The sequence below is a fragment of the Miscanthus floridulus genome, chromosome 9 (genome assembly GCF_019320115.1).
Source record: "Miscanthus floridulus cultivar M001 chromosome 9, ASM1932011v1, whole genome shotgun sequence".
Lineage (NCBI taxonomy): Eukaryota > Viridiplantae > Streptophyta > Magnoliopsida > Poales > Poaceae > Miscanthus > Miscanthus floridulus.
This window is the reverse complement of record NC_089588.1, coordinates 83,283,017-83,355,105: the sequence shown is the minus strand read 5'-3', so window position 1 is coordinate 83,355,105 and position 72,089 is coordinate 83,283,017. Positions and strand designations below refer to the sequence as shown.

At 43.6% G+C, this 72,089-nt stretch overlaps 1 long non-coding RNA gene and 1 pseudogene across 1 annotated transcript; both read left to right on the top strand.

The window, feature by feature from the left end:
• Positions 1 to 26,604: 26,604 nt before the first annotated feature.
• On the top strand, positions 26,605 to 56,935 carry LOC136480184 (uncharacterized; annotated as a pseudogene).
• A 364-nt stretch (positions 56,936 to 57,299) lies between these two features.
• On the top strand, positions 57,300 to 57,914 carry LOC136482272 (uncharacterized). The gene is made up of 3 exons (XR_010765024.1): positions 57,300 to 57,589; positions 57,683 to 57,747; positions 57,831 to 57,914. It is a non-coding gene; the product is annotated as an uncharacterized lncRNA (long non-coding RNA).
• The last annotated feature ends 14,175 nt before the right edge of the window (positions 57,915 to 72,089 follow it).

Here is a 72,089-nt window from a genome sequence, read left to right as displayed (position 1 = left end):
ATGTCCCTTGTGACTCATCCATCACTAAAGCAAACAAATAAGGGCTCAAAGCTGACCCTTGATGTAGTTCTATCCTAATCGGGAAGTCATCTGTGTCTCCAACACTTGTTCGAACTCTAGTCACAACATTGTTGTACATGTCCTTAATGAGCCCGACATACTTCATTAGGACTTTATGTTTGTCCAAAGCCCACCACATAACATTCTTTGGTATTTTATCATAAGCCTTTTCCAAGTCAATAAAAACCATGTGTAGGCCCTTCTTCTTCTCCCTATACCGCTCCATAACTTGTCTTATTAAGAAAATAGCTTTCATGGTTGACATTCCAGGTATGAAACCAAATTGGTTCATAGAGACCTGCGTTATTGCTCTCAAGCGATGCTCGATAACTCTCTCCCATAGCTTCATAGTATGGCTCATCAACTTAATTCCCCGGTAACTAGTACAACTTTGAATATCCCCTTTATTCTTGTAGACCGGTACCAATATACTTCTCCTCCACTCATCAGGCATCTTGTTCGATCGAAAAATATGGTTGAACAGCTTGGTTAGCCATACTATAGCTATGTCCCTAAGGCATCTCCACACCTCGATTGGGATACCATCCGGTCCCATCGCCTTACCTCATTTCATCCTTTTCAACGCCTCTCCGACCTCAGATTCTTGGATTCTCCGCACAAAGCGCCTATTGGTGTTATCAAAAGAGTCATCCAACTGAAAGGTTGTGTCCATATTCTCACCATTGAACAATTTGTCAAAATACTCTTGCCATCGATGTCGGATCTCATCCTCCTTCACCAAGAGATGCTCCCTTTCATCCTTAATGCACTTAACTTGGTTGAAGTCCCGTGTCTTTCTCTCACGAACACTAGTCATCCTATAAATATCATTCTATCCTTCCTTCGTACTCAAATGTTGGTAAAGATTCTCGTACGCTCTACCCTTTGCCACACTTACAGCTCGCTTTGCAGTCTTCTTTGCCACCTTGTACTTCTCTATGTTGTCTACACTCCTATCATGGTACAAGCGTCTATAGCATTCTTTCTTCTCCTTAATAGCCCTTTAGACTTCCTCGTTCCACCACCAAGTATCTTTAGCCTCGCCTCCACTTTCTTTGGTTACTCCACACACCTTTGAGGCCACCTTCCGAATGTTGGTTGCCATCTTCTCCCACATGTTGTTTATGTCGTCTTCTTCTTTCCAAGAGCCCTCTTTGATAACCCTTTCCCTGAATACCTCTGACGCCTCTCCTTTCAGTTTCCACCACTTTGTTTTTTCAATCTTAGCTTGTTTATCCCTACGGGCACGCACCTGAAAACGAAAATCTACCACCAAAAGCTTATGTTGAGAAACAACACACTCCCCTGATATCATCTTGCAATCCAAGCATGCTCGTTTGTCCTTTCTTCTTGTGAGGACAAAGTCAATCTGGCTCCTGTGTTGTCCGCTACTGAAGGTCACTAGATGAGATTCTCTCTTTCTAAAGAAAGTATTGGCTATCATCAGATCAAAAGCTACCGCGAAGTCCAGAACTTCCTCCCCCTCCTGATTCCTACTACCATACCCAAAACCTCCATAAACTGCCTCGAAACCTACGCTTGTAGTACCTACATGCCCATTAATCTCCTCCTATAAAAAGCTTCTTACTACTAGGTATAGCTCTAACCAGGTCATCTAAGTCTTCCCAGAACTATCTCTTAGCACTCTCATTGAGGCCTACTTGGGGGGCATACGCACTAATTACGTTCAAGACCATATCACCAACGACAAGCTTGACTAAGATAATCCTATCTCCTTGCCTTCTCACTCCCACCCCACCATTCTTGAGGCTCTTATCAATCAAAACTCCTACTCCATTTCTATTCGTGACTGTCTCTGTGTACCAAAGCTTAAAACATGTATTGTCCACCTCCTTTGCTTTCTGATCCTTCCATTTAGTCTCTTGAACGCATAATATATTTACACACCTCCTAGTCGCAGTATCAACTAATTCTCTTAACTTACCTGTAAGTGACAAAACGAAGATGCATACAAACAAATAAAAAACACATACATACTTATCTTTACCTTATGGTATGATATACTTCTCTCCCGAGCAAATTCAATACTTGAACGAAACATATGAGCAAAGATCATACTTGGGAATACCAAAATACAGTTGCCAATATTGCAAGGCAATATATGAGGAACGCAACAAATATCATAGCGAATGAGCTAATAGACTCTATTATACTCCAATTGCTGTAAATATGACAAAATCAAAATACCTCCGTTCAAAGAACCACCACAATTTCTTAAAAGGTTACTGGATTACAAAGGAGATGGATACTCAGACATTTTATACAAAAGATACAACAATATAATAATATGTTTGCTTTTACATCTATGGGAGACAATATCGATAAAAGTATCAATAAAGGAGAAGGTGAAAGGTTCTAATGGCTAGAGAGGATGAATAGCCTATTAAAAATTCCTACAACAATACTTAACAAACCGGTTAGATAAATATGAGACAAAGCGAATGTTATGTTAACCTACTAAAAATACAAGCCACCTACCACAATTCTAGTGACTATGATCTTTACGCACAGAAAGACTATGTCACTGCACTAAGTTAGTGTGCTCTTAAAGACTAACTAAAAAGCCACACTAACCACTAAACCCGACACAAGCTTACTCTCAAGACCACTAGAGTTGTAAATACAAGAGAGATGATGTGATGATTATACCGCCGTGTCGAAGAATTGAGCCAATCACAAAATGATCACAATCAATCACAATGAATACCAAGAAATCCTCAGACAATGATGACACAAGATTTTTTACCAAGGTTCACTTGCTTGTCGGTAAACTAGTCCCCGTTGTGGCGATTCACTCACTTGGAGGTTCACGCGCTAATTAGCATCACACGCCAAACCCGCAACCGGGTGCTGCACAACCAACACAAGATGAAGATCATACAAGCCACGAACAATCCACTAGAGCAGCCTTTAGTGCTCCGCCGGGGAAGGCACAAGAACACCTCACAATCACAATGATCGGAGCCGGAGACAATCACCTTTCTCCGCTTGACGATCCACCAATCACCGGACCGTCTAGGTGTTGGCAAACACCAAGAGTAACAAGATCTCTACTAGCCCAAATCACCCAACTAGTGCCACATGATGCTAAAACACTAACCAATGCACTAGAGGCTCTCCAATCTCACTCAAGATGATCAAATCAAATGTGCAAGTGAGTGGAGTGGTGTACTCAGCTCTCAAAGGGTGTATGCAACTGTTAGAAGTGCCAAGAGAGTGGCCAAGGCCGTCCACTAGCTCTATTTACAAGCCCACAAGCAAATAGAGTCGTTACCCCTTTAGAGCAGCTTTTTATGAGGGCACCGGACATGGCGGTGCCCCTCCCAACGGTCAATTTCCAACGGCTAAAAACTAGCCGTTTGGGCAACGGACAGGGTGGCGATGGCACCGCCCCTAGGGTGGTGGTGGCCAACCGGCCAGCTTCCAGAAAACCCCCTTCTCTGGATTTTTATGGTGGTGCACCACCGTCAGGGTGGCGGTGACCAGCTCGGCTTCCCTCGCTCTCGGGTGAAAAACAGCGGTGGCACCGCCTCACCAATGGCGGTGACCAGGCGGTGCACTGTCCTGCCAGTGGCGGTGCACACCAACCCTTCTGCTATCAGCCTCAGCTCTAGCCTTGCTCTACCACGTCCAGGTGGGCACCGCCCTAGGGGTGCCGCCACCGGACAGGGTGGTGGTGCCCCTAGGGCAACCCACAGTTCTCGTCCTCCCAACCGGTCATCGCCATAGGGGTGGCGGTGCACCGGACAAGGGGTGGCGATGCACCCGTGGGGGCACCCCAAGCCGAGTTTCTCCTCCTTTTCACATTTCTCACCACCTTTGCAAATGTGCTAACACTCCAGATGTTTCACCATTACGTGCAATTGTGTTAGCATTTTCATAAATATTTTTCAAAGGTTAATCACTTTCTCACGGAATGTACACTAGGCCTAAAATGCAATGGAAGTATTTCAAACACCTAGTGGCACTAGATAATCGAGTTGTCCGATAAGAGCTCCCCTCTTAATAGTACGACCATCTATCCTAAATATAATCACACTCTATATAGTGTTTTGATCACTAAAACAAAAGACCCTATTGATATCACCTTTGCCTTGAACACTTTTTGTTTTTCTCTTTCTTCTTTTCTAAGTCCCGGAGCTTGATCACCCTCATCACATGTCCACCAATATCACCATGGACTTCATCTTGCTCCACAACTTGGATTGGACCATCCTATCTAGTTACACACTTAGATGAAAGGATTAGTCCAACTAGGTTTCATCAATTATCCAAAATCAAACTAAAGCTTTCAGAAGGCCTCTACGTATTTCGAATAAATGGTCAAATACATCATCGTATAGGGTCATTATTGCCTGATACAAATAAGATACCTAAGTTTGCTGAGCTATATATATTTGATACAAAAAATGAGATTGAAAATAGAATGCGGGCCTTAAGCAAAGAAGATCCAGATGGAACAGATCTAAACCCAGCTATAATTGAAGGATTACAGAAAATGCTTGATGAATATAATCCTTTAGTGAAAGTATTTCGTCATGCACGTGATCTACTTGAAGAACATCAAGGTATTGATGTTAGTATCCGAATCATTGGAGCCAATAAAGGTGATCAAATACAATACCAAATGCCACACCCAGAAGAACTAGCTATGTTAATTGTAGGTGATATAACACTGGAAAACTATAAAAGGGACATAATTGTTAGCACCCGAACCAAGACACTACAACATAAATCTATATTTCATCCAGCATATATGCCATTGCAATATCCGTTATTATTCCCTTATGGAGAAAGAGGATTTCAACTAGGCATAGAATATCATGAGGAAACAAGAAATCGAACTCAGCAAAAAAGAAACACAATAACAATGCATGAATTTTTTAAATATCATATGCACTACAGACATAACCAACCAAACCCATATTTATGCTATGGACGATTATCAAAACAAGCGATAGAGCAATGGAAAATGAAGATTGACTTCAATTCATTGCAAGAAATAAAAAAAATTAAGAGCCGAATATATACAGGGAATATTTGATGCAATAGAGAAAGGAATAGATGATGGAAATCAAATAGGAAAAAGAGTTCTATTACCCTCTAGCAACGTTGGCTGTAGACGTTATGTGATACAAAATTATCATGATGGTATAGCTATATGTCAATGCATACGGACCACTGGATCTTTTCATAACATTCACATGTAATCCTAAATGGCCAGAAATATCACTAGTGATATTAAATGGCGAACAACCTAACGATAGACCTGATATTATAGTGCGTGTATTTCATATCAAACTACAACAATTATTAAATGACATACGCTCAGGCACGATCTTTGGTCCTATATTAGCAATACTATATTCTATAGAATTCCAGAAAAGGGGTCTACCGCATGTTCATATCTTAGTTTGGGTGGAAAAAAATGGAAACGAAGTGACAACTGAGATTATTGACACTTGGATAACTGCTGAAATACCTGACCCCAGAAAAGATCATTTAGGCTATATACTTGTATCTGAACACATGATGCATGGACCATGCGGAGAAAAAATTGGGATGCCCATGTATGAAAAAGGGGAGATGCTCTAAGAATTTCAAGAAGAGACTACTTTCACAGATACAGGCTTCACAGCGTATCGACAACGAGACACTGGTATTTTCATCCGAAGAGATGCTCACAATCTAGATAATACATGGGTAGTTCCACACAATCTAGAATTACTCAAGAAATACCAGGCACACATAAATGTAGAATATGTAAACAAGATTATAGTTTTAAAATACTTGTGCAAATAAGTAAACAAAGGTCCTGACCAAGCAAAAATAATCTTTGAACGTATCAAAAAAGGTCAGGATGCACCCATTAATCAGGAAACCAAAGATATTGATGAGATCAAAGAATATCTGGATTGTAGATACATATGTGAACAAGATGCACTCTGGAGATTACTTGGTTATGAGATACACTATCATTGGTCACCAGTTGAAAGGTTACCTGTGCATCTACCACTAATGAACATAGTTAAATATAAAAAGGATGCTAAACTAAGAGATGCCATTAATGATCCCAAAAATAGAAAAACAATGCTCACTGAATGGTTTACTGCTAACAAAGAATATAACAGTGCAAAAGATCTTACATATTGTGAATTTCCACTAAAATGGAGATGGGATGAGACAAACAAGAAATGGATCAGACGTCAACACAGGTTTCAAATAGGCAGATTATACTATGTGAACCCAACAGAAGGAGAACGGTTCTATCTACGCATGCTCTTAATGATAGTAAAAGGTGCAACGTGCTATACTGACATACGAACACATAATGGTATTGTTTATGAAACCTTTAAAGAAGCTTGTGCAGCACGAGGACTACTAACTGATGACAATGAGTGGTACAAAACATTTGAAGAAGCTACAAACTGGCAACAGCTCCTCAACTACGAATCTTATTTACAACAATGATTACATTCTGTGAATTAAAGAATGAAAGAGAATTATTCAACAAAAATTGGCAAAAAATGGTTGATGATATTGAGCAACAAGTAAAACGAAGATATTATCCAATTGAATATATCCCAACTCAAACTGAGCTGAGCTACAAGATTTACTACTAGATGACTTGGAAGAAATTTTTTCAAGGAACGGACAACAGATAAACAATTATAATCTCCCACGTAGATCAATATATCGTGAATTGGATACTAACAATCGATTAATTCAAGAGGAAATGAACTATGATGTCCAATATCTAGAAGAAGAGGCAAATAAATTATACACACAGCTAAATAAAGGTAAAAAAGAAGCCTTTCATCAAATAGTTGAAAGTGTACTAAATAACAAATCAAGGTTTTACTTCATCTCCGGTCATGGAGGAACTGGAAAGACTTTTCTGTGGAATACAATTGTATCATATCTCAGAGCACAAAAGAAAATAGTACCAGCAGTTGCATCATCAGGGGTAGCTTCTTTGTTACTCCCAAATGGTCGTACAGCCCGTTCAAGATTCCGAATACCCATTGATACGAATGACATATCCATATGTGATATAAAACGGGGAACAAAACTTGCTAAACTAATTATAGAAACTTCTCTTATAATATGGGATGAAGCTCTAATGACAAACAAACAATGCTTCGAAGCATTTGATAGATCACTAAGAGATATAATGTCTGAAATCAATAAAGAAGCTAGCGACATACCATTTGGAGGGAAGGTCGCTGTTCTAGGTGGAGATCCTAGACAAATACTTCCTGTTATAGAAAATGGCTCAAAGTCACAGATTATAAATGCTTCAATTATCAAATGCTACCTATGGAAAAATGTAAACACTGTATATCTAACTGAAAACATGCGACTAAAACGGATAAATCAAAGTAGTGCTGAATACAAGGAGTTAGAGTCTTTCAATGACTGGATGCTAAGCATTGGCAATGGAACAATCAAAGAGACATCTGATACTGATAATGCCTCTGATTCTGTGCTAATAGAAATACCAGAAGAATTACTGGTACAAACCACAGGGGATAAAATAAAAGCATTGGTAGAGTCCACTTATCAAGATTTTCAAGAAAATTTTCAACGATCAGACTATGGCCCTGTTTGGTACAGCTTATCTGGGAAGAGCTTCCCAGATAAGCTGCACAAATAGAGTAAAAGCGACGGTCAAAATAAGCTGGTCTGATCCAGCTTCTGCTTTTTAGTACAAATGGTAGCTATGGGAATAAGCGTGGCCAGAATAAGCTGCTGAAAAACGTGGCGTTTGACTGTTAATTTCAGCTTATTTTGGCCATAAGCAGCTTATAAGTTGTACCAAACAGGCCCTATGTGAAAGAAAGAGCTATACTAGCAACTACTAATGAAATTGTTGATGAAATAAATAATTACAAGATAAAATTACTCCCTGGCTCAGAAAGAGAATATTTAAGTGCAGATAGTATATCAAAATGCTCAGATACATATAATGATGCCAATATTTTATATCCTGTTGAATATCTTAATACACTCAATCCTAATAACTTTCCACCTCATAAACTACTACTAAAAATTGGTGTCCCAATAATGCTATTGAGAAATCTCAACCAGAGCTTAGGCCTATGCAATGGGACGAGAATAGTGACTAATCTAGGGGATAATGTTATTGAAGCTGTTATAATAACAGGAACACATGCTGGATATAAAACATATATACCGAGAATAAATCTAACGACAAGATCATCCCATTGGCCCTTTACGTTAGGTCGCCATCAATTTCCAATTAAAATTTGTTACTCTACAACTATTAACAAGAGCCAAGGACAAACACTATCAAAAGTAGGAATATATTTAAAAAAAAACAAGTATTTACACATGGGCAGCTATATGTTGCAGTGTCATGTGTTACAAGCAAGAAAGGTCTAAAAATATTGATAGAAAATGAGGATGGGTCTTGTGGATAAAAAACAAAGAATATAGTATACAAAGAAGTACTCCAATCAATATAGTTTACATAACTGAATAATATTCTGGATAAATACGTTTAATAGAGATCACTCCTGTAGTCTCATATGATCTAATCAAAGCGACACAACACACCCGTTTGCAATTACATTATCTTTGTTCGAGAATATCAAATTAAATTATATCTATTGGACTTTTCTAATAAAAATAACATGAATTTTTCAATTTGCAGGTACATTGGTAAGCTGTGGATCTACATATGAAGATCCAGTATGTACAGACGCAACACTACATGCCCAATCTTTTACCATATGAAATACTTCTTATGTAGCAATACAGAGATTAAGTTCCAATATGTGTGCAGAGTGCAGATGCACTATCTAAGTGTAGAATGCCAACCTTTCACTGTGACGCTGTGATGTATATGTACAAACTATTTTGTCAGTACATATACATATATCTTATCTTACATTATAGATTACCTGACTGAGGCACCGAGCACTTGACCAGTGTAGGCTCTCCAGCGCACAAGCGCAGCAATTAGTCACTCGCCCCTTCGCAATAGGGGCTAGACCGGTGCTGTGGTATCCACTGTGCAGGACGCCGGCGCTCGGGTGCTGTGCGGCTGCCGCGCTGGGTGCTCCATGGCCTCCGCCTCCCGGACTTCCCTAATCCCCGGACGGCCGCGCCCAGCCCTAACAGTAGGGTTAGATGCTGGCGCCTGCGGGCCTGCGGCAGGCCCCGGCCGCTACGAGTACGCGTGGTCACCTCCCTTCTCCGGCGCTCCCTGATATCCGCCCTGCCGCCGCTTGCTGGGAGTAGAGCACCGCGCCACCGCCGTCGCTCGCCGGGACTCGAGAACAGAGAAACGAGATTGGGATTTTTTTTTTTTAGCGACAACAGCCGAAGCCGAACGAAGGAGCACGGGTGTGCGTGAGCGCATCGTGTAGGCGCGTTGCATAGTGGGCCATTGGGCCTTGCGCCCTTGCCTCTTGCGGACCGGCCCAGAAGCAGCAAAGGAATTGAGGCCGCGAATAACTAGCCGTGGGCTGAGTTTTTACTCAAAAAATAGCGAATAGCTAGCTGTGGGCTGAGTTTTTAATTTAACTAGCAGTAGAAAATGACACGGCATCATGTTGGAATCTCACCTAACTTCTGATCGATTTCAAAAAAAAAAAACTCACTTCTGAATCCAGGGAAAAAAAATTCGGCGAAATTTCACGAAATTCGCTTCTTTCGACCCGGGGCGAAATTGGCCCATTTGGATTTGAAAATCTCGGCCCATTTAAAACAGACTCGGTCCCTATCGATACAGCAGCCCAAGCCCATTCTACTGCTAACCCTAACTTCCCCCAAATATGCAATCGGCAGCCTAGGGTTTCATTTTTCCTTCTCCTCGTTCACTTTGGCGGCGGCTGCTTGGTCCGTGCGACCAGCGCCGCGTGAGCGCGAGCGCCCTAGCAGGGTGCCCATCCCCAGCGCCGGTGGGGCTCAACAGGGTAGAAGAGAGCACACACGTTGTGTGTGGCAAGGCGAGGAATCGCGGGCGCGGCAGTGCGAGCTCGCTGCGAGACAGCGACGCTTGGCAGGGAGAGGCGGAGGGCGGGAGCAGGCGGCACTCAGACTCAGTTCGGCGGCGGCGCTCAAGATGTCATCATCGCTTCCTCCTCCTACAAGGTATGCCATCCCGAGATAATGTCGTTCAGAATTTTAGATCCCCAAAACAGTGATTAGAAATTGTGGATTGTGGAACCATGTCTGATTTGGTTAATTTTGATTGTGTATTCGACTCTATTCCCATGAAACAAGTAAGATAGGAGTTGCATTTTTCACTCGATTGCAAAAGCATGTCTCGATCTAGGTAATGTATGCACAATGCATGGTAGTAGTCTGATCCCTGATGCTCTGTTCCATTTCTGAGGAAAATAAGTTCAATCTATTAAGGTGGCAGTTTGATCCCTGATGCTCTGCTCAATCTCTGAGGAAAATGTCATCCTATTGTATGCCAAATTTAGCTAATGTGTACTTTAAAAATGTGAATTTTCAGTGGAGAGGGTACAAGCAATTCTAGCAGAGCTGGAGCTGTTTCTCCAGCGGTGCTTATTGATGTGGATGCAGCACCCACTCCTGCTGCCATAGGTAAAATTCTGTTTGGAAATTTGTATTAGTAGTTGCATATTATTTACTGAAGCCAATGTCTTTGAATGGTCTTTTGTGCAGGTCAAGTAAAAGATGACAACATATTCAATGTGTGGAATTATGGTTTTAGTGTTGGACAAGGATTTAGATGTGGGTTTTGTGGCGCTACCAAGAGATCTGGAGGTGCAACGAGACTAACACAGCATCTAGCTGGGGTGCCAGGTGATGTCGCTTTTTGCGAGAAGGTGCCAAGTGATGTGAAGCATGCTATGTGGAGAAAGCATAAAGAATCTAAGGATAGGAAGAAAGATTTAAAGAGGACCAAAAAGAGGTTGGAAAATACTCTTGTGAGTGAGATGGGTGGAAAAGGAAGTATTTATGTGGCAAGCGATGAGGAGGAGGAGCAGACGCGCTTGTTAATGGCATTATCAAGACAAGATAATGATTTGCAGCAAGAAGTGAATATGAGGCAGGCCTCATATGAGCATGGATCTGGTAGTTCATCTGCCCCAGCAGCTAGTAGCGGATCATGCAGGAGACCTCCTACTGTACAACCAAGGATTGACTCATTTGTTACATCTTCTAGTTCTGTCCAACCTAGGATTGACACCACCTTGAAGGAAGGAGTGGTGGAAAAACTTGCACAAGCTTGGTCCAAATGGTTTCATGCAAATGACATTGCAGGGGTAAAAGCTAATTGTCCTTATTTTCGAGCAGCAATGAGGTTGACTCAAGAGTTAGGAACAACAAGTAGGTTGTTCAGTGGGAGTGACATCGATGGCCCATGTTTGGATGCTAACTATAAAAGCATTGAGGAGGCTGTTGAGGTCTTTAAAAGGGATTGGAAGAAATATGGTGTTACAGTCATGTGTGACTCATGGACAGGTACGACAAGCATGAGTATTATCAACTTCATGGTGTATTGCCATGGGCGCATATTCTTCCATAAGGCTATCAATGCAAGTGAGCACATCCAAAATGCAGGTAATTTATGTCGTTTTGTATGTCTTGCAGATTATCTTTCATGATTCGTATGTGCTCTAATTTTTGTGTCTTTGCATGTCTTGCAGAATATTTGTATACACACATTAAGAAAGTGGTAGATGACATTGGCCCTGAGAATATTGTGCAGCTTGTCACTGACAATGGGGCAAATTACAAGAAAGCATGTGCCAAGCTTATTGACGAGTACCCCCGTATTGTTTGGCAGCCATGTGCCGCTCATACAATCAACCTAATGTTGAAGGATATTGGTAAATTCTCTGAGGTTGATGATATTGTCTCCAGTGCCAAAAAATGTACCAATTTCCTACATAGCCACAATAGGCTGCATAATGAGATGAAAAGAAGGATTGGAGGGGAGATAGTTCGATGGAATGCAACCAGATTTGGAACTGTCTTCATGTTCCTCCAGAGTTTGTGGGATAGGAAAGATAAATTCCGACAGTGGATGGTCTCTGATGAGTGGAGGAACAGTGCTTGGAACAATGAGCCTGGCTTCAAGTATGTTGATAGCTGTATGACAAGTTCTCAGTGGTGGGATGATGTCAAGGTTGTCTTAGATACAATTGGCCCACTCTATTCAGTACTTCGCTATGTGGATGGAGATGAGGGGACAGTTGCTGGAATAATGCCAAGATTGTTGAGTGCCATTAGGGAGATGGAGGTCTATTTAGGTGAGGGGACACATAGATGCAACAGATACATGAGAGTGATTAAGGAGAGGGTTCAATATCTCTATGATGACACATTCATTGTTGCTGGTAAGGAAAAACAATTTATTCATGTCTAGTTTTCATTGGAAAACAGCATACTAATGTGTTCTCTATGCTTGCAGCTGCTGTCCTTGATCCAGTAGGGCACTATCAACACCGGCTTCATGAAAATAACAGGTATTTGAGAGCTCTCGAAGAGGCAATTGAAAGGCTAGCTGAATCGGTCGAGGATGGGGTTGAAGCAATAAGACAAATTCGTACCTTTATATCCTATGAGAGAAAATTTGATGGAAAATTAGCAAAGGGTGCAGTAGGCAAAATGCCTGCAGGTAATTTTTTTAATCACGACTGTCTCAATTTTTTGTATGCTCCTTCTGAATACATCATGTACCTCTTATTTTTTTGTATGCTCCTTATGAATATATCATGTACCTCTTATTTTCAGCTGATTGGTGGGTATTATTTGGTGGTGATACACCAGAGCTGCAGAAGTTTGCCATTCGTATTGTTTCGCAGTGTGTCTCATCTAGTGGGTGTGAGCGGAATTGGAGTACTTTTGCACTAGTTCATACAAAACTGAGAAACCGCCTTGGTTATGAGAAGCTGCGAAAGCTTGTGTATGTACGCCACAATTTAAAGCAACGTCTCAAGCAAGGTGTAGGGAAAAATCAAACAGAAGAGAAAGAGGCTGATCCATGTGCTCTGTTGATGGATTGCACATTATTTGATGAATCAAACCCAATCATGGATTGGTTGAACAGGCCAAAAATTGTAGATGATGATCTTTGTCTTGAAGAATTGCTTGGTCGGTCAAAGAAGAGGAAAATTCTTGCTTTACAGAGGGCTAATAGGAGGAGAAAAGGTAAGAGGGTTGTTGAAGATGAAGAAGAAGACTTTGTAGAAACTGAAAACGACACAGATGATAGCAGTCCTCATGGCAGCCCTGCTTATGCAGAATCTGCTGATAGTAGCTCAGCGAATGACACAGACAATGAACCAGAGCATAGGGATGGTAATTACTCATGTGTGAATTTACTTCTTTTCTTTTTGACCAAAGACAAAGAGGCTAATGTGTTTAATTATTTCAATAGGTGATACTCTGGGCACACACCAACAATTTGAAGAGCAACCAGAGGACGATAATCGAAGGGGACAGCGTGCTAGGAAGAAGAAGAGGGTTGAAGGATTTCTCTATTAGCTATGTGGTCTTTGTCTTTAGATTTTAAGTATGGACTGTCTCTGAATTTGAACTATGGACTTTTGATCTCTTTCAGACCCCCTTTTATGAACTATTATGGACTTATCACTTATCTATGTTCCCAGTTATGACTATGAAACTATGAACTGGACATGCGTATGTTCTGTGCCTGTATTGTATGAACTTGTACGTGTTATGCCCTCCTGTGGACTATGGAATATTGTATTTGTGGATCTCTTCTCTATTTCTAACTTAAAAGCATTTTTTCTAATTCTGTGCAATGAAATTTCGCCCGATTTTTTTAAAAAAAATTCGGTGATTTCGGCCAAAATACACCTAAGTTTGAACGTGCAGGTTTACACGAAATTTTCGAAATTTCGGTCGAAATTCGTGAATTTCGGGTTTTTTTCGGCCCTGGCCGAAAAAAACGCAAAACGAAATCCAGAACCTTGCTTCTGATCGAACCCCTCGGCTTCCGAGCTCGGGCTCCGGACACTTCTGGACCAATCGCCTCCCTGCACGTGTTGGGATGCTTATGGCCCTTCGACTTCCCATGCACGCGCCTACGCGCCAAAGTCTGCTAAACACACCTTGTCGACGCCACCCAAGAAGAATTCCGTAACAGCCAGGAAAGCACAAGGTACTCCCTCGGTCCCTTAACGTCCGTCGTTGTTGTTGGGCTAGTGACGTGAGTTCCATATATAGGTGCAGACTCCCACCACGTGAAGCCTAGTCGCCCGCAGCAACCTTATCCTTTCACCGCTTCCCCCTCACACCACCGCACAGGCTGGGTACTTCGTAAAAAAAAAATCCACCGATCCCCAATCTCGCCATCTTCGACCGCATCCTCGTCGGTCTTCTGTCGCCCCATACGCATCCGCATCGTCTCCAGACGCCGCAACCTCGTCGTCGCTCGCCCCATCCTCATCGCCGGTTGCCCCATCTGCATCGTCGCCGATCGTTGGGCCATGGGAGGCGGGAGTGCAAGCTCACTCGTGCGGCAGCGCACGGCGTCCGCCTCCTCCTCTGGCCCGGCCCCTCCCTTGCATCCTGCGCCAGGCCAGGGGAGCCGGGAACGCAAGCCCTTCCTCCACGTGACGTCGCCAAGACTCATCCGACAGCGCAAGGGTGGAGCACGGCTTCCGTGCCGACCTGCAGAGGCTCGTTGCTCCTCGTCGACACTGCCCTCTGCTGTCGTCGCGCCACCTCCCACGACCTTGCCTCCTACCAGGTGAAGGCGGAGTGGGGCTGGATCTGAGGGCCTGTGCTGAGGACCCTCAAGTTCTGTCAAGTTCTGAGGGCCAAAAAGTTGATGTGAACAACCATGTTTTGTTTACTGTAAAAAAAATGTTTGTGTGTGGCATGCCTGCTTCTAATCCAAGAATGAGAATTAATGACCTGTCCATTCGCAGCAGGTGAATGTACTGTACTCCGTATTTTATAGGGGTGTTCAGGTGTGTCGCTAGGTTCCTTAATTCCTGAGCCAAAATCTAAACGACGGACGTTAAGGGACGGAGGGAGTACTATTGAAATCCATATGTATCTGTTTTTAGCCTCTCATTGTGGATCTCCTATTTGCCTTTTGGTAGCCGGACGTTCTTACGCTTTCAATCTATTGATTTTCTGTGTTTTCTTTTCCTGTTCTCCCTCTCCACATACTGTTTTCATTGATACAAAACATTAGAAATATATCTAATCTAAACCAAACTTAGCAAGAGGTTAGATCTCATTAAAAGAGAAACTAGCACCATCTAGGCTCTGTTCGGCTAGTCTATAAGCCGCTTATGCTGATTTATTGGGAGAGAAAAATATTGTACCATGGCTGATAAGCCGGCTTATACAAGCAGCCGAACAAAGCCAGTTGTTAGAGACCCTGCACTTTTTATCAGATATGGCATTCTTTCAGTATTTCAGAGCCATGACTCATTTTTCACTTTCTTTAAAAAATGTATTTGTATATGTGTATGGCCAAATATATAGATGCCCTAGGAATGCCAAGAAAATTCCTATGAGTTGAACAATTTGGTGAAAACTAATGGGTGCCTATTTTGCGAATATGAGGCAAGATGCAATTCATGCTCCTTATCTCAAAGCAAATCCCACTTACCACTTTACTGTGGTGATAAGATAACAATTAAAATAAAATAAAAAACAGATTTTGGTTACAAATTTATTCCACTTAAGACACCTATTTACATTGCATCATTCGCTTTGCCTTTTAAAAAAAGACACCTATTTACACTGCACAGACAAGATGATCGTTAGTACACAGACCAAATAATAATACTTGACCACAGAGATTAAATTTTGCCAAATAAAGGAACATCCCGTTTTGCCTTTAACATTTGTAAATCTTTTGTCAACGTTTCTTATTTAAAATATTAGAACAGGCTGTGGACATCTCATCTTCTCATTTTTTATCTTTGTTAATGGGAGCCTGTAACCAGCTTTACCAAAAGTGAGAGGGCTGCTTGGCCTCTTAGGCACCGCATCGTTGGCCGTTCTCTGAAAATATACATAGATACATCAGAGAGAACAAACCATTTAGCAAACCTATACCTACTCAAGACTGGTATAAAAACCCTAATTAAATATGATGAGATTTATTATTATTATTGTTCTTTCATATTTTTTGGTCTGCGCTGGAACTCTAACATTTTTCTAAAAATAACTGCAGATGAGCATTATACACCATTATCAGATGTACAACCACGAAGACGGGATTACACCGTATGTGTGCGAATGTCAAGAATGTGGGAATTCAGAGGCCCGAATGAGGAAAATGAAATCATACATCTTGATCTTGTTCTGATTGATAGCATGGTATTGTCCTAAGCTATATCTGATTGTTTCAACAAAATCTTGAACATATTATTCTTTAGACTCAAGAAAATTTTATATTATATATAGTACAAAAACTATGTCATCCTCGTTCCTTTTCTGCTCTTAGGGTGTTCCAATCTATGCTGAGATCCCTCGAGATGCTGTACCCTACCTCAAACCATACTTGGAGGAAGGAAAAATCGTCTACATGAGCAAGATAACTGTGCAAACGGCTAAACCAGAGTACAGAGCTGTTCAAAACCCTTGCATGATCAAGCTCAACAAGAGAACACAGATTTGTGATGCTCATAATTAACCAACCACCAGATTTTCCAAAATACACCTTCTCACTAACACTATGCCAGAAAAGCAGATTAGTGACACGTCTAAACAGTAATTAGTGACGCGGAAAACACGTGTCACTTACATTGCGTCTGTGATGTGAATACATCAGTGACGCGCAAAAATGCGTCACTAATGACCCTTCGCAGCGACGCGTTTATCCACCACACGTCACTGATGACCTTCAGCAGCGACACGTTAAGCCACCACGCGTCACTGATGACCTTCAGCGGCGACGCGCTCAGCTAAGACGCGTCACTGATGACCCTTCAGCAGCGACGCGCCTAGCCAAGACAGGTCACTGATGCGGATCTCTGCAAAGACGCGCTTTGGCTAAACGCGTCACTAATGACAATTTACAAAAAAAAAATCTCTACCATGGTCCTTTATGCATTACACATGTTTCATCCATTTCAGCAATCAATTCTTTACAAACTTTAGATACAACTTAACCTACAAATCATCTGCTCAAGGAGCTACAAGCCTAGAAGATTGCTAATAATACATGAGCAGCAACGTAGAAGATTTATTACAGCACATAAGCTGTAACTACATTGAGTATATGGGCTGTTCTTGAGATCCTGCAAAACTATTATGCTCCAATAAGTCAGCTAGCATATAACAAAACAATAATTAGTAGCTGCTTGGAAAGTAACTAGAGAGGAAACTTCTACTTATTTGAACAGGCATTTAAAAAGGACAAAGATACACCTTCTCGTGCAAGTTGCCATTGTATTTGCAATTCATATCAAAGGAAAATCTGCTCTGAACCTACAGCAAAGTAGAAAATAATGAGGCTACTTGGTACAGCCTAAATGTACAACCTGGTTCGATGAAGCAAAGTTTTATGTACAGATCGCAGGTTAATAAAAGTTATGTTTTTATCCAAAACAATAAGTGCGCCTAAGGTATAACCTGTCAGCAATCTGCAGGAGCCTTTGTTGTCTGAATATACCAAATGCGCCAATATATAGAGCCTTTCCTTCACCACAACCCTGGTCTAATGGATTTACACCAAAGGATGTCAGAAAAGCAATTTGCAATCCCAAACGGCACTAAGACATTTTATATAACCATACTAAAGTTCATACTAGGACCAATTTGTAATGTGTGGACTACATCAGGTCTGTTGCCTTGTGAGCAGGCAAATCGTAGAAAGCAGCAGCTTCCTGTCATACAAGATGGTGAGCTGCTGAGGCCTTTTCTTGCTCCCTAACAAATATTGCAGAGCAGAGCACTAGAAGGGTGCTTGTAGAACACTACTTCAGCATAAAATTGCTTAACGTATTTTCGCTAGGAAACTGAACATATGCAGTAATCAATAAACTAGAGCACCAATCAATAGCAGCACAACAGTAGTAGTACATGATAAAAGAATATAACTAGTCTAGACATTTGCATCTATTATCTGAACAATATCTCCAGTTCTAGTATTTTTCCCTAATCTGAAAATATATTTTTACAAGTTTTGTGCCTAGAGCTAGAATATAATTTAGAAAATGTAAATTTGTGCATAGAGCTAAAACCTGAAAAAGGTGCCAGAAACATACAATGCAAGTCATGCTTCATCAGCATCATACAAGAAAGCCATCAGCCCTGCAAATCCATAAAAGCTTCAATTTAGTGCTAGAGCAGTCTTAATTTGTAAACTCTGAATTTTTTTTGGCATCACATCACTGTAAGCCTGTAACAATATGTGAGCGCACTAATTTATCGAAGTGGATCATGCACAACAATTTGTTGTTTCAATGCTTCCATATTTACTTCAGCATTTCAGCAAACACCTAACTACATGAAACACATCATAAAGTGGATTGTAAAATCAGGTTAACGAGGATGCCATTGCCGGCCCCCGGTTCCGTGTTAATATAGGCAAGAAGAACAGCCCTCCTGAGGTGGCGTACAAGAGGTTACAACAACCATATCTTGGTTGGTTACAAATCAACAATCTATGCCTATAATCAAGGAACTACCATATACAAATGATTCTAGACTATAGAATAGGACATATCCTATTTTAACATTCCCCCTCAATCTCAGCCACGAACAAGGTTGAGATTGTTCCTAAAGTCTAACAACTTCACACGTGGTAGAGCTTTAGTAAAACCATCCGCCACCTGGTCACTTGAACTTACAAACCTGATGTCCAACAACTTTGATGCTACTCTTTCTCTCACAAAGTGATAATCAATCTCTATATGTTTAGTTCTTGCATGAAAAACTGGATTAGCTGAGAGATAGGTTGCACCTAAGTTGTCACACCATAGCAGAGCCGTAGGAGCATGAGGAATCCTCAACTCACTCAACAATTTTTGGACCCAAATCATCTCTGCCGTTGCATTGGCCAGTGACTTGTATTCAGCCTCAGTGCTGGACCTTGACACAGTTGCCTGTTTCCTGGAGCTCCAAGAGATCAAATTGCTCCCTAGAAATGCTGCAAATCCTCCAGTTGATCTTCTGTCATCAACACACCCTGCCCAGTCAGCATCAGAGAAAGCACTTACTATCATGGACTTGGATCTACCAAATCTTAACCCCAAACTCAATGTTCCTTGAACATATCGAAGGATCCTTTTAACTGCACTCCAATGGGCTGTAGTGGGTGAATGAAGAAACTGACAAACTTTATTTACTGCAAAAGATATATCAGGTCTAGTCAATGTTAGGTACTGTAGTGCTCCAACCATGCTTCTGTACCTTGTACAATCTTCAGGCCCGAGAGGATTACCATCCTCCAAACTCAATTTTTCACTACTAGAGAGAGGGGTATCAATTGCTTTGCATTTGTTCATCCCTGATCTGACTAAGATATCTCTAGCATACCTCTCTTGATTTAGTACTAGACCATTTTGTACCTTCTTTACTTCAATGCCGAGAAAGAAATGCAACTCCCCAAGGTCCTTCAAGGCAAAGTCCTTCTGCAAATTCTTAAGCAATGCACCAACAGTTTCAGACGATGAGCTTGCAACAATTATGTCATCAACATACACCAAAACAAAGATGCTCAGGTTTCCCTGAAGCAAATAGAATAACGAAGTATCTGACTTGGATGGTATGAAACCCAAAGATACTAATTTAGCACACAGCCGAGCATACCAAGCTCTTGGAGCTTGTTTTAGACCATAAATAGCCTTATCAAGCTTGCAGACATAGTTGGGGTATCTGTGGTCTTCATATCACGGTGGTTGCTGCATATAAACCTCCTCTTCTAGGATACCGTGGAGAAAGGCATTTTGAACATCCAACTGCCTTAAAATCCAACCCTTTGACACAGCAACTGACAACACTAGTCGAATAGTAGCAGCTTTTACAACTGGACTAAAAGTGTCCTCATAATCAATTCCATACCTTTGCTTGTAACCTTTTGCCACTAGCCGAGCTTTGTAACGTTCAACAGAACCATCTGCTTTTCTCTTTACTTTATACACCCATTTGCACCCAATCACATTCTTCCCTTTGGGCCTAGGAACAAGATGCCAGGTACCGTTTCTGAGCAAGGCTTGATGTTCATTCTCCATAGCATGCACCCACTGAGGACTCTTAAGAGCTTCACCAACACTGTTAGGCTCATCAGCAGATAAAATACTATGCATACCCCACCTCACCGTGCCATCAGTATACTGCTTTGGTCGAGTGATGCCGTGTTGGGATCGTGTGACAGGTCGTGCAGCAGCAGGAGCAGGCGCCGCAGGATCGGACGCAGACCCGGCTGGAGCACCGAATCCAGGATCAGCCACGGCTGATCCGATCGGATCAGCCTCGAGCTGCGGAGCGGACGTTGACGCTGTTGGCTGATGTCGTCGCTCCCCCTCGATCGGATCCGCGTGTGGCGCAGTAGCGTGCGGCGCTGAAGATCCGCCCGGACCGGTCCCAATGTCGGCCACGGCCTCAGACGAGGACGGAGCGGAGCCCGAGGGTGATGGCGTCTGCCGCCGTGCAGGTGAATCAGCACCGGGATCGGTGCTGCCTCCCGGGATCCGACACAGAAAATGACGATCATGTGCGCCACCGTTTGAAGCATGAGGAGAATCGGTGGAGCTCGAATTTTTTTCAGAAGACACCTGCGCATCAACAGTACTAGAACTTCCATTAGTATTGCCAGGAGAACCCATCTGTTGATCATGTACAATTGCATCCCCAAATTGCATAGAAGGATTGCGAAGAATTTCTGGTAAAAGGTGAAGCTCGGCCCTTAAACGTGCACCGGCATTTTTGTGAAGAGATGCAAAGGGGAAGACACTCTCGTCAAAAACAACATCTCTTGAGATGTAAACACGACCTTCTTTTGGATCCAAGCATTTGAACCCTTTGTGAGAGTTGCTGTAACCAATGAACACACATTGTTTGGAACGAAACTCTAGTTTCCGTGAGTTGTATGGCCTAAGATTTGGCCACACTGCACATCCAAATGTGTGAAGAAAAGTATAATCTGGTGCTTGTCCATAAAGACGTTCAATGGGGGATTGATTATCAATTACTTTTGATGGCAATCGATTGATCAAAAAAACAGAAGTAAGGAAGGCTTCATCCCAAAACTTCAAAGGCATAGATGCATGAGCTAGAAGGGTGATCCCCATCTCAACTATATGACGATGTTTACGCTCAGCTGCACCATTTTGTTGATGAGCATGGGGGCAGGAGACATAATGAGTAATGCCCACATTTTTGAAGAATGAATTAAGAGATTGATACTCTCCACCCCAATCACTTTGTAATGCAAGGATTTTCCTATCAAATTGGCGTTCTACTAGGTTTTGAAACTCACGGAAACATTGAAACACATCTGATTTATGTCGAAGCAAATAAATCCAAGTAAATTTGGAATAGTCATCGATGAAACTCACATAGTACTGATAACGACCAACTGATGTTGGGGCAGGTCCCCAAACATCAGAGAACACAAGCTCCAAAGGACTAGTAGACACACTAATTGACTTTGGATAGGGCAATTGATGCATTTTGCCCTGTTGACACGAATCACAAACATGATTATTGTTCGTATCTCGACTAACAGGAAAATTATGATGACCAAGAATATGCTGGACGACTGGAGTAGAGGGGTGACCGAGCCTCTGATGCCACAACGACGATGACACCTTTGCAACACCAAGGGCCTGCTTGTTGGATGATGACTCACTGGAGGATAGCTTGATGGGATAGAGGCCAGCCTCGCACTTGCCTCTATGGAGTATTTGCTTCGTCCCCTGTTCCTTTATAAGGAAATGTTCAGGATGAAACTCAACAAAAGCATTATTGTCTCGGGTGAGACGATTAACAGAAACTAGACTTTTGTTAGCACTTGGAACATGAAGAATATTTCTGAGATGAATTTTATGCAAAGGGGACTGCAAAGTACTATGACCAACATGTGAGATCTCCATACCTGAGCCGTTGGCTGCATGCACCTGCTCTCCTCCGTGATACTTGTCACGGACGGTCATCTTGTTCAGCTCTCCAGTGATGTGGTCGGTGGCACCTGAATCCATGTACCAGTTGGTGTCCACCCCGTAGTTGGTTGATGCAGCGGATGCAGACTTCTGTGGACGACTGCCGTTGTAGCGCTCATCGAATCGATTATAGCACTTCCAGGCAGGATGGCCCTTGAGGCCACAGATCTGGCACGTGACGCTGTTCTGGTACTCGGGGAAAGGAGTCCGAGCACCTGTGCGACCACCCTTGGGGCCACGGTTGAAGCCTCCACGGCCACCATTAGGGCGGCCACCACTTCCTTGGTTTGGCTTGAAGTTGCTGCGATTCCCCTTCGCAACGACGTTGGTAGACGACTGGCTTCCACCGCTTCTCATCTCCACCCTCTGCTCATGACTCGCCAGTTGGGTGTATAATTCCCCAACAGAGATAGGCTGAGTCCTATTGCTCACGCCCGTGACGATCGAGTCGTACTCAGGGTCGTTTAGCCCGGTGAGGATGTAGGCTACGAGCTCATCATCTTCAATTCTTTTGCCGGCCGATGCCATGTCATCAGCCAAGCCCTTCATCTTCGTGAAGTACTCGTTCATGGTGGAGCTCCCCTTCGTCGACGTTGCCAGCGACATGCGCGTGGAGATCAGACGCGCACGGCTTTGAGAGGCGAACATCTCTTCGATGTGCGCCCATGCAGATGCCGCCGTCACCTTCATGGAGACTTGTGCGGCGATGTCCCGTCCAAGATTGGACAGGAGATAACTCAGGACTGTCTGGTCCTTTGCTACCCAGGACGAGTATTCTGGATTCGCCACCGGAGGATCACCTCCCTTCGCATCGGCCTTCGGCGGGAGGAACCGATCTGGAGCCGCCGCCGTCGGCTCGATGAAGCCATCAAGTTGTGCCCCCTTGATGGCGGCTAGGACTTGTGCTTTCCAAAGCACATGGTTGCTGCGCGAGAGTTTCTCGGCAGGTGGGATGAGGAAGACGCCGAGGGCGGCTGCCTGCGCTGCGGAAGAAGACGCAAACGCCATGGATGTCCGCTGGGACTATGAGGCTCTTGATACCATGTAAAATCAGGTTAACGAGGATGCCATTGCCGGCCCCCGGTTCCGTGTTAATATAGGCAAGAAGAACAGCCCTCCTGAGGTGGCGTACAAGAGGTTACAACAACCATATCTTGGTTGGTTACAAATCAACAATCTATGCCTATAATCAAGGAACTACCATATACAAATGATTCTAGACTATAGAATAGGACATATCCTATTTTAACATGGATCATGGTCAATAATTTGTTGTTTTACTTTGAAGAAATATTTTGAGGAAACCTTATACTATAGATTAGCACCACACTAAAGTAAAGCACTTATACTGCATGATTAGATGAAATCAAATCAATTAATGATCTAGTTGATGCAAGCTACAAAGTGATTAAAAGGTTCAGTCTACAAAAATTATATTGATCAAATGATTAGCCTAACAGACTGGGGATGGCTTTTCATACTAAGCAGAAGTTTTGAATTACTTGTTACCATGTGATCTAATAGTGTTAGGAATGAAAGTCACATCTCCAGTGTTAAACAGTGTTTTGAGAATTAAACCTGTACCAGTAGTGTCAAGCAATAGCATTTGGCTTTGTTTACAGCACCTTGAGCTTTGCTTACCTGAGTAGGGCGTGATGAAGCTGCAACACTTCTCGTCTTGCCTAGTGGGGGGGGTCCTTATAGGAGGCAGCAGAGAAGCCGCCGCCACCACACAGTTCTCTATATCTAAGGAGTATACAGTCAACAACTTCTAAATTGTACAAGTAACTTATGCAAGCTTGCAAAATTGTGCATACTGTCTAAGGAGTATACAGTCAGCAATTTACATCTGCCAGATATTATTATTATTATTATTATCATTGAGTTTACACTAAAGAATTTTGCAGCCAAATGCTACTCAAATCAAATTTCTAGTAACAAGTGAACTGACTTTTTTTCCTAACCTTAAGAAAAAAAAACTACAATCTTCACAGAGGATTCATATCAAATTTGTAGTAGGTAAATAACAAGTTACAATTCGTCAGAAAAGAAATGTCATGGTAGAAAATGCTAAAACAAAGCTAATTTCAACAGAAATGTGCTACAAAAGACTAGGCCATAAGTATGTGTCAGTCTAACTGAAAAGGAACATATGACAATATTAAACATGGTAGATTCATCTGTATCTGGTAGAGTCAGATTGTTCAACTGCAGTTCAGGTTATTCTTTTTACTACAGTTAGAATTGGCAACTATAGTTCTGCTAGAGTCAGATTGTTCAACGGCAGTTCACAAAAAAGCGAGCTTCCACTACTCAATACCTAAGGAGAACACATAATAGATAATACAGGACACTAATCAGATTTTTAGCTACTGGTTTGTACTTATCTAGGAGTTAGGGAGAAGCTGCTGCTTGACTAGCATGTTCAGGAAAAAAGAAGCTAGCAACTCCTCTCATGAAGTCATTATTCATCAAACAGTATAAGTACGAATTCCGAAGCCAAGGCATACCATTTATTTTTGAAGGTACAGATGTTCCCTTGCCCTTCTTGTCTCCAACAATCTCAGAATGTTTGCACCTCTGTGACATAGGGAGCCAGGAAAGATTTAGCTAATACAAATGGAGACATACTTGATTCAACTTAGCATAGGAGAAATGAGACAGTACCTTGATTGGGTGCTGTGAGTAGTGCTTGCAGCTCTGGCACTGCAGCTTCATCACAATATTCTTGGTGGTCTTGGCCTCAAAATCACAACATTTGTCATTTGTCATATCCCAAACTGTGCAGCCAACAGGCATTTAGAATCCACGGTTATTAAGATTGTGCACAGACATGCAGGCAAATATACTAACTAGTATGTGAACCTTAGTGCTTTGTTCTGTAACTTAAGTTATTTTATTAACATGCAAGAAAACCCATCAAAGAGATGGACAGCTGTGCCTATGTAAATCAAAGTTTTAATGACCCATCATACAGAAAAAGAGATCTGTGGGATATTGCCAAAGATGATTTCAAGCTATGACAAACAGAATAGGGTTTGCTATCCCAAGCTATGATAGAATAGGGTTTGCTATCCCAAGCTATCATAGAATAGGGGTTATGCTATATAGGATGATGAATTCAGTGTTGTAAACCTTGATTGTTGCAACCTTAATTTACACAGTCATGTAAGTCATGTATACTTTTTGTACTGCTAGTCTGACACACATGAAAACAAGAATATATATATATATATATATATATATATATATATATATATATATATATATATATATATATATATATATATATATATATATATATATATATATATATTCGGCACTCGATTATAAGATACTACAGATACCACGTACTTCAGCTTCAGACACGTCGTAAACCCATCAATTCCTCAACACACAAATAGCTTAAATATCCACACATATATATACACAATGCAGGCCTTTACTCCCAGTTATGTTAGTATACACGGTTACACCAACACTCATTTCTAAGATCAGATAAATTGCACAGTGGCAAGCGAGTTAGTCACCTGAAAAGCTAGCTGGCCTTTAACCATTGGGTATGGCATTTTTACTCCGGTGGTTATCCCCAAAGCACGACCTGTAAAATCCACACGCACTGCAATCTAAATGTGCAATTGCCGACCTGCACATTTCATCAAACACCATGATAGCACTGCAGCAACCAAAAAAGGGAAGAAGAATGAATATCTTACGTGCAACATGACACAAACCTTCTCGATGCCGGCATGCACTGCAGTGCCTCGCCTAGCCGCCTGAGCCCTAGAGCGCGGCGACGCAACGCCTCCTCCTCCGCACGGGTTCACGTCAGCAGCGCCGCCGGCACGTCCTACAGTTCCCGCGCCTGCTCCTCGGCGTGCAGCCGCCACCGCTGCGTCATGCTCCCCGCCCCCTCCCTTTCTCTCCCCCCATCCCTCTCACCTCTGCTCGCCTTGCCCCTTCTCTAGGCACAGCCATTGGGGATGTGGTGGAGGGAGCGGCGCCGACCAGATCTAGAGAAGGGAGGTGGCGCCGGTGAGATCTAGTGGAGGGAGGTGGCGCCGGCTAGATCTGGATGGAAGGAGGCGGTTAAGGAAGAGCGGTGGCGGTGGCGGCGTACGAGGAGGGAGGTGGTGGAGTCGCGGAGAAGAGGCCGCTCTAGGGGAGAGGAGAGAGAGAGGTTACGAGAGCGGGTGGGTGAGAGGGATGGCCGGACGGGAAAGGGCAGGAGACTGGAGTCCAGACTTCTCTCTTCGGTCCACAGGATTTGATAATTTTTTCGGGTCCGCGGTCAGCTATGAGTGACGCATTTCCTCTCTACGAGTCTCTGGTAGTAGTTCTAGTTACCAGAGACGCGTCTACTCGAAACAAATCACTGAAAACTTATATTAGTGACGTGTTTTGTTCACTAGCCATGGTGCGACATCTAGTCAGTGACTCGTTCTGTTTATCCGCGTCACTGATATCATATTAGTGACGCGTTTCAATTCTAAGTCACTGACTATGGTGTCTCCATTGTGCTGTTTTGGCATAGTGTAATCCCCATTGAGAAGCTCCCAGATTATGCCAAAAGTAAAAGAACGTTTTCTAGGTAATGTAATATTCTGTTTTCACATAAATTTATTTACTACTATTATTTTTAATTTCATTCCAAAAGTACCTATATACTTGTTGCTATCTGTTCAGATGTTATTAGTAAAATCACGGGAGTTCAAATGCAGCGATAATTTCTACAAGTTCAGGGGATTCAATGATGCCAAGAGTAGTGCACTTACAAGATCTAAAGTATGTTCATTTTTACTGTTTTTTCTTACATTATTATGTAAACAATTTTTAGTGTCCAATATCACACTAACTTCTTACCTCATTGCTAGGGGAAGCACGATCGAGCTATCATTATCAGGGAAAAGAGCCACTGAGTTTGGTGGAGAAACCACTACCCCAGATCTGAACATTATTGTCGGTTCAAAACCCCCCCTTTGTTGCCGGATTTTAAACCGACAGTGGCATACCGGCAGTGATGGGGGGTTGACATCACTGTTGGTTCTTAAAAATCGACACTGGTATGCAGAAAATAGTGTCGGTTTCTGGTTTCACCCAACAGTGTCTAGTTGAACAACACTGCTAGTTTGTAGTCCCAACCGACAGTGATGGTTACTTCAAGAGTGTCGGTTCTTGGCTCAAGTCAACAGTGTTGAGCAAGCCTACACTGTCGGTTCATGGCTCAAGCCGGCAGTGTTAAGCTAGACAACACTATCGATTTATAGCTCAAGCCGGCAGTGTTGAGCTAAACAACATTGTCGGTTGATGGCTCAAGCCGACAGTGTTTTGCAAGACAACACTGTCGGTTTGTTGATAACCGGTAGTGTTTTGCAAGACAACACTGTCGGTTCGTTGCTAACCGGCAGTGATGGCCCATTCGCATTTTATTGTTTTATAATTGATTTTAATTTATATTTTTCGTGGAATCGGGTTTCGCTTTATATACGCTACGTAGACGACAGGTCCATCAATATTAAATATTACAAATGTTACGGTTACAGTTCAAATGTTCTTATCCAAATCTCAATCCCTCAAAATAAAAAAGAAATGTTCTCGGACTTCACAGATTGTGCAATGCTTCTTGGACTTCTTACAATAATCTGGCGAGCCACTCTAGGCCATACTGGTCCTTGTACCTCACGGATTGTGCAATGGTAAATACTCCATCTTTTTCCAATACCTCGGCTAAGATGAATTTTGCGAGCTCCGATTGCAGTGTGACGATCTCCATGTCTAACAACCTTTGGTGGTTATATTTCTTGCGCTGTCGTTCAAAAAGATGATATCCAAAGAGGAACATTAAATCATTTTGTTTAATTATTAACAGCCATAAATGAAATGAGGATTATACACACCAACTTATCGGCTTCTTCTAATTTCCCGCCGATGTAGCGAAGCATTGCCCACATTACATAAAATCCGCATTGATTGTTTCCCGTCGGCTGTGACAGGTACTTCCCCTCCATTTTGACAACCTTGAATGGGACCGGCGTCCCACCGATATGTCTTCTTCTGACACTGAGCAACATTAAAGGGAGAAACATTAGAAAGCGGTATGTGTGATTAGAAAATAATATGTTATTAGGATCGCTTAATAATTCAACACTGCCACCAGTGCATCCAGATGATGAAATGATTTTTTCTTCGAGTCCCACACCTCGATCAGATTTTTGGCAAGATTGACACAAATGAAGACAAAATGGTTGCTACAATCACAGAATCCTAATTATCGAATAATCTTAACGAAAAAAGAAGCATAAAATTAAAAGCCGAGAACACATACTCGCAGTTGTAGGCTAGAAGTATGTGGGTTTTCTTCTTTATCGTGAATTCGTCGAAAACAACAAACAATCTATGTTTCAGGTCTTCCATGTCACATCCATAGAGGCCTAGACATGTCCTCTCATTGACTCGCAAGGGGTCCAAGAAGCCTATGTAATCCCATTTGCTTTTTAGAATGCAAAATTTTGCTATACACCTACATAAAATCATGGGAAGTGCTCAAAAGTTAACAATTTGTCTCGAGAGAGTAGTTAATTGTAATATTGTGCATGTAGGGTACTTACATAGTCCACAGCGTCAACATTTGAACATCGAGAGAACGTTTCTGGTATAGCTGAAACAAGCACTCCCACTCAACATCGAACTTCTCTTCTTTAGGATAATGGAAAACATGTGGCGAACGGATAATAACCTCAAAACCAAAGTCATCCATCTCTATTGCTTGAGCCATGTAATATTCATGCAACTGGCGCATATATGTTGTCAAATTTTTATACTCGTCATCGGGAACAAAAAGATTGCCCCTTTCATACTTCATTGCCGGTGTTCCCGTCCCTTATACATCATAATAGATGTTCACGGCCTCTTCCATGGTTAATCCTAGGTTGTCTTCGTCGTACTTTTGTATGTTCCTTAAATCTTTATTGTGTATTTATTCGTCTCTTGTTGTAGCGTATTTATTCTGTGTTTGCCTTTCGAATTCGGACTTCAACAAATACGAAGGCAGTGAGGCACAGAGATTGAAAAAACTAACACAATCTTCCTTCGAGATGTGTGCTGTAAATTTTTCTTTCATCAAGGTGGTAATGCTGCCACTGAACGACCTTTTTCTTATCTGTTGGTCCACTTTGGGAGCATTAGCGACCGAATCCAAGGACCTTTTCTACGACTGCGAGGATGTCCTTGATCTTGTTTTGGGTTGAGGTGGAGGAGGAGGATGACGACGAGAATTCTGTTATCCCGGTGTTGATGAAGATGGAGGAGGAGGGGGAGGAGGAGGAGGAGGAGGAGTCTCTTTTCTCAGGGCTAATGAAGATGGAGTTGGACGAGGAGGAATAGAAGGAGACCTCTGTCTTCTCAGGGCTGATGGCCCCGGATGAGGAGGGTAGTGATCTCTGTTGGGAGATGGTGAGTGATCATCGTAGGTGGGCGAAGACTCGCAGTCGTCCTCATCATCATAGGACAATTGATGGTCAAGCTTAATGAAGCGCTTGCGCCAGGCCACTCGAGAGCCCTTGTTTTGACCAAGTTTTGGCATGTCTTCCACTATGGGGTACTTAATGGGTATCTTGTTAAACTTTTTATCAAGTATTCTGTCAATGGTGACGCGAGCGTACCCCTGTGGAATTGGCGGCCATTAATTGTCCTGTCTCCCACAGGCCAGGCCTGGCCAAGCGCCACCTTGTCCTTTGTCCATTCCTGACGGATGTACAACTTGACATTGACGGGTTCAGTGATGTCGTCCACTGGATGAGGCACATTCGCCTCTTCTTCATCGAGCGGGGTCGATCCGCAGCTGCTGCGACCCCTAAACTATGGGCTAAAGGCAGTAGAAGTAGGGTTTTGTGGTACTCCTGACCCCTTGGACAACAAAATTTGCTCGACTCGCGCTTCAACAGTCGCCTCAATCCATGCTTCCATTCTATCTTCCATCTCTTTTAGTCGCCTCAAATACTCTGCCTCCTGTTCCCCTCTACCCCTCGAGCAGCTCTGGTAAGTGTTAGATTCTTGGGGGAATGCTAGTTTCCAACGAACAACACCAGTTCCTCTAGTGCGACCAGGGTGCTCCTTGGTTCTGAGTGCTTGGGTGAGCACGTCTTTCTCCCTATTAGAAGTGCGAGTCCCTTCCTCACCTCCTCAGTTACCTAGGAGATCCTCTGGATGAGTTCGCTCATGGGTTCATTTGTGGAGCTAAAGCTCCCATCCTCGGCGTGCCGTACATTCCTCCCCATACAGTATAATATCGATCTAGGCTCCTAATCGGCTGTCTCAACCTGAACGCCTTCCTCAGCAAGGCGATCCATCTTTTGAAGTTCTGCTTCAAATTCTGGCATCTTATTGGCATAGCCACAAGAGCTGAGATGATGAGGATTCGTCGCTTTCTATGAGTTCTCCTTATTCTTCCTGCTCAGTGCTAAGTACTCCTTGGATAACCTATATTCCTTGAAATCCTGCTAGAAGTCCTTCTGCTTGCTAAACTGTCCACCATCGAAATCTGGCTCTTTATTTTGGAGGACAAAATTCTTGTACAATGTCCCCTTGAAATTCTTGAAGCATGTCCCCATGATTTCTTTTGTTTTTTTCTTGACTAACTCCCTGTCATACTCGGTTGGGAAAGTGAAATACTCTGGGATCTTGACATCCCATATGTAATCCTTCTCACTTTCGGGAACCCTCCACCGGTCATCATATTTCCCAATCCACTTCCTATACCTAATCGGGATGAAGTCCCTAACAAGTAACCCGAGGATAGTCTTGTATTTGGGCAAAGCTATAGGTGGTGAGAGTGGATCCTTAAATTCATCGAACTCAGTAATGTGCCAGTGTGCATTCCTACCAACAGGAATCTTTGACATGCCTTGCTTGGATCTGGCCTTCCTGCTACTCGAACCATCTGGCTCCTCAGCCGGTGGAGGCTCTGAAAGGATCAAGATGCCCAAGAGGGGGGGGGGATGAATTGGGCTAATTCTAAACTTTCTTGCAATAATCAAATCCTACGGATAGCCCAATTAACCCCTTGCGCTTAGAAAAGTGTTTCTATCAAACTAATGCACAACGGACTTGCAACCTATATTCCAAACTTACTCTAGCATGGCAATTCTATGAATGTAAAGACAAGTATTGAATTGCTCAAAGTAAATACTCAAAGTAAATGCTCAAAGTAAAGAGAGAGAGGAACACGGCGATGTTTTGCCGAGGTATTGGAGAGTCGCCACTCCCCACTAGTCCTCGTTGGAGCACCCACGCAAGGGTGTAGCTCCCCCTTGATCCGCGCAAGGATCAAGTGCTCTCTATGAGTTGATTCTTCGACACTCCGTCAAGGCGAATCACCCAAAGCCGCTCACAACTTGAGTTGGGTCACCCACAAGCACCGCCGGGTGATCACCAAGCTCCCAATCACCACCAAGCCATCTAGGTGATGGCGATCACCAAGAGTAACAAGCACGAACTCTCACTTGACCACGCGAAGCCTAATGAGAAGATGGATGCACACTTGACTACTCTTGATTCACTAATGAGGCTACTCTCTTGGATTCTCAAATCTCAATCACCTCACTAGGACCTTGCTCTTCTTAGCACTCACAAACATGTTTCTCAGCTATTGGAATGAGCAAAAGTCACTCCACACACGAGTGGAGCTTCTATTTATAAGGCAGCCTAAAAAACGAACCGTTATGAGCTTCTACGGGGTGACCGGACGCTCCGATCATGTTGACCGGACGCTCCGGTCAGTTCAACTCGTGATCCAGTGGAAATGTGTTGACCGGACGCTGGCAGGGTCCGGTCACCACTGACTGGACGCGTCCGGTCGCATGAAACCCTCACTGGATGCTTACTGGACTCGACTGGACGCTGAACCCTTAGGGTCTGGTCAGTACTGACCGGACGCGTCCAGTCACAGATTCCCTTCTCTAGAACCTTACTGGAGTTGACCGGACGCTGTATTTCAGCGACCGGTCACTTAACCGATCCAGCGTCCGGTCACACCGAACGCTGTCTGCTTGATCAAATAAACTGATCGGACCCTACGCCCAGCGTCCGGTCGCACCGGAGCCAGCGTTCGGTCAGCATTTGACCCTCCATTCACTTCTAACTCTCGATCATATGTGAATGAAGTTTGCTCCAAAGGATCTTAGGCATTCATAGGAGCTACCTAGAGCTAGTTTCAACAAGTGTGCACCACACCTAACTCACTAGACTTAACTAGGTCAAGCTACCCGTCCATATCCCCCTTAATAGTACGGCCAAAGGAAAAACAAAGTCCTAAACTACTCTAAGTGTCTCTCCAACTCCAATCGACACTTAGAACTAGTCATCCTTAACCTTGTCGTCCATCCTTTAAAAACCAAAATGATTTCCATCGTAGGGGCATGACCATCTCGATTGCCCAATCGATCACCATTACTATGACCTAACTCAATTGCCTCTGCAAAACACATGTCAGTCATAGTAATCTCGTATTGACATTAATCACTAAAATCCAACTAGGGGCCTAGATGTTTTCAATCTCCCCCTTGTTGGTGATTGATGACAATACCACCTCGAGTATGTGAAAGAGTGAGGTTTTTGATGGGCTTTGTTCATATAAGCTTTTGTCAATAAGAACAAAAGAGTTAGGCAAGCTTATATGACCCAAGCCAACACAATGTACTCAAAGGATATGAATTAAGCAAGAGTACAAGTAACAAAGCTCATTTGCTTCGAAGTATAAATGCGGAAGCAAAGGCAAATGAGCATAACACATGTGATATATGACATATAAGTAAATTCAAAGTAGAAAGCACACATGTCATAGATATCAAAGCTCATTTGCTTCGAAGTATAAACGCGGAAGCATAGGCAAATGAGCATAACACATGTGATATATGACATATAAGTAAATTCAAAGTAGAAAGCACACATGTCATAGATATCACTATCACATAGATATAATAATATGCATGAAAGTAAACACACGAATGCATAAGTAATAGTGTATCACACAAATAAAACTCCAAATGTATATAATAAGCTAATACTATATAACTAGCTCCCCCTAAATCTAGCTCCCCCTGAGTCTACATACTCGAACCCTCTCCCCCTTTGGCGCTAAACACCAAAACCTAAGGGTCGGTCGGTGGGGCTACAACAGACGAGCCGAGCGCTGAAGTACGTGGAGCAAGATGGAACTGGGTGCCATCATCATCTGACCCTGAACTCTAAACTGATTGACCCTCTGAAGCAGGAAGTGTCGCTGAAGCGGTCTGGGTCTGAGCTGGGACAGGTGCTGCCTAGGAAGCTGCTAGTACATCTATCGTAGGATCTGAAGAGGCGATAGACGATGGGAGCCTCTGAGTAGTCACTACAACTGGAGCTGCTGTAGAAGGACTAGCGGTATGCATGTGTGGCGGAGTAGGCATGCCGGTCAACTCGCTGAAAGATGCTCCAAGACTCCTGTAGACTGATGTGTCAGGCACGAATAGCGAGGATAACTGCTCTGGTGTGAAGCCCATCTAAAGAGGCGTGAACTGCGGGGCTACCACTGGTGAGGACAACCACTGGGACACCTGAACTGTAGGTGAAGCAAATGGAGCTGGGGGCTGTCCCTGACTCTGAAGCCCGCTGGGCTGTACTGCTGGAGTTGTCGAAGTGGTGGCAGGCGGAGCAAGCTGGGGCGAAGGCTGTGGCTGTGGGGCCCCAAGTGCTGTGACGACATGCTGCATAAATCCCATGAGCTGCTGCTACATAAGTAACTGCTGGTGCTGAAGGAGCTGCTGCTGCCGTTGGAACTCGTCCTGACGAGCCTGAAACTGTGCGAAGTTGGCAGCTGTCTCCTGAGCCTATCGTGCCTGCTCCCACTACATCCGCTCAAGAATGGCAATCAATGCGGGGTCTGTCTGCGGTGCAGGTGGTGCTGAGCTGGAACTGCTAGCCTCTGCATCATGTCTGCGTCGAGGCATCTGAGGTACAACTGATAGTCATCATCCGAGCTATCACTAGACTCGGTCATCCCCTGCTATGCCTCAAGCTGCTCCTCCTCTGTAGCGGCTATGCCTCTGATGATCTCATCCTACTGAGCTGCTGACTCTGGAACATCTGGACGATGGCTGGGCTAAGCAGGTGCCTGTGGAGTGCTGTGCCTGATCCTTTGTGCCATGTTATATGCTGGAAACTCTGTGGTGGCAGCCCTGTACTCAGCAACTATCTCTGGGGTCCTGACTTGCACACACTTAAGCATCAGGAAAGTAATCCAATGTGCATATGGAAGCTGTCTATGACCCTTGAAGCCCTCAGCAATAGTATCCTCCATCTCAGATAGAAGGAGGTCCCAAATGTCGAACACTATCTGCTGCATCAGGGCATTCAGGAGCTAGAGCTGTAGGCGAGTCAGACCCTCTCTGTATCCCAACCTGGGAAGTAGTGTCCTCCTGATAATGGCCTCTAGCACTCTCGCTGTAGGAGTCAAGTCACTGGGGTTCCTGCTCGACCCCTCACCAAAAGGCTCCTTGAAACAATGTCGCACCAGATCTGTCGGGGGCACCATCCCTCCATGAGGATGCCTGGGAGGCTCCTGCTATCCATAGCATACCTCATGCAACTTGATAGGCTGATCCTATAGCCTTAGTATCTCCCGAGCCCTGAAGCTCATCACCCGGTAATCTTTACCATTGAATGCAAAGTGAATGAAGTTGTGATGCGGATCAACGTAGAGTGAAGCATAAAACTGCTGGACCCAAGATGGTACATATACTCCTGTCTGGCCAATCAGATCTATGAGCCCCAGCAAATATGATAAGTAGGGGCGGATGTGCTCTCCGGCTGCTGCCACAATAGACTCTAAACTACAGACTCTTTGAGATCTAAACACTGCCCCACTGTTCAGATATGCGTTGTAGAAGTCCTCCTAGAGTGGTGTGTAGAACCCCTCAGCTGCTCTCTCATCCCTCCTCGGAGGGAACCACACGCCGAACTCAACAAAACGCAGCTGGCGAACCTGCCTGGCCGTAGCGGCCCTCAAGTCAAGGTGTACCACTGGAGGCAGACCCTGTGGTCTGGGCGGAGGGCGTGAACCCCTGCGCTATGTAGCTGGCCTCGCTGGAACTATAGCACTGGTATGACTAGAGCGGCGTAGCTGGAGTGCCGGCTTGGTCTCCTCGGCCTACTGGCCCTCCTGAGTCTCCTGAGCTAGCTGAGGCTCTACTGGTGGGGGCTGCTGTTGTGCCTCCTACTGGGACTCCCCCTGACGCTAAGGCTCCTCAATAGCTAGACGATGACCTGCCATCATGATAGTCCCAGGTGGACTACCATGAAGTCGCTCAATCTCCCTCAGTCTGCCCTGCGCATCTGGTGCCAGCTGATCTGCTATGACGACTCCACTATGAGCGCCTCCTCTCTCAGCACGCTCTACGGCCTCAGCGACTGCAGCTGCTCTTGCTGTCTCTGCGTCAGGGTACTTGCCCTTCTTGGATGTCACCTGCTTTGTTGACTTGCCTTTCGATCCTGCAGGCTGGCACGGTGGGGGCCTCCGATCATCATCACCTGGGCCACCACCAACATTCTTGGTGCGAGCCATCTGATCTGACAAGAGGATGAACTATCGCTGATGAAGATCAACTGTCAAACTGACACTCCCGAGGCTTGGCCTCGATCCTTACTCGCGAGCTTGGCTCCGAGTTGACTGTCAACTGCCACAAGAACCTCAACAGCACTGACTCGCTGCATGATAGAATAGATGGATATACGAATAAATACAATATATCTAATAGATGCGAAAACCTAGGAAGCAAGCAATGTAGGTACGAAATTGAGGCGACGGGCAAGCTACCTGATGAATCAGCGATCCGAGAAAAGGAAAGACGTCACACGGGGGAACCCTCGGAACCGGCTGGGGCTAGGGTTACGAAGAACAGCGATGAACCAATGGCCCTAGATTATTTGAAATTAGTGCATTGCATTACAATTTGATCTAAGCAAATCAAAATTGGAACAAGGATCTAGCCTTACCAAAGAGGAGGTAGGCCTAGGGCAATGGAATCGGCCTTGAGTGACGCTCGGTGCCTGGCAGCCGATGGCGGCGCTGGCACAAAGAGGCTCGGTGGCTTGGACGCGCGGAGAGGCTTGGCAACGGGCTCCTCTGCGGCGGCGCGGTGGCGAGCGAGGCAGGGGCGAGCGCAGGCAAGGGAGGCGCGATGGCGTGCGTAGCTAGCGCAAGGTGCTCGGCACATGGCTGCGGCGGCGCGGCGAGCTGCGGCGGTGCGGAGGCTTGGGCGCGGGAGCGGCGGCGCTAGCTAGGGCTCGGCTTGGTCACGGCGGGATGCGGGGAAAAGGGTACGGCGGTTCGGTTAAATAGATTCCCCAAACGTGACAAGAAAGGAAACGGAAAAGAGTCCTGAAGCCGCGCGGGATCCACTGACCGGACGCTCCGGTGGTAGCGACCGGACGCTACCACCCATCGTCCGGTCGATTCTAGAGAGGTCCAATTCCTCTGGAATCGGGACTAGACGTGTCCAGTGGTCCATGACCGGACGTAGGCAGGGTCCGGTCAGTACAGCCTGTTCCTTCACCAAACGACCGGACGCTGGATCCCTTCCTGACCGGACGCACAAACACAGCGTCCGGTCACTCCTTCAGCAACAGTTCACCTCCTGTGATCTTCAAAGTTCCTTCACGCTGCCTGTTCCTAATCAAGTCCCAACTTGAATAAGATCCAAATAAACACCAATTGGGACTGATGTGAGTGACCTCTCTCAAACCCTCATATATTTGTTTTTTAAATATTTTGCCTTAGGCTATAATTCTTTTTAAGAAAATAGGCAATAAGAGGGCAAATGGAACAAAATGACAAAACAACATTCATGCATATGCAATACTTGTAAGTAAGTCTAGTTGCTTGTCAAGTTTGATCCAAGGTTAAGCTTCTTCACACGCTTTTCGGCAGTTATCTTAACCATGTTAGACAAGCCCTATATGCATTGCCAAAAAATAAACATGTTGTATATTACAATGAATGCAAGGGACAACACAAGCTCAATTTTTAGTGAAGTTGCTAAAATCAAGTACATTGAGCTCATTCCGCAATCTACAAAATATAGCCTCATCTAGCGGTTTAGTGAAGATATCCGCTAATTGATCTTCGGTTTTTACACCTTCTAGTGATATATCATTTTTAGCAACATGATCTCTTAGAAAGTGATGGCGGATATCTATGTGCTTGGTGCAAGAGTGTTGAACCAGATTATTTGCAAGTTTTACCGCACTTTCATTGTCGCACAAAAGAGGTATCTTTTCTAGAACTACACCATAGTCTAGCAAAGTTTGTTTCATGTATAAAATTTGTGCACAACAAGCACCTGTGGCAATGTATTCCGCTTCGGCGGTGGACAAAGCCACACTATTTTGTTTCTTGGAGGACCAAGACACAAGAGATCTACCAAGCAAATGGCACCCTCCGGATGTGCTCTTTCTATCAACTTTGCATTCGGCGTAATCCGAATCGGAATAGCCAATTAATTCAAATAAAGCTCCTTTGGGATACCAAAGGCCAATGCTTGGTGTGTGCTTAAGATACCTAAGGATTCTTTTTACGGCAATTAAATGTGTTTCCTTAGGACTAGCTTGAAATCTAGCACACATACACATACTAAACATGATGTCGGGCCTAGATGTGGTTAAATATAACAAGCTACCAATCATAGAACGGTAGAGAGTTTGATCAACCGGGTTACCTCCCTCATCTAGGTTGAGATGTCCATTTGTAGGCATTGGTGTCTTGATTGGCTTACATTCATCCATCTTGAATCTCTTGAGAAGATCTTTTGTGTATTTCTCTTGAGAGATGAAGATGCCTTCTTTCATTTGCTTGACTTGAAAACCAAGAAAGAATGTAAGCTCACCAATCATTGATATCTCGAACTCCTTCGACATCAATTCACCAAATTCTTTGCATGAGTCTTCATTTGATGATCCAAAGATGATATCATCAACATATACTTGACAAATGAAGATATGCCCATCAAGCTTCTTGGTGAATAGTGTGGTGTCGACCTTCCCAATAGTGAAGCCCTTCTCGATGAGGAAGTCCCGAAGACGCTCATACCAAGCTCTTGGGGCTTGCTTAAGCCCATATAGTGCCTTGGACAACCTATAAACATGATTAGGATATCTAGGGTCTTCAAACCCAGGAGGTTGATCAACATAGACTAGTTTATTAATAAAGCCATTTAAAAATGCACTTTTCACATCCATTTGATATAGTTTCATTTCATGATGTGATGCATATGCAAGAAGGATACGGATGGCTTCTAATCTTGCAACCGGTGCAAAGGTCTCTCCAAAATCCAAACCTTCAACTTGAGAGAACCCCTTTGCAACTAGTCTTGCCTTGTTCCTCACAACAACACCTTTATCATCTTGCTTGTTACGGAACACCCACTTTGTTCCAATGACTCTTGCACCTTTTGGTCGCTCTTCAAGAGTCCAAACTTCATTGCGAGTGAAGTTGTTCAACTCTTCATGCATGGCATTTATCCAATCCGGATCTTTAAGAGCTTCTTCTACCTTGGTAGGCTCATAGCAAGAGACAAAAGAGTGATAAGCAATAAATGAAGCAAGTTTTTGAGATCGAGTCATTACACCCTTTGATGGACTCCCTATGATGAGATCTTATGGATGATCTTGTAGGATAGGTGTATTTCTTCTATTGACCACTTGAGGAGGAGGTTGTGGAGCATCAACATCTTGTGCTTGTACCACCATTTGCTCATGGGAGATATGAGTATCTTCATTTTCTACTCTCCCATCTTTTTCACCATCTTGTGGTACACTTGATGAAGAAGGTTGGTTAATGACCTGTACATCATGTTCATCATCTTTTGGCTTGATGTCTCCCACCAGAATATTCTTCATGGCCTCCCTCAATGGTTCATCACCTACATCATCAAGATTCTCATGTGCTCCTTGGGAGCCGTTAGATTCATCAAATTCCACATCATATGTTTCTTCAACCAAGCCGGTGGCATGATTAAATACTCTATATGCTTTGGACTTCAATGAGTAACCAACAAGAGAACCTATATCACAACGTCTTTAGAACTTCCCTAGGTGTTGCCGCTTCTTGTAGATGTAGCATTTGCAACCAAACACCCTAAAGAATGAGGCGTCCGGCTTCTTCCCATTGAGCAACTCATAAGGTGTCTTGCTAAGGAACTTTTGAAGGAATAGGCGGTTGGATGCATAACATGCAGTGTTGATTGCTTCCGCCCATAGAGCTTCGGGGGTGTTGTACTCATCTAGCATTGTCCTTGCAAGAGTGATCAAAGTCCGGTTCTTCCTCTCAACTACACCATTTTGTTGAGGAGTATAAGTTGTGGAGACTTCATGTTTGATTCCAACTTCATCACAATAGGCTTCAATATTTGTGTTGTCAAATTCTTTGCCATTGTCACTTCTAATCTTCTTGAGCTTCACTTCAAATTCATTTTGAGCTCTCTTGGCAAACTTCTTGAAGCAAGAAGCAACTTCGGATTTGTCATAAAGGAAGAACACCCATGTATACCTTGAATAGTCATCCACAATCACAAGACAATAGAGATTCCCTCCCAAACTCTTGTATGTTGTTGGTCCAAATAAATCCATGTGTAGGAGTTCTAGCACTCTTGTGGTTGACATGAAAGCTTTGGTTGGATGAGTGTTTGCAACTTGCTTGCCAGCTTGACATACACTACAAAGCTTGTCCTTCTCAAACTTCACATCCTTCAACCCTCTCACCAAATCATTCTTCATAAGCTTCTTGAGTGAGCTCATCCCAACATGAGCAAGTCTTCTATGCCATAGCCACCCAAGTGTTGTTTTGGTGAATAGGCAAGTCTTCAAGTTTGCATCTTTGGAGGTGAAGTCAACTAGATATAAGTTGTTGTATCTAAATCCATTGAATATCACTTGATTGTCATCTACCTTGGATACAACAACCTCCTTCTCGGTGAACAAGCATTGAAAGCCAAGATCACACAATTGCCCAATGGATAGCAAGTTGAAGCTCAATGAAGCAACATAGAGCACATTGGAGATGGAATGATCATTTGATATTGCCACTTTGCCCAATCCTTTAACCTTACCCTTTGAATTATCTCCAAATGTTATTTTCTCTTATCCATCTACCTCTTCATCTAGTGAGGTGAACATACGAGGATCACCGGTCATATGTTGAGTGCAACCACTATCAATTACCCAATGACTTCCACCGGTCTTGTAGTTCACCTACACACAAGAGATTCAAGCTTTAGGGATCCAAACTTGTTGAGGGCCCTTCACCTTCTCAACAAGTTTCTTAGCCACCCAAATCTTCTTAGGCCTACTCTTGTTAGGGGGTCCTAAGAACATGACTTTCATCTTTCCACTAGAATCTTTTCTAAGTATGTAGTGAGCATTGAAAGCAAAGGGTCTAGCATGCTTGGGCAAGGGTTGTGGCAGTGGAGTTTGACACTCATGAGCAAAGTGGCCTTCTTGTCCACACTCAAAACATCTCTTTGGCTTTGGCTTTGGCTTTGATTGTTGTTGTTGAGCTTGCGCCTTCTTCTTCTCTACACTTGCCACATATCCAATGCCACTTCTATCCATCTTCATGATGGTGTTCATGAGTAGCTCACTTTGGAGATGCTTGCCTCTAGCAAACTTGCTCAATCCCACCTTGAGATGCTCTTTCTCCATCTTGAGCTTCTTGTTCTCTTCCTTGAGAACATCATTGTTCTTCTCTTCCTTGAGAACATCATTGTTCTTCTCTTCCTTGAGTTTCTTGTTTTCTTCTTTGAGCTTCTCATTCTCAAGGATCAACTCTTTGTCATGATCAAGAGTTTCTAGCACAATGGTGTTGTGACTTTTCATCTCTTCAAGATCTTTCATGAGCTTCTCATTGTCACTCTTGAGCTTGACATACTCATCATAGTCATTGCACTCAACCACTTGCTTGCCTTTGCTACTAGATCCATGCTCAATGCTCTCATCAATCAAATCATCATATGATGTGGCTATATCAATCTTAACAACATGGTTAGTAGCATCATGTGGCTCATTTGGTAAGAATTCTTGAGCAATAACAAGTGTATCATGATTGATCTTAAGAGTAGTGTATTCATCTTTTAGCTTGTTGTGACTAGTGATGAGCTCATTGTGCACCCACTCAAGTTTATCATGTTTATCCTTAAGCTCTTTCTTAGAAGATTTGAGCTCCTTGAGTTTGGATGATGTAGCATCATTAGTTTCTCTAAGCTCATCATTAGCCTTTTCCAATGTATCACACTTAGCTAAGAGTGAATCATTTTTAGCATCAAGTTTTTCATTTGTAGCTCTACTCTTTCTAATGATCTTAGTGTATTTTCTTAGAATTTTGACAAGATCATCATATGTAGGTGAATCATCATCGCTATCGCTATCATCATCACTAACTTGCTCATCATCACTACTATCATCACTCTTAGTTACCTTGTGTTCACCCTTGGCCATAAGGCATAGGTGTGTAGAGGATGATGGTGATGGCGGCAGTGAAGATGCAAGATCAATAGCAATGGCGGCCACTTTCTCATTGTCACTATCATCATCGGATGATCCACTTGATGAATCAATGTCCATGAGCCAATCATCGACAATGTAGGCCTTTCCACCTTTCTTCTTTTTGTAGAAGTCCCTCTTTTTGCCATCTCTCTTCTTGTATGGCTTGTTCTTTTTATTCTCATCTTCATCTTCATTGCTTGAGTCATCTTTCTTGCCCTTGTTCTTGTTCTTGAACTTGTCTTTCTTGGGCTTTGTACATTGATGAGCTAGATGGCCAAGTTCACCACAATTGTAGCAATCCATCTCAGAGATTGGCTTTCTTCTTGAGCTAGTGAAGAACTTATTCTTTTTGCCATCAAACTTGATGTCACTCTTGTTTAGCTTCTTTAGCATCTTGGCGGTCTTCTTCACCATGAGAGCAAGACTTTCTTCATCATCTTCATCACTTGAGCTCTCATACTCAAGTCTTGCCTTGCCCTTATCTTGGCTAGCTTTGAATGCTAAGTCCTTCTCTTTCTTCTTTGTAGAGGATGAGCCATCTTGTGGCGTGATGTGCATGTACATCTCATGAGCATTGATCTTCCCCAACATTTGTGTCGGTGTAGCGGCGAAAAGATCACCTTGATGTAGCACGGTCACAATATGCCCATATTTGTCAATGGGGAGGACACTCAAGATCTTTCTCACAATGTCAGATGGTGACATTTGAGTAAGTCCAAGCCCATTGACTTCCTCTACAAGAACATTTAAACGAGAATACATCTTATTAGCACTTTCTTTGGGAAGCATCTCAAAAGAATTTAGCTTTTTAATCACAAGATGATAGCGTTCCTCACGCTCACTCTTGGTTCCCTAATGGAGCGCACAAACGTCCGACCATAGTGCATGGGCGTCTTTGTGGTTCCTTACATGGTTAAACACATCTTTGCAAAGGCCTCTAAATATGGTGTTTCGAGCCTTTACATTCCATTTTTCATAGTTAACCTCATCGCCTTATAGGTTAGTAGCATCCTAAGGTTTTGGGAAGCCTTGTGAGGCGGCTCTAAGAATACCAACGTCTAGAGCTTCTAAGTACGCCTCCATGCGAATTTTCCAATATGGAAAGTCATCTCCCTCAAAGATAGGAGGAGGTCCATCCCCGTGAGACATCTTGCTCTAAGTGGTTAGGCTTAAAAACGTGAGCACGAGGCTCTGATACCAATAGAAAGGATCAAGATGCCCAAGAGGGGGGGGGGGTGAATTGGGCTAATTCTAAACTTTCTTGCAATAATCAAATCCTACGGATAGCCCAATTAACCCCTTGTGCTTAGAAAAGTGTTTCTATCAATCTAACACACAATGGACTTGCAACCTATGTTCCAAACTTACTCTAGCATGGCAATTCTATGAATGTAAAGACAAGTATTGAATTGCTCAAAGTAAATGCTCAAAGTAAAGAGAGAGAGGAACGCGGTGATGTTTTGCCGAGGTATTGGAGAGTCACCACTCCCCACTAGTCCTCGTTGGAGCACCCACGCAAGGGTGTAGCTCCCCCTTGATCCGCGCAAGGATCAAGTGCTCTCTACGGGTTGATTCTTTGACACTCCGTCATGGCGAATCACCCAAAGCCGCTCACAACTTGAGTTGGGTCACCCACAAGCTCCGCTGGGTGATCACCAAGCTCCCAATCACCACCAAGCCATCTAGGTGATAGCGATCACCAAGAGTAACAAGCATGAACTCTCACTTGACCACGCGAAGCCTAATGAGAAGATGGATGCACACTTGACTACTCTTGATTCACTAATGAGGCTACTCTCTTGGATTCTCAAATCACAATCACCTCACTAGGACCTTGCTCTTCTTGGCACTCACAAACATGTTTCTCAGCTGTTGGAATGAGCAAAAGTCACTCCACACACGAGTGGAGCTTCTATTTATAAGGCAGACTAAAAAACGAACCGTTATGAGCTTCTATGGGGTGACCGGACGCTCTGGTCATGTTGATCGGACGCTCCGGTTAGTTCAACCTGTGATCCAGTGGAAATGTGTTGACCGGACGCTGGCAGGGTCCGGTCACCACTGACCAGACGTGTCCGGTCGCATGAAACCCTCACTGGATGCTTACTGGACTCGACCGGACGCTGAACCCTCAGGGTCTAGTCAGTACTGACCGGACGTGTCCGGTCATAGATTCCCTTCTCTAGAACCTTACTAGAGTCGAGTGGATGCTGCCTTTTAGCATCTGGTCACTTAACCGATCCAGCGTCCGGTCACACCGAATGCTGTCTGCTTGATCAAATAAACTGACCGGACCCTGCGACCAGCGTCTGGTCGCACCGGAGCCAGCGTCTGGTCAGCATTTGACCCTCCATTCACTTCCAACTCTCGATCATATGTGAATGAAGTTTGCTCCGAAGGATCTTAGGCATTCATAGGACCTACCTAGAGCTAGTTTCAACAAGTGTGCACCACACCTAACTCACTAGACTTAACTAGGTCAAGCTACCCGTCCATAACCCCCCTTAATAGTACGACCAAAGGAAAAACAAAGTCCTAAACTACTCTAAGTGTCTCTCCAACTCCAATCGACACTTAGAACTAGTCATCCTTCACCTTGTCGTCCATCCTTTGAAAACCAAAACTATTTCCATCGTAGGGGCATGACCATCTCGATTGCCCAATCAATCACCATTACTATGACCTAACTCAATTGCCTCTGCAAAACACATGTTAGTCATAGTAATCTCGTATTGACATTAATCACCGAAATCCAACTAGGGGCCTAGATGCTTTCAGGCTCCTACTAGAGACACCAAGTAAGCTATGACCCTCTCAATTGATTAGCGTGTGTGGCTACATAGTCACATGATACCAAAGTTACCTAGCCATCTTGGTCATTTTGACCCAGATCGAGCAGGCTAGATGGGGTCCATGGCTGCTCGTTCTCACCGACCTGATTAACACCATCACCGTTTGTCGGATCATGTGGTCTCCCGTCCCAGCGATATCAACCGCTTCTTGTTGCCAATCTATTCTTCGACGACTGGGTAACAGGCGACGATGAGTCATGGCTATGACACGATCGTGGTTAGTTTTGGCCGTGGACAACTACTAATAGCATATGTTCATATATATATAATATGTTTAATGCAAAGTCTAATAATAAGTCCACATACACCAAAGTCAAATAATAGCATATGTTCACCTAGAACAAATTCATTGTTTGATTGACCACATACAACAAAGTCCACCTACTATTCTACGAAACTAAGCCTACATCAACTTCCAAATAAGAAAAGTGATGAACATAGCCATAAATAAAAGCATGAAATCTTTCCAAGACCAAGGAGCATTTATCCTAATCTTCACATCTCCTGCGGGTGGCTTCTCTTCGATCTCCAGTGCTAGTGGATGTCTATGGTTTGCATTCATTGGACCATAGTAGGCTGGTTGCCCATGGTTTGCAAGGTAGGCCGGATGACTATAGTAGGCCCTCAAAGCTTCAGCTTCTATGTTGTATTTTTTGTGCAAAATTACTAGGGTAGTGATTGACTTGAGCATAGCAATCTTCCCAGGTTCGATAAATCCCAAGCATGTGACCAACATGCACTACATACCATGCCATGGTTGCCTATACATTTAAGTAAATTAGGTTGTCATTCAAACATGATGTATTCTTATACAATTTAATATATTTACGAATAACACACAACCATTGCATAGATAGGAGTGTTTGAAAAATAGCTATTCACGTGCCTTAGTAATAGTTGTTAGATGTAGGAAAGATATAAAGAATATTTTTTATTCGTTAAAAACCAAATGATGATTTAGAGAGCCAGTTTAAGACTTTTGGATATACTCCTAGAGATGTCTCAGAGTCTTCAGTCTCACTATAAATCTCCCAACCATCGGCATGAGGTTCTTTCACAAGTATTAGTGTAGGTAAGCATCTTTCCAAATTAATGATACTTTGATCTGAAACTTACATGGTTGGTAGGGGCAAATATGCATCTCATACTATCCCAGGAAAGTGACATGCAAAAACTCATAATAAGATAGGATTGTTGGAAAATATTCCCAGTTTAATGCACAAGGCTACATAACTATGTATTACTTGTAATCTTGCATAAGTTAATAATTATGCATCTTTATGCTGATAGCATGGAGAATTCCATGACAAGTTTGGACATATATTAGTTCTATAGGTCTAAAGTATATATACTCCATCCTCACATACAAAAACATTGAGCATCGGTGGCACTGTTCCAAAAACATTGAGTATCCGCCTGATGGGAGTGCAGTTGAAATTGCAAGCTATGAGGTGAGGCCAACCATTGGTTTCACATATGTATCCGACCAAGCTCCAATGATGCACAAGATGGTTTCACAGAGAAAACATAAGTTTGTTTCACAGAGAAAATGCAAGTACTCTGAAAACAAACTACCATTAACGTTCAGAGAGCAATTTCTGTCAAGTATTACGAGTCCCTGCTATGTTTATCCTGGTAACCAAAAATAAAATTATGCTTTTGTTCTTATCAGTATACTGATGAATAGAGCTGAGCAACGTGCTACTAAGTAACAATGTACTACTTACTAGCAATGCGTCTAGAAACACAAAGAAACAAATAGCACACACTATGTGGCAAACCTAGGTTCTAGCATTCATAGTTGCATGATCAAACTATATGACAGCACACACTGCATGATCAAACTGATTAAAGTAAGAAGTTGTGGGATATTTCATCAGACACGTAGCGGGCAGTGAGCCACGCACTCACCGTGGGGGTGGGAAAGCAGCTATCCGTGCGCTCCTAAAGGCCTCGGTGGTGGGACGGACGGCGCGGTTCTCTGGATTGGCACGGACGGCGCGGTGCTCCGGCTTGGGGCGGTGGACGGCATGGGGGCGGTGCTCTGGCGTGGGGCGGTGCTCCGCGCAGGGTGGTGCTCTGGCGGCGCGGGGGGAGGGTCGTGGGGTTGAAATGAATTGGGATAATTTCAACCCGCGCCACTTTTATAGCAGTAGTTCATCGCTGTTGGTTTTGCTTGCAAACCGACAGTGATGGGTGCATCACTGCCGGGTCACTCCCCAAACCGGCAGTGATGTGCTGTAGCAGTTAGGTGTTAAGTAGGATAAGTTTCCGTTTTGTTTCGAACTCCTACTACTGGCGCAACGATTAAGACCCCTCAACTTAGCCCCCGAGACCCGTGTTCAAGTCCCAGGCGGCCCAAATTTTTTGTTCTATTTTATAAATTATTAATTTATTTCTGGAAATAGCTCATCACTGCCGGTTTTGATTGCAAACCGACAGTGATGGGTGCATCACTGCCGGGTCATTCCCCTAACCGACAGTGATGTTGTGTAATAGTTAGGTGGTAACTTAGGTGTTAAGTAGGATAAGTTTTTGTTTTCTTTCGAACTCCTCCTACTGGCTCAACGGTTAAGACCCCTCAACTTAGCCCCCGAGACCCGTGTTCGAGTCCCAGGTGGCCCAAAATTTTTTGTTCTATTTTATAATTTTTTAAGCGGCCTAAAGGTCAAAAGGAAAAAGTAAATAACCCTTTGCACATATCATATACTAGCGCAACGGTTAAGTCTCTGAACTCTACAGCCCGAGACCCATGCTCGAACTCGAGGGCTGGCATAATTTTTTTTTAATTTTTTATATATCACTGCTGGTTTTCAAAAGTAAATTGATAGTGATAACCAGTATCACTGTCGGTTTATTCTCATCAATGCTGGTTTTTTGAAACCGACAGTGATGTTTATATATATATTAAAAAATATCTTTTATATACTAAATAAATAGAAGCATATGTATTCTTATGTTGAAATGGCTTGAAATTTTTTTGGCAAGCTTGTACACCCAAATTAAGACCCCACACAGGATCTTAGGTTTTTCTAATCAGTCTTTTATTTATTATATTTTTTGTGTGTTGAATGAGACAAAAGAGGGTGAATTTCATCTTGGACCCAATAGATTTTTTCATCCACCTCCATAAAATTCTTATCCCTAGGGTACATTAGAGCCTACGTAAAAGTTTGGCACCATTTTGGATCTTTTCGTGGGTAGACTCAGTTCAACCTATAATTAATCGGTGCCGTCGCGCAGAAATTCAATTAAACATTAGAAAGTAGCAAATTATCTTCGAAAAATCCCAAACTAGGTGTTTCCTTCATACGTGGCACGTGCAAGCCTAAGAAAAAGTTTAAGACCAATACGTCACCGGAATGCGTATGAACCACAGAAACCTTGATAACCTATGTGTATAATTATGGTTCGATGAAAGGACGCATATACCTCTGTGAAGCATGTATACTCTGCCTATGTCGAAATGGCTTGAAATTTTTTTTGGCAAGCTTGTACACCCAAATTAAGACCCCACATAGGATCTTAGGTTTTTCTAATTAGGTTTTTATTTATTATATTTTTCTGTGTGCTGAATGAGACAAAAGAGGGTGAATTTCATCTTGGACCCAATAGATTTTTTCATCCACCTCCACAAAATTCTTATCCCTAGGGTACATTAGAGCCTGCGTAAAAGTTTGGAACCATTTCAGATCTTTTCGTGGGTAGACACAGTTCAACCTATAATTAATCGGTGCCGTCGTGGGGAAATTCAATTAAATCTTAGAAAGTAGCAAATCATCTTCGAAAAATCCCAAACTAGGTGTTTCCTTCATACGTGGCACGTGCAAGCCTAAGAAAAAGTTTGAGACCAATACGTCACCAGAATGCATATGAACCACTGAAACCTTAATAACCTATGTGTATAGTCATATTTCGATGAAAGGGCACGTGTACCTCTGTGAAGCATATATACTCCTCCTATGTTGAAATGACTTGAATTTTTTTGATAACCATGTACACCCAAATTAAGACCCCACACAGGATCTGAGGTTTTTCTGATCTTTTTTTTAGTTATTATATTTTTCTCTATGCCGAATGAGACAAACGAGGGTGAATTTCATCTTGGACCCAATATATTTTTTTCATCCACCTCTATAAAATTATTATCCCTAGGGCACACTAGAGCCTATGTAAAAGTTTGGCTCCATTCTGGATCTTTTCATGGGTAGACTCAGTTCAACCTATAATTAAACGGTGTTGTCGCATGGAAATTCAATTAAACCTCAGAAAGTAGCAAACCATCTCCGAAAAATCTCAAACTTGTTGTTTCCTTCACACGTGGCACGTGCAAGCCTGAGAATAATTTTGAGACCAATACGACACCGAAATGTATATTTCTAGTTGCCCAACAAATGTTACACGAATTACATGCATGGCAATAATTAAACACACAAAGCCATACATATTAAAATTAGAACCCAATTAAACTATGACCTTGAAAACCTAGCTAAATAAACATTAATTACTATCGGAATCACTGTCGGGATCGATTGGGCCATGCACACTAACATGCCTCTGTAGCCATATATGGTAATTGATGTCACGGATTATGTATCCGCTTGTATCGATGAAGTCCAATGCCCGTATGAGTGCACTCTCTCGTGTCTCACAATATCGAAAGAATGGTCGGCCATAGATGTAACCTACTGAACAACCACTGCCCCTATTAGTAATCCTTATGCAGTACTGTCGTCCTTCTATAGTGAGCTGGCCGAGGTTTCCATTATAGAAGTCCCAATCGTACCTGAGTTGCTCCGTAGCTTGGTCTAGAACGACTCACAAGCCACATGCAGCATAGGTAAGGTCCTAGAGCGCAATCTGCATGCAGAGAAAAAGAAAAAAAATTAGAGAATGTTATTAAAATAATAAATAATAAATAACTATGACTCAGGTATAAGTGACCATTTTACCACATCTGCATGGTTGTAGCTCGCAAACCATTTGCTTGCTTATGGGACGGGGATATCACCAGCATTCAAAGCAAGTGCCTTGAAGTACGAGAAATCAGGCACATCATAGCAAATACGTCGAAGTGCCTCTAAACAGATGCGCACGACACTTAATTGGGTGCTTATCACGTCCGGGCTCTGTATTCCCGTCCCATGGATATGGTTCGGATTATTTGAACCCCTCACAAGGATGGAAAAACTGAGTTCACACGTCCATAGTCGACCACTTGCATTAGATGTCGTGTTCTCGACGATGTCCGAGATAAAGAACCAGCTAAGTGCTGTTCGCAGCCAATCTATTGGGGATATAGTCTGTGACATATATGCATGCAACAATGATATTAAACTAATTATACTTATTTATTAGCATAAAAAAACAAAAGATGTTGGAAAATATTTCATACAATAGCTGGAACACGGAACCGTGGAATGGCCACATTAGGAGCGAATGGCTCATCGTCAAGGTGGAAACCTGGTTCTTGTGGTGGGGGAGGTCCGTTGTTCATACCACCTGGTCGATAAAATACAAAAAAAATATGAACATAAAATATATGCACAAAAAATTCTTCCAAGTAAAATGTGGCAACATAATTAAATATAGATTGAATGCAAGGAATAAAAATATATATAAATGTAGAATGCAAAGAAACATGAATATAAACATAGATAGAATATTGGAGCCATGACCAAATCATGTAGAGAGAGAGTGGATGTCTTGAGAAGTGAGAGTGAACCATGAGAAATGAGTTTGAGAGAGTTCATGGGTGGGTGGGATAGATGTATGTGGCCAGCAGTTTGTTTTATATAGAGGGCATGGACATCACTACCGGTTTATTGTGAGAGGAAAATATTGTATCATGGCTGATAAAGCCTGGCTGAAACCAACATGCATGGAGAGGCTAGCTCCTAGCCGAGGGCCATTTTATAGGGGCTAGCAGTCGTGGTACATTTTTATTTCTGAACTAAAGTTGTCAGGGTAGGTGGGAGCAGTGTTCCAACTGTTGTGGTCATGGAAGCACTGTTGGCATGTGAGGAGCATCTACACATCACTGTCGGTTTTAGTTTTAAAACCAATAGTGAATTAGGCCTTCTGTGTCGGTTTGAGCAACCGACTGTGATAGAAGCTATCACTGCCGGTTTTAAAACCAAAACTGGCAGTGAAGGGCCCTACCGCCATCTTTTAGTAAAAAAATATAAAAAAGTTTGGCCCGCCTGAGATTCGAGCGCGGGTCGCGGGGTCGAGAGTGCGCGGCCTTAACCGCTGAGTTAGGATAGGGATTTCGGTTAGAATGGTTTTATTTTTTTTTCTTTTATCCCATCGTAATGCACTACTAAATAATAAATGTAAAATCAAAAAAATTTGGCCCACCTGGGATTCAAGCGCGAGTCTTAGAGTACAGAGTGCGCGGCCTTAACCGTTGAGCTAGGATAGGGAATTCGGTTAGTTTGCTTTTCTTTATTTATTTATTAATAGAAATAATGCAGTTAGTTTATATTCTAAAATAACACAAAAATTTGTGTCTTGATTATTTAATTCTATGATAATTAATTAATGGTCTATAATTATCAAATAATAGTGTTTGTGAACATCATCTTAATATTTGATTACATAGTCAATAATTAAATTGTAGAGATGCGCACAAAATATAAATTAAATATTCAGTGCGAATTACTGATACAAGGTTTGCATAATGATTACATAGTTAACAATAATCTAACTATCTTTAGGTGCATCAACAATGAGGGCCTCATTGTGATAAATTCGTACGTAAGCAGGTTCGTCACCCTCTTGAAGGATAGGTAGGGGTACGTTCGCCCCGAATAGATGCATTTTCTGATAGCTCCTATAGGCTTCTTCGTTCGTCACTCCATCGACACCGACAATCTTCCTTTTCCCTTCTAGGACTACTTTTATCCTTCCTTTTGTCTTGTTGTCCCTTGCATAGAAGACTTGCATAACATCTCTTGCAAGGACGAAGGGATCGTCTCTGTATGTGGTCTTAGTGAGATCAATGGTAGTGAACCCTTCGCTGTCAGTATTGATTTCCTTGAGCCAGACTAACTGGCAGCGAAAAAGAGCTACCTTCAATGGATCGTAGGCTAGCTCCCATATCTCCTATATGAAACCATAGTATGTCGCCTGCACGTTGCCGTTTTTGTCGTGAGCATCAAAACGAACACCATAATTTTGCTATGTGCTCTTTCTATCTTGGTTTTTTGTGTAAAATGTGAATCCATTGATCTCATACCCTTGGTACTTAAGATATGTACTCGAAGGCCCCTTGGCTAAGGAATCTAGTTGATTACCCAACTTTATTGTAAGCAAGCGACGTCGCAACCAGCTGACAAATTCCTCCTTATGTTTTTATCCAGCTAGGCCTATGACCTGCTTGGATACAGAGTTTGCAGTGATTGCATGTGCTCATCAATGTATGGCATCACACCCTCGGCTTGCTGGAGAACAGCAAACTATGTCTGTCTGAAATAAACAGGGTCGTCTACTATAACAGATTTCTCCCTGATCGTTCCTTTGCCACGTAGTCTTCCCTCGTGACGAGATTCTAGAACTCTGACCCTTTTGATGCCCAGATAATATGTTCAGAACTCAATGGCCTCCTCCATTGACCATCCTTCAACCATGCCCCCTTCTGGCCTGAATCTGTTCCTAACATACCTCCTGAAAACTTTCATCAATCTTTTGAAAGGGAACATCTGATGCAGGTACATTGGGCGAAGGGCTCTAATTTGGTCAACAAGATGAATGAGCAGATGCAATGAGATATCAAAGTAAGTTGGTGGGAAATGCATCTCAAGCCTAACAAGAGTTTTGGCTATGTCCCGCTGCAGCTGCTCTAGCGTGGACACATCAATGACCTTTTTTGAGACCGCGTTGAAGAACGAGTAAAGCTTTATGATTGGGGCGCGGACCTTTAGAGGGAGGATACCACGCAGGGCAACAGGGAGCAGCTGAGTCATAATGACATGACAGTCATGGGCCTTCATAGGGCCATAGTTGAACTTGAGTTCTCTCATGTTCACTAGCCTCTTCGGGTTCACACAGTAGTCCGTCGGGACTTTGAGTTCATTGAAGAAAGAAATAAGCGCATGTTTTTCTTCCTTCTTCAATGTCCATGACACAACCGGAATTTCGAACTAGCCATTCTCTAGCTCCACGGGATGCAGCTCCTTCCTGATTCCCAAGTGTTGCATGTCCAGGCGTGCGGCTAGTGAATCCTTCGATGTCCCCCCGGTGTCCATCAAGGTGTTAAGAGTGTTAGTGCACATGTTTTTAGTGATGCGCATGGGATCAAGACAGTGGCGTACACTCAGAATTGGCCAGTAAGGTAGTTTCCAGAAAACTGATATTTTCTTCCAAACGCTCTCATCAGGCGTTGCTACTGCATTGTCCCCTTCCCAAGGACAACCTCTAGTTTGTTGAGTTCTCGAAGTATCGCAGGCCCATCTCGATATTTTGGAGCTAAGCGTTTCTCAATAGTACCATTGAAATCTTTTCTGTTCCTGCGGTAAGGGTGATCCTTAGGTAGGAACCTATGGTGTCCCATATAAACTATCTTTGAGTTATTTGGCAGATTTACCGCATCGGTGTCATCCAAGCACTCGACACATCTAGTATAGCCTTTTTTCTTCTCTCCGGACAACGAACCTCGACCTGGCAGATCGGTGATTGTAGTGATAAATACTCCCTTGATCGTGACATGTTTCTTTTTGTACTCATCACAAACATCCGACACACCCTTTTCAAACATCTCCACTAGTTCATCGATCACTAGTTCTAGAAACACATCGATGTTATTCCCAAGTTGTCTTGGCCATTGGATCAGTAGTGGCATCTAGATGTATGACCGCTTCATATAGACTCAAGGTGGAAGGTTGTATATATAGAGCATCACTGGCTAGGTGCTATGATTGCTTCTAACCTGGTGGAAAGGATTCATCTCATCTGTGCTCAAAGCAAACCAAAGGTGCCTTACCTCTACACCGATGTCCTTATAGAACATAGTATTAACATTCCTCCAGTCATGCCCATCGGCAGGATGCCTCATCATTGTATCTTCCTTATGCTCTTCGCCATGCCAGTGCAACAGCTTGGCTGACTTTGCACATGCAAATAGCCTATGCACTCGGGGAGCTATAGGGAAATACCAAAAGACCTTTATGGGACCTCCTCTGGTCTTGGTACCCTCATCTGACGGCCCTTCCTTGTACGGTGGAGCTCCACACTTGGGGCACTTATCCAAGTCTTTGTATTTTCTCCATGGTACAATATGCAATCATTGGAACACGCGTAGATTTTTTCAACCTCGAGGCCGATGGGGCAGATCATTTGCTTGGCCATGTATGTCTTTTCTGGCAACTCATTTTTTTCTGGGAGCATTTTCCTTATTATACCTAATAACTGATCGAAGCCTTTATCGCTCATTCCGTTTGTCGATTTGAACTCTAATAGCATGATGTCGGATTCCAGTTTGCTCATTGGACAATCCCTATACAATGGTGTTTTGCCATCTTGTCTCATTTTCTCTAGCTTTCTCAGCTGTCTTTCACTAAGACATCCGGTCTCTATATTACGTAGTAGCTGAGAAATGCCATCGTTATCCTCGGTGTCGTCATCTAGCGTGTTCCTAAACACATTATTAACTGTGGCCATAGGTTCTGTGTTCACACCGGGTTCCTCGTCAGCATCGTGGATGGCTACGTCAGGCATGTCCACATCATCATTATTTTCTAGCAAAACATTCACACCAACCTCGCCATGCATAGTCCATATTGTATAGTATGGCATGAACCCCCTAGTAATCAAGTGCGATCGTATAGACTCAATTTGACAAAAGTTCCTTTGATTCTTGCAATCTTTGCATTGGCAGAACACAGGGTTCGCATTTCTAGTATGGGCTTTGGCATCGGTAATAAACTGGCCAACGCCATGTATGTACCGCTTGTCCGTTCGGGACAGATGCATCCACTCTCGATCCATCTCTGCACAAAAAAATACTGAGACAGTAATTACAAAGAATTAATAAGAAATCGAGCTTCATGAACAACAATTGTAGCTCGAAAGTACCATTTTTGGAAAACATTATTGTACACTAATTATTGAAAAATTGAAATTGGTAGCCCCGGCCCTGTAAATTGAAAATCGTAGTAAAAAACAATTATTGCACAATACTGAAGAACAACTATTCTACTCTACTTCTAAGAACTAATTATAGCATCACATACTAACAATGATGATCTTGACCACCATGGAATAATTAGCCATGAATTTAAATGTGTTCATAGACACCAACCATTTGGATGATAGATTCACCATATTTTTTAGCCTTGCACAAATATCCAATTGGAAAAGTGCTCTCTAGAATGGAGAAAGAAATAGAATGAGAATCAAGCAATGTAGCCATCAAAATGAAGCTAATTAAGCAACTAAATCAAAGGACCGGATGTTTGTTACTAACCTTAAAGCAAAAAGATCAAGCCATTCTTTAAAATCCAAGCACTAGCTTCATGGTGAAGAGCAGCCGCAACAATGGAGGGAAGGGCCCAAACGTGCACATCTATTCTCGGAATGGAAGAGACGAGGAAGGAGAGGACGGCTGTAGCCTTTTTGTGTTGTAGGGTTATCACCGTCGGTTTTTAGCTAGAACCGACAGTGATAGAGCCCAATCTCTGTCAGCTCTTGGCTTAAACCGGCAGTGATGAGTGCCCGCCAAAACACTGCCGGTTTAAGCCACAAACCGGCAGTGATGTGGTCCTTCACTGCCGGTTTTAGCCCAACCCCAATCATTTTTTTATTTTCAAGCTCATAACCGGCAGTGAAGGTACATCACTGCTGGTTCTCACAGATCCAGCAGTGATGATGCCGGCAGTGATATGCAAATCTGGCGTAGTGAACTATTCTACAAGTTGGGCAAGAACACCATGTCATCGCCATATTTGTTGGTACATTAATGAAAACCTACAAAAATGACTACAAGTTTCTTAGTGGCACATCTGCTTGTCGATGGTACATTAATCAAAATTATATTCCTGAGATCGAAGCTTTTCAGAGATGGTATACGCCCTGTTCGCTTGGCTTATAAGCCATACTTTTTCAGCCAACGAATAATATTTTTTTTCTCACAACAAATCAGCCAACAGTACTTTCAGTCATGGCTTATCAGCCAAGCGAACAGGGCAATAATACTCACACTGGTTCCAGCAATCATTCTTTAAAATAATATATATATGTGACTTTCTCTAAAATTTTGATATATGACATGATAAACAGTTACCGGCAGATGCAATTCCTATTCAAAAGTTGTATCTGCGAGGTGGAGATGATACCCAACAGAATTTTGAGAAAAGAACTATGCTCCAGCTCAAAGATGTCGATCCTTTTACTGAAAGGGTAATTATATTATTCTTATTTTATTATTTTACAGCCTACATACTTAAGTACATCCAACTGAATTTCTGTGTCCAAAAATTATGAACATAAGTTACTAATGTTTATGTAATTTTTTTAACTTATACTAAACTGATCATGTCTATTTAGTAGAATTTCATTAAAGTGGATTTGCCATGTACATTTCAATGTTAACTACACATTATCTGCAGGCCATAAATTACGAATACACAGTGACTATTGTCGGAATTACAGAGCAACAAACATGGTGTTACCAAGCTTGCAACTCTAGGATAAAACCATTTGGTCAAACTTATCAATGCACAAAACAGGATTGTCCATCCATACAGTTTGAGTGGAAGTAAGTCTATTGCATCTGTAATAAATTTTCCATTACGAGTCTGTAGAATAATATATAATCGTACACAGGTAATAATATCTACATATGATCTTTGCAGATATAAAATACCATACATTGCGAGTGATGAAACGTACAGTCTTGAGTTCATGTTTTTTGAAAAGAAAGGAACATAACTGATTGGGAAAAGTGCTGAAACTCTCAGGAAGAAGTATAATGAGAAAGATATTCCACCTGAAATTTCCTCATGGATTGGCCACAAGTTTACCTTCCTGGTTAAGATTTTACCTAACAAAAGCATTGGCGCTGATGATCCTTCATTTGAAGTTATAAGGATAAAGGAAAAACTTGGAAAACAACCAATTATGCCAGTATCAAAGACGGACAAAAGCAAACCAGCTATCTCAACCTCAGCATATGAAGAAATAGAAGAAAACTTACCTCTGTTTATACCAATAACTTCTAAAAAAACAGATGGTCAGGTATATTACTATTCACTTCATGTCCTCTCATTCCCAGTGTTATAGCATAGTTACACTAATGTTGATGTGTTCGATGAATTATATGGATAGAGATACATTTGTGATTCCTCGTTTTATAACTTTTAAAGAGCAGTTTTAGGTGCCTCCCACATCTGCACGGGATAATGTGAGGGTCTCACTACTCGAAACCAGTTTTTCCCCATCGGTGCAAACCTTCTGTCTCGGTTGCACCGCTCCGTCACGAGCGTCTCAACTTTCCCCTGCGTCCCTACTGTACCGAAGGGAAAGACTTCTGACACCATCAGGGATGCGAGTACACACGGCCAGAGCCGAGATTCTGCAGCTGAGCGCGCACTCCCATCGCTGGCATGGCCCACGTATCAGAGACATAAGTCGAAAAAACAGCGCGCAATGGACAGAGGTGTAGCGGGCGAGGGGGAAAATTTCCCCAAACCTTATCCTCTCACGCCACCCCCAACCAGTTGTCTCGTCTCCCCGCCGCCCGCGCACTTGCATCCAGCGACCCACCCAAGCGGGCGCATCCGCCGCCGCCTCATCACCCAGCCGCGTCCGCCGCACGCTGCTGCCACCACCTCACCCCCACCCGCATCCGCCGCCGCGTCCTCACGACTGGCGCGCAGCAGCCACCACCGACCCCACTCGGTAGATTGAGCGGTCGCGGTGCCAGGATGAAGGCGAAGGTGCAGCAACGGTGCGCCAGCCATCGGTGGTGCAATAGCCATGGTGAGAAATCTCTCTCTATGCCAACCTCTTTTTCTCAGATCTACTTTGTCTGTCTCCTTTAGTTAGCAACCTCATTAATCCCCAGCTCTATAGATCAGCTCTCCCACTACAGATCCGTGGTCCATCCCCTTCTCTGGATGCAAACGGGGCAGCCTAAGGTAAGAGAAGGTGGAAAAAAGAAGGAAGTTTTGCTCTCTTTTTTTGGTTTTGCTGTGATTCAGAGGTCAAGATTTAACTATAGGTTTCAAATTTTGATGGAAGCTGTTGGATTGGAAGAAATCTTGCTCAATCCCCCTCCATGGATCTAAATGAAGGAGCGTAAGGTAAGGGATGGAGCAAAATTTGCAATGTTTCAGTTTCTTCCTGTGATGTAGATTTGCGATATGCATTTGGATTTGTAGTTCTGAGGGGAACTGTAGGATTTGACGAAATCTTGAAGAGTCACCTGATTCACCTCTGTAATGTTACAAAGGCCCTGTTTGTTTCAGCTTTTCTGAGTCTCACTTATAAGCTGAGCAGGCTTATATGATAAGCCACGATCTGGAGAATCTGCTGTCTGAATAAGCTGGGCGTTTGGCTGTCCTGATTATTTCTGGTAGATTATCTGTCCTGGATGTAAATTGACCTATGTACCCCTGCGGCTGATTATACCTCTTTTGGTTCGTCACAATGATCTGAAGACAATGGTGGGAATATTTTTAAAGTTTTAGATAGCAATATGGCTCCATTAAGTTGCAATGTACAATAATAGTCGAAAATAACATCCATTTGGGTAATGTAATTGCTACAAAATACTCAAGTTTCTAACAATGAATCACCCAACCAACGCATTAGCAATAGCATCACGGAAAGCGCACATATTCATATCATCCGCCGAACCACCACCATCAGCTGAAGGAACTTGGGACCCAACACCACTACTGTCTTCCACATAGGTTTCAAAATGTTCATCATATATGGCATTGTCTCTAATGAAATTATGAAGAGCCATGCAAGCAACGATAATCTTTGATTGCTTCTCAATTGGATAACTAGGTAACTGCAAGAGAGTGAACCACTTCATGTTGAGAACTCCAAATGACCGCTCAATCACATTTCGGAGGGATGCATGAGCATAGTTGAACACCTACTTCGATCCCACTGCATGACGACCATGTTGCCATTCGGGCACATGATACCTTTGTCCCTTGTAAGGTGCTAGATATCCTTTTCTATTAGGATACCCAGAATCAACAAGGTAATACTTGCCTTCAGGTGGATGTGGAAATTTATCCTTGTAGGTGACTAAAGTATCCAAAAATACCCGAGTGTCATGAGCAGATCCAGCCCAACCCGTGACAACAAATGTGAACCGCATATCGAAGTCACAAACCGCCATGACATTTTGTGAAGCATAACCATGTCGTCCAATGTATTTTGCCTGTTCACTTTTTGGTACAGTTACAGGTATGTGTGTACCATCAATGACGCCTATGCAATCGTTGAAATGAGGCTAGAACCTAGCTTGCTGCAGTTTTGGATGAACTATACCAAAGTGTTGATCCTTAGGTCTTATGATGTCAATAGATAGTCTACAAATTGAGTCAAGTACCTCACTAAACTTTCTACTGATAGTTTCTAAAGAATGACCAAACCTATTTGCAACTTGTCTAAACGATTGAGGTGCACCACATGTCCACAAAAACAAGCCTAAGGCTTCCTTGGTACAAATATCATTAGTTGATCTCAAGCCATAATTCTGAACCAAAGTCCGATGAAGGCGATGGAACACTGACCTTGTCATTCTAAACATGTTATAGCACTGCACTCTATCATTTAGTTGGATTTCAACCCATTGTATCCCTATCATGACTGGTACATCCAGAACCACCTCCTTGTTCTTTGCAACACTGCTTGTTGACCCCATCAATTCCATTGCAATATATGCAACCATGAAATCCTCATCAGTACCCGATTCATCATGACTTGCATCCTCATCACTGGAGATGCTCATATTGATTTCAGCACCTAAAATATGTACACATTATGAAGCATGAGCAAAGGAACAGAGGAAGCATATACACAGAAATAATTATTCGCACAAGCAAAGTCATGACATAAATCATCAAATAATGTACCCATTACAACACTAAATTTTCATCAAATAATGTCTGGAACTGAACAATTTATTTTACTACTACATAACAACACTAAATTTTCCGGTCCTCCCATGCCCGCCTTAGCCAATTAAGCCTCCCATTCGGTGTCTTCAAAGTAACGAACACATCACGGTTTTCCTTTTTCTTAAGCAATTGGGTGGCATAGTAGTGTTCATCACTCCCTTCTTCAGCACCATCGTTAATGACTTGCTCCAACATAGCCCCAATCTCGTCTCTAACATGATCAACCGCGTGAGAAGTTGCTGAATTTTTACTACTTTGGGCCTTCTTCTCATATGTGTCGACCAACCTCTTCATAAGTTGATCTCTATGTCTTCTTTTTCTTTCCAGAGGGGGAACCTTGAGCTGGCCTTTTGTTATCATTTGGTGTGACATGTGGTGAACCTCTCCCTTTGACTCTCTCACTATCACCATCACCATGACCGGCCTCATGCTCCTCACCCTCTCCATCGTCAGGACCACTTCCAGGAACATAGGATGTCTCATTAGTCACACTAATAGCATCAAACATTATCCACATCATTTCCTCGTGCTCAAGAACTGCAGTTTTGAAACTTATACATCCTGGCATAGCCTAAAACATTAAATGATAACAATTAGAGGATGACATGCCGTTGAGTACTAAAATACAAAAGACGGCATCTTAACTACTCACCGCATTTTGTTCTGTCCACCATTCATCACTGGCAGAAATACTTCCGGTCACAGGATCCCTTCCCAACCTAGTGGCTCTCATGTTCAAGGTCTTCCACTGTGCATATTTCTTCTTCAGTACATCCCATCTGTTCTTCATTTGCTCTTTGTCATATGGCCTCTTTGTTCGCTCAAAGAACTTCTTCACCAAATTAGCATAACCCACACTATTCAAGCAATTGTGTGGCCTGTTATGGGCAAGCAGACAAAAGTATCCCATTTTGATTGAGGTTTTGATGCTTTTTCCATCTATAAAACACAACTGCCTAATTAAACATCTTGTACTTTGGAACCAAACTGAGCATGAAACAGAGCACTGCAATCCTACAGAACCAAACTGCATTTTGCAAACAGAGCAGACAACAAACAGAGCACTAGCAGTATGGACTGATATAAATTACAAGGTCAGTGTTCTCCAGATCGAAGTGATCCTAAGCACTCGGCACTAGCGGTATGCATTTTCAGACAAGTGAAAGCAAGGACTAATATAAATTGCAGTGCTTATTATTATCTTGGACGATTGCAATTTGTCAGAGCCCATTGCAAATCGATCGAGTGATCCTAAGCACTCGGCAGCCACTGCAGCTGCCTGGAAGCAGCTAGCTTAGCTGCCCTGGATGCACAGGCACACAGGTGCATAGTCTGCAAGGATTTGTTAAGCACAAAGCACTACTACGCTGGAAATAAAAAATGATCAGTTGTCAGTGGTTCATCAGCTCACTATCCTGAATAATACAGCTAGCAGCAGTAGAAGTAGCAGCTGCTCGTGCAACCTTTCATTCCTCTGTTGAATCAGAATCACCACCGTGCCGCGCCCATTGTTTAATCCAAGCAACATAGAACCAAATTACACAACAAGCATTGAGCCATAGTTTCAGACAAATGATGCATTTTCAGTAAGCATTGGCACTAGCAGTATGCATTTTCAGACAAGTGAAATCAAGGACACCAGTGTTGCGTGCTCACCTTGCTGGACAGCAGCCGGTGGTGGGGATGGAGCGGCAGCAGGCGGTGGAGGTCGTCGAGGACGTCGAGGTCGGAGATCCGGAGCGGCGGCCGGCAGTGGGGATGGAGCCCTTGCTGGATCCGGAGAAGGCTGGCGCACCGGCGGATCCGGAGCAGGCCTGCAGATCCGAAGCAGGCTGGAGCTCCGGCGGAAGGGGAGGGAAGGCCACGCCTGCGGAGGAGCACCGACGCCTTGGCTGGTCGATCTGGAGCAGGCCTGCAGATCCGAAGCAGGCTAGAGCACCGGCGGAAGGGGAGGGAAGGCCGCGCCTGGGGAGGAGAACCGACGCCCAGACTGGTCCTCTGCGGAGGGGGAGGGGAGGGATGACGGCGCCCTAGCTGGAGCACCGGTGGAGGTGGATGGGAGGCCCTTCCTTCAGATCCGGTCGAGGGGAGGGAATGGGAGGTGGCGGCGGATCTGGAGAGAGGAGGGAGGGCCGGGCGAGCAGGCGTTGGGGGATGGCAGGCGGTGCCGGGGAGGGAGCGAACGGGAGCACGGTGTTGGTAGGGAGGGAGGGAGGGGCATGGAGAGGAAAAGCCGACGCGATTTCGGAAACGCGGGGTAAGGCTCGCTTTTTCGGATACGCTGCGGGCGACGGGAGATCGCGGAAGCGCGTTTGCGACTGGACACTGATCGCGGGCCGTTTGTGTGGGATTACTTGCTTATTCCGCTCAGAAGCTGAGCATACGCAGCCCCAAACAGGCCCAAAGAGAGTCCTGAACCGTGCATCTGATAAGATTATCCCATTTCTTTCATATTCAGTGAAGTAATTTTTAAAACAATATAGGGAAACCATTTAGGTGAACTTAGATTGATGAATACATTATAACTACAAAACAAAGAATTCCTTGTACAAAATGGAAGGAAAGAAATGAACAAATACAAAATGGATCTAGTTATTTCCCCAAATTTCATTACATCTGTTATTTCCATGTTCCCGCATTTGTCTTGCTGCTTTACTACAAATTTGTGTGGTAAGAAATACTTACATTGATTCAGGTCTATTCTGGAATTCTATTACAGCTGGAATTAGCTCTGAAGTCACCAATTCTGCTTAAAGGATCTGCTGCTCATTAATACACCATCACAGCTGCTGCACTTGAACTTGTTGGGAGAAGGAAACTCAGTTGTAATTCTTCTTCCCCTTGTTGCTCATTAATACTATGTGTTTTTTACTTTGTTGTGCAAAGGGCCTATTAGGAAGTAGTAGCTTCATGTCCTTGTATTGGCCAAGGACTTGTTATGATCCTGCTAGTAGTTTCATGTTGACCTGTTTGGAAGGAAGCATTGCAACTTAAGTTACCGCCTGACTTTATTTGATAGGAGCTTCATGTATGACTTGGGTAGCATTAGCTTCCAAGGATGATGTAATATTTTAATGATGATTAGTTGAGACATTACTGAATGTAAATTTATTGTCTTTTGATGGAATAACTATTTGAGCTGATGTGATACTAATTTGCAAAATAATTTAGGTGGTATGTAGACAGTGAGGCTAAGGTCTCTCGCCTGACGGTGTAGTATTGAAGGGGAAGGAGGTTTCCCTGACGGTATGGCACTGACAGGAAAGGCAATGAGCTTTCCTGACGGTTAAAAAGTCGGCAGGGAAAGTTCGGATTTTTCTTGACAGGTAGCCAACCGACAGGGAAAGTATTCCTGACGCACATGTAAAAACGTCAGGGAAAATTTTCCTTCACGGTAGAAACCGTAAGGGTATAATCCGTGACGGTTTTTCGTCAGGGAAGACTGACTTTCCCTGACATTTGTTCCCTGACGGTTCCCGTCATGGAAAGTCAACCCTGACAGTTTCTGGTACTTCTCCTGACGGTTACAGCCGTCACGGAAAAAAATGCCTGTGGTAGTGTCTGTACATTGCTGGAATTATGTGTTGTGAAATTGTGGTCCATACATTAATCTATCACTATATGAACGTGGTCCATATATACTCCAGAGTACGTGGCTTGCAATAGAAGCTAGCAACGTGCCACTTATCTGTCTATAGCAGAAAATTACAAATTCTTGAGTAATATAACAGCTAGATAAAATTAAATAGATAATTCAATAATGTATATTGTAGTTAGTTCATTTCAAGCTTTCAATTTCTGTAGGCTTCATCATCTCAAGCACAAACCTTTGGAGTCATTCAAGATATGGACATTGAACAAACAGCTAATGACTCTGACAATTCCAGCAAGCTTGATACTCAGGACATACAGGCTGAAAACTTGGTATGTTTCCTATTGATGCATTTGCATATCAAGATTTAGTATTCATTATTATATACTGTTTGCAAACTGTGTTTGTTGTTTTTATTAAAAAAGGGGATAAATGAGGAAAATGTGGACGAGCAACAGAAAAGATCCAAAATGCCACACCTTCAAGAAAAAACAAAAAATTGAGGTGAGTACAGAATCCTGCACAAATTACTAACCTTTAGCTCAAAATACATCTTCTCACTTATTTATCTGTTGGAAACATCCAAAATATTTCTTCCAATATGTACTCTACTATTATACTCGATCCCTCTACTTCTCTAAATTAATTTGGTTTTACAGTACCTTAATTGTCCCCACTTGCTTAAAATATTTTACAAACTGTACCCCTCCGGTATACTCTAAACCAGCTTTGACTTTTTCACTAGGATTTTCTCTTAACATCTCTAAAAATCTATGGACCTGCACATAAACTTTAGGTGTGCTTGTCATTGTGCTAACTTTATCTTCTCACGATAAGATCCAAGCAATATGACTCTGTCTACCATTTTGCTTATATCCTACCGTCATTTTAATTTTTTCCCACAGGTACGCTGATGTCCAAAGCTGCTGAGTAAAGCTTGAAGATGGACAAATATTTTGGTGTACATAACAGCTACAGTTGACTAGGCATGATATAAGTTTCGGCCTACCTTTTGGAAACAGAATGTATCCCTGGCTAAAACGACCTTTTGCTAAATGTTGTAGCGGCACAGGCAGCTTTATATATAATGTAGTTGCCGCACATGCAGTAGATTGGCTAGGATATGTAGTTGCCACATGCAATAGATTGGTTAGGAGCTCAATCAAAACTTTAATGAATAGAGCTCCTCAACAATCTATCTATCTTTATGTATATATATATGGACTTCACTAAAGTAGGACCTACTTCTATATATCCAAGGCTGCAACGGCCCAGGCATCCCTGCTCTGGCCTACCTTGTGTCTGTTGCCTTTTGATTTTTCCCAATGCCTTTTCTGTAATCTGAATATTTGGATAGGCTATATGGGATTTAATCTTCATCCTGCATCCCAAAGTAATGATCTACTAGCATACTCCAGCAAGGGCAAGGCAATACTCATAAGTTAGAAGTAAACTGTTGCAAATTTCCATCTACAAAATTTGCAAGATAAACCTCAGGCCAAGATTCTGTCTTGTATGCCAAAGTACTACTACTATCCAGATTATCTGTTTTGTGATACGAACTTGAGCGCATATGCTCCTTTAGCAATGCTTTGAGTTTGTTCTGCCACTTTTTTTTTTTAAAAAAAACAATTGCGTATTTAGCTTTTGGAATGAACTAAATCTCCTATGTTACGATGGAACAATAACTACAATTCCAGCAGCCGGAGGAATATTGGTTCCACAACCAGCAGCAGCTCAATGGATAAATGTTTCCATGGTCTCGATGCCTCCACCGTGGCTTTCTCGCTCCACTCTATCCCCATATCCACACAATGGCCATCCTCGGTATACCGTAGGCTGGTCCTCCGTCGAGGGCGTGGCAAAGCCGCACCAGTGTTTCTAGTGCATACCTAAGCCCTATCTTTTGAGCACTAGAACATATACATACAAAAATCAAACAAAAAAATAAAAAACAAAATGTGGTGGTAAATAAAAAATAATTAAACTTGACGAAGCACCAAGCAGGCAGCACACTCGGCTGTTGTGTGCTTCGGCCAACCACACCCTGCTAGGCTGCTAGTGCTAGTCACGTTGAGCATGTGCGGATGGGGACTCAGACTAAGCAAGTAAGCAGTGTGTGTGAGTATGCTAGTTTTTTAGTACCACCTCGACGTCCCAACCAGCGACAAGGGAGCAAGCTGCATATATATGACGCCACAACACCAGTGTGACCACACTGCAGCTGGGTTACGCTAAGGGCACAACCAGTGAGTGGACTGGGCTGTGTGCATGTGTAGATTGGGCTGTGTAGTGGGCTAAATTTGGTTCAAACATAATTTAGAATTTGGGATATTCTGAAATAAAAGTAGAAAATAGTCGGAAAATGTCTAAACTGTTTTCATTATGATTTTTAATTTAGTTTTCCGTATTTTGAACCGAATTTGAATTTGTCCGAAAATACAAATTCGATCGAGTTAAATGTAGAAAACGATACGGTTCGGTACGGGATATTTTCGTATTGTTTTCATCCTTACTTCCAGGAGCGACATGCACATTTTCAGCAGCACAAGGGGCGGGCCGAGAGGCGGTGGAGAATGTCGAGAAGGAGATCCTTTGTGAGGCTCGCCACTGCGTTCCTCTTGTTGGAGTCCTCTTCCATTTCGAAGAGCCTGCGATCGTCAGTGTGCAGTAGGATGAGGGCTTCCTTACAAATAAGATTTAAAGAGAAAAATAATCCGACAAAGATCCATTAGTGAAGTACAAAAGCATACCCTTTCCTTTGGATCTGGCGGCGGCACGGCGCGAGGCGTGCAATGGTTCACACAAATTGCGAGAGAGGAATAATGCGCCAGCCATGCGGGAGGTGCCAGCGGCGTGGCGCGAGGTGTGCAATGATTCACACAAATTGGGAGAGATGAACAATGCGTCAACCATGAAGATGAAGAAGTGGAAGTATATAATGGTGATCCAACAATGTTGTGGGTAGTTGGAAAATAAGTCACGGTGAATTTACCGACGCTAGACCAAATGATCCTGTAGGGCCGGCGACCATAACGCCTATCCCAGTCGGCTCGGCTTTTCATATAACAGAGAAAATGCAACCTCAATACCACTACCGCATCTATCGATAACCCGTCGGTGGTAGAAGTTTCAACTGTTGGATTCATTCATCAGGAGGCGTCGCTATCGGTCCAACCGATGGTGGAAGTATCACACCGTCGCTTCTATCTTTACGGCAGTGAAAGTAGCAACAGTGGTATCTCAATCTGTAGTAGTGTCTCATCTATGCTTCACACAACGGCGGATCAATCTTCCAAGTTGGGCTGGCCCAATGAAGGGTTCGAGGCCCACAAAAGAATTAGGGGCACGCGAGAAGGGCCCCGAGCTGCCTTGACCGGGAGGTGCTGAGTCTCCTGACCATCTCACCCTTTGTTCGAGTCATTGGCTTCGAAGGCAGCCTGGGTTAATCCCCTCCGGGGGAGTCATCGTGCCCTCTGATCGTTGCTGAGGCCATCGAGGACCGACGGGATAGGCAGTCGACGATTTATGAGGCGTCTCTCAGCGAGGCACAACCAAACTCCACACCGGATGTTGGAGGACAATCGGGTCTCAATCGAACTATCCATGGACGTCGACCAGGCACACTGCTCGACCGGTGAGGTTACAGTGGATAGTCTCACCCTGTGTTGGGTGAAAAAACCAACTCGCATGAAGGTTCACGACCGCTCGGAGCTCATAAGGAAACTACGAGCAAGCAAAGGTAAGGATCGGCAACCTTGACCACACGGATAACATCTTGATGCCCGACCTATAATACGGTAGTCGACATGACAGGCGTACTAGGATCTACGGGTTATCTCTTAGCAAAATAACTTGGCCTTGTCCCAAGACACGGCCACCATATGACTGGGAACAGGGCGCAAGTCGTGAAACCAGAGAACAAGGCGGAGCCTCGGCCGCACGGCTCGGGAGCTAGCCCCGATCACGTGAAAAGCTTCTTTTCTTCAAAACATGGCCGTCACGCGCCGGCACACTTGAACTCATGACTAAGAGCCTGGCTCAGATCAGGACACTTAAGAGCGAGGCCAAACCTTGACCAAGCGGCTCGGGGGCAAGCCCCGACCGCATGGGAAATAAACAACGCCACGAAATGTTTAATCTTATTCATCTGGAATAAACGATTACAAAGCGGTCGTGGCCGAGCCGCTTACAAGGTGCAAAAAACCCGGTATCGCCGTAACGGTGGTACTACAGGAGACCCGGGAGCACCTACCACGCGCACAGAAGGTTAAAGCGAGGTGAACACCTCGCAAACTTTCTTTTAGCATCACGGCCCCCGGGGTCAAAACACACAGAGGGAGAGGGATAGGCAGAATATGGTTTTACTCCAACTAGCACCTCCGTCATCTCCTCTATGATGGACAGGAGCTACCGGGTGACGCAAACCATCCTCCACATCCTGTACAGCTTCCAGCAGTCGCCAGACGGTCTTCCGGTTGAACTGTGGCGCGCCAGCAGGACTGCCGATGGATTTCAGGAGGACTCGACTGCTACCTCGGATCCTTACGCCCCTCGCAATCTCGGACCAAACGGTTCTGAGAAACGTCGAGGCTACAAGGATGCAGAGTTGGCCACGACACCATCTCACCCCCTGCTGCTCGCAAGCATTCTTCTAGCACCATGTGTTGGGAGACATGCCGCTGGCACCTGGTCGGCATAACCGACCTCTAGAAGGCAACATCCTACTCCTATTCCCATGAGCTCAAACCACCCGAGTATGGCTAGAGACTAAGCTAGGATAGCGCAAACCGATGGGGAGAGCCCCCATTTTATAGACCCGCGCGCGACTGTATAGCGCGTGAGCTCCGCTCCATGCGGCACAATACGGGACGACCAAAACAAAGACCGCACATATGCCTATGCCTCAAAGATTCACAAAAGGCAAGTAGAGCTCGTAGCACGGAGAGCGGGCCAGATTAAGACCGCACATATAATAGCAGACTAAGTCACCAGACTTAGCGCACGCCAGTCGACTTGTCCCGTCAAAACAAAGACGGTAGGAGCCTCAGGCGGCTGATGAGCATGCGTGCCGCAACGTCGAGGCGCAGACATAGGGCGATACGGGCAGTAGCCACTTCCCGCATTAACACCACGACCACTCGAACACCGACCGAAGAGACAGTGCGCCTTCACGATTATCTCTAGTCGTAAAAACACTCGGGGGCTGCTGTCGGGGTTATATAAACAGGGTACCCCAAGATGCGTTTAGAGAGTCACTCAGAGTGGCCCAGCCAGCCACGGCCCAACCGACCATGGCCTGCCACGACCTCTCGCCCCAGCCGTACGATGCCCGCCTCAACCTCTCCTGCCTCTCGACCACACATCACATGGTGCCCTCGACCACCTCCGCCCTTAGCCATGGTGGAAGGACGGAAGGTGGGTGGACGCATTAAATGCAGCTGCCCATACGGTGCACGCAAGTGCGTGCACTCCACCGAGTACGAGAAGGACGACCACCCCTTTGACCGCCAGGTCCTAGGGCAGAGCGTCATCATGGGCAACATTACACTAACGGATAAGACAACACCAGGGCTCAGCTGCGTCATCATACGTGGCTCAGCCCCTTTCAAAACCCACCTAACCCGATGGACGGGCGTGCGATCACACCAACTACGGTATGGGAATCACGACCAGGAGCTAGCTCCTCCCATACCAGGCGAATCCTATGTCCCTGCCCCGACCATAAGAGGTCGGGGCAACATAACCACGACCATGGGAGCAGGAGGACCATAAGGGACAGCTGTCCTCCCCGTACGACGACTCCATGACTTCTCCCTAAAGAAACAGGTGCTAGGACGGAGGCCACGACATCTTTAATGAGCCCATGCCATACGGGGGAGTTGGTGAACAACTACCATTCCCACGGTACCGCCACGGCTGGCACAGTGCCACCATGGCACGCCATGCCTTGGCGTCGGAAGCAAGACCACGACGACCAAACCCGGACATGCGCACAGAAGCAAGGACAAGACAGATGGATTGCTGGCCAAGCTCAGTAGCTTCTCCCTCCCCTCGGGCTCTCGACAGCTCGGGTCAGGAGAACCCTTCACTTCTACATGTATCCCGACCCCCACAGCTACATAAGGGGAGCCGGGCCTTCTTCCTAGAGAGATCGATTTCCCCTGCCTCTAGCTTTCTATTTGTAGAACCCTAGCTTGCATACCCCTTGTTGTAAGCCGTTTGGAGCACTTAACTTGAGGAACACGTACTCGTAGTCTCCGGCACTGGACGTAGGGCTTCGTCCAGGACCAGTATAATTCCTGGTGTCTCAAGTGCTAACCATCGACTCCATTGAGCAATGCGGCGCTAAATGTACTCGTCGGTTCTTAGAACACCGACACTAATGTACCTGGCCGGATGCTACGACCATGCAGAAGCAAATTCGTCACCAACAATTTCCCCCAATTGCTGCGGTGGATTCAAACTCAATAGTAGTGGCAAACTTGCCTTTGCAATTCACGTGGTGCAGCCGAGGGCAGAGGGAGGATGTCCTTGGTACTCAACGCTCAAAAGACTAGATTGTTCATGACCTGATTCTGCCCACTACCAGAAAGCTGAGATTTTGTGAGAGTGGAAATACCGTCATGGAATATGGTTTTACCCTCATGAAAAAGAAGCGTGACGCACGACTGTCACACATTAGTCCTCACGGTATTGAATCTAGGGAAATACAAATTTCATGAGAGTTAACCGTCACGTGCCACTGTGGACGAAAAGGGGAAGCGGTTGTTGGGCCGGCCCAGTTGGGCCAGTCAGTCATTATTTAGGATCTATTCTCTCATTCTTTTATGCCAGCGGCCTGCAAAAGTGAGACCCATCCCCACTCACTCTTCCTCTTCCACCGGCGCGTGCACTGCTGCTCCCTCCGTGTGCAGTTAGAGAAGAAAGGGAGATCAGAGATAAGAACACACTAGAGGAGTGAGACAGAGAGATAAGAACATGCGGGGGTTGAGAAGACAACTTGAATCGGCACACGCCCCTAAGCAAGGGGAGAGATTGAATAGGGAGAGAGGGAGTGCAAAGACAGTGAAATTATCTAATTGATGCCCGCGTAGTTCTTCCAAGAGCCGGTGCTCTTAAAAGAACCATTTCTAACAATTTATTTCTGGATGCGGTTCTTAATGCCACTGTGTAAAAATAGAGCTATTATTAGTGGGGATTCTAAGCCGTCCGCTCCTAAAAATATATATTTTTTAAGGGTGATTCTTTTAGGACAACCGTCCCTAAAAATGCATGTATCTCTAGAGTCGGTTTTGTTAATAGGCCACTTCTGAAAATAGATTTTAAGGAGCGATTCATGTGCTACAGTGCTTCATGTCATACCTATAGATTGTTTCTTATGTGACCCGTCTCTATTAGAAATGAGAGCGGTCCGTAAAAAAAGATTTCTGTACTACTGAGTCTAGCTAATAAATGAATTTCATTAGTTCTTTGTATCTGCATATTTCACCATAACTATTTCTTTACCCTATTTTTGCATGAATCTGATCGTTCTCTTTCATCATTTAATACGCTTTATTTGCACACAGGAAAAGCCAACCCAAATGCATGGATTAAGGAGTAACGATTGAATGTTTTTTCACAGCTATTTTGTATTCTTTTGACCTGATCGTATGAAACTTCGGTACTGTTGTATTGTGAATTTTGAATGTGAGGCATTCCGTAAGGCTAGTGAATGGTCAGTATGGTACATTTATGGTACATGTTGTATGAAACATTTTTTGAGGAATTGATCTGTTCGATGTGGTTTATTATTTGTGATGATTTTTAATATAGGCTTGGCCCATAATCTGAGATACAGTGGGCTAAAATGGTGTTGGGCCTTTACATGGGAAAAAACCTGAAAAGGCAGACAAGAATGGGACCAAAAAATGGTCGGCCACAACATGTGGGCTAATTGGGCCTAGTCCAATTATAATTGTAAAACCAGCCCATGCTATATGGCCAACTGAGCCAAATTTGTTTTTATGACAGCCATTTTCGTCATACTGCCTATGCCACGTCATGCGCCACATCAAGTGCCATGTCAGATTCGCCATGTCAACGGACATTTGTCAACACGCTGTCTAATATATTTTGACAACTATAGTGACAAATACTGTTGTCATTACCTAGTGACAAACATGCAGCTGTCACCAAGATTCATGACAACTGGGTTCACATAAGGGGGATAGTGACCCACCTAATGTGACCAAAGCCACATTGTTCCTGGTGTGTCATAGAAGGGGTACAATGACATGAAAAAGCATGTTATTGTCACAATCTGTTAGTCATAGAAGGACCTATCTCTTGTAGTTAGGGGTGAAAACGGTACGGATATTTTCCGACCGTATTTGAGACCGAATCCGTTTAGAGGTATTCAGATCTGTCCGTATCCGAGTCCGGATATTCAACATCCGACACTGTATCCGTATCCGAATACTCAAATCGCATATTTATGATGTCGATATCTAATCGTATCCTATCCGGCATGGTTGACACTATCCGTATTCGAATCCGAATCCGGACAGAAATATGAAAACAAATGTGATTTCAGTGATATCCGTTCGTATCCGATCCGTTTTCATCCCTACTTGTAGTGAATATCAAATATGTAATTCTAATATCTTAAGTCAGTAAGGGGTTAGTTGTTGTCGTTTTAAAAATTGGTCTGTTCATTGATGAGTATGACTAAGACCTCTCTCGATTTTTACATGTCAGTCCT